We start from the raw sequence: 72,089 nt of genomic DNA on the forward strand, positions 1-72,089 counted from the left end.
TTCTGTTAATAGGACTCCAGATTTATTTCTGGATCTAGATTTTTAGGCAACAACCCAGGGGTGGGTTCTAAAAATTTTTACTACCGGTTCTGTGGGCGTGGCTTATTTTGTGGGTGTGGCTTGATGGCCATGTGACAATTATTTAAGATTTATCAGAGGTACTGGTCTACCAGGCTTTTAACTGCTTGCAGGGTACCGATCTACCCATTTATTTTTTCAGGCACTGATCTACTCATGTATTTTTGCAGGCACTGGTCTACTCATGTATTTTTGCAGGCACTGATCTACTCATGTATTTTTGTAGGCACTGGTCTACCCATTTATTTTTGCAGGCACTGATCTACTCATGTATTTTTGTAGGCACTGGTCTACCCATTTATTTTTTCAGGCACTGATCTACTCATGTATTTTTGCAGGCACTGGTCTACTCATGTATTTTTTCAGGCACTGATCTACTCATGTATTTTTGCAGGCACTGGTCTACCCATTTATTTTTGCAGGCACTGATCTACTCATGTATTTTTGTAGGCACTGGTCTACTCATGTATTTTTGCAGGCAGTGGTCTACCCATTTATTTTTGCAGGCACTGATCTACTCATGTATTTTTGCAGGCACTGGTCTACCCATTTATTTTTGCAGGCACTGATCTACTCATGTATTTTTGTAGGCACTGGTCTACTCATGTATTTTTGCAGGCAGTGGTCTACCCATTTATTTTTGCAGGCACTGATCTACTCATGTATTTTTGCAGGCACTGATCTACTTGTGTATTTTTGCAGGCACTGGTCTACCCATTTATTTTTGCAGGCACTGATCTACTCATGTATTTTTGCAGGCACTGATCTACTTGTGTATTTTTGTAGGCACTGGTCTACTCATTTATTTTTGCAGGCACTGATCTACCCATTTATTTTTGCAGGCACTGATCTACTCATGTATTTTTGCAGGCACTGGTCTACCCATTTATTTTTGCAGGCACCGGTCTACTCATTTGTTTTCTTTTAACACTGATCAGCTGTAGGGCGGCCCTTTGAAGCCCCGCGGCAAGAGTTTAAACAGTTTTTTTTCCTTCTAGCCAATCAGCTGGGACTCAAGAGGCAGCAATAGATTGGGGGTGGGGCCAAATAAAAGGTAAGAATAACGTGGGGGCGGAGGGGGCGGGGGGCAGCAGGGCAGAACCGGTTCAGTGACGTCATATCGTCACTGCTACCGGCTCGGCGGAACTGGGCCGAACCGGGAGGAACCCACCACTGCAGCAACCCCTCCCTTTCCACTCTGAAAATGACATGCACACTGAAAAATAATCATCCCTAAAGAAGAAGAATTAATAACTTTTCCGGGGTGGGAGGGATTTGCAAAGAATAAAAAGTAACCTTGTGCATTAACATCAATAGAAACCCTGACTATGGAGAGAGGATGGCGAGAACCTTGACCCAGTGCTCCTCTAAATTTAATTTCTGTTTTTTCCCACAAAGAATATCAGTCAATAGGACAGATTTCATCCACCTTACTGATCTATGCCACAAAAGAAGTCATCATTTAGTATCATTATTTACAGTACTTCAGAGAGGCCATGATTGAGTTCAAGTTCAAAATCCTTCCACAGTTCTTGCTTGATGCACGGATAAAAGCCACCATACAACAGGGGGGGGGGTTCTAAAAAATTTTATGGTTCTATGGGGGTGGCTTATTTTGTGGGCACAGCTTGATGGTCATGTGACAATTCTTTAGGATTTAGCAGAAGATTTAGGATCTACCAGGCTTTTAACTGCTTGCAGAGCTGTACTGGTCTACTCATGTATTTTTGCAGCCACCGGTCTACGCATTTGTTTTTGGAGGCACCGGTCAACCACCACACTGCCTTTTAACACTGATCAGCTGTAGGGCGGCCCTTTGAGCCTCACGGCAAGAGTTTAAACAGTTTTTTTCCTTCCAGCCAATCACCTGGGACTCAGGAGGCAGCAATAGATTGGGGGTGGGGCCAAATAAAAGGTAAGAATAACACAGGTGGGGTGGGGGGTGGGGGGGCAGAACCAGTTCGGTGACATCATATTGTCACCACTACCGGCTCGGCGGAACCGGGCGGAACCGGGCGGAACCGGGAGGAACCCACCACTGCCGTACAATATATGTGTGGGAATTCACCGAGGAAACAACATGCTGTCCATGGTGAACTTGGTGCCATCCGATTCTTGTCTTACTGGACGGCCAAACTTCTTTTTGACAATAGAATTAATAAGCAACACTATAATGCTCAACATTAGAACATCATCCACTCTGGGTCTCTTCAAACTTGGCTCCAAACTTGGCTCGAGGCTCATGATTTAATTAGGGCATCTGTCTGAACCCTGACACATATTGCCTGTTTTTTCAGACACTCAGATACACTCCATCACATGCAGATAGACTGTTAACTGCTGTCAGTGGGAATAATTATTTAAATTAATTCTTAAAATTAATTATTAAAGTCTGATAGAGTCATTGGTAGTTGCGGAACACCAAATTTCTCTATGTAATTTTCTTTGAGTTCTCTTTGCAAACATTTATTGAGAAGAAAGGAGAGTTACAAGAATTCCAGTCATTCAGCCATTTCTCACTGAGAAACATATACATCTAATTTTCTTTGACTACTGCATACAATCTTAGAGGACATACTATCTTCTTTCAGATACAATTCTTCCAATATCATGGCTTAGGCTCGGGGTACTTGCAGGACCATCTCCAGCCGTTCTCCCATCGTCCTGTGCGCTCTCACAGAGTCGGCCTCCTCAGGGTGCCGTCGGCCAAACAATGTCGGCTGACGACCCCCAGGGGGAGGGCGTTCTCTGTGGGAGCCCCGACCCTCTGGAATGGATTGCCCACTGAGCTCAGGACAGCCCCCGACCTTCTTTCCTTCCGTCGCGAGCTGAAGACGTGGCTCTTCTGCCAATTAAACTGATCCGTTTGGGGGTACACTGGTATAATTTTAAATCATTTTTTAATTGGGTTACTGATTTTAATTTGGTATTGTATTGTGATTTGTATTGAAGTTGTCATTTTGTAAGCCGCCTTGAGTCCCTAGGGAGAAAGGCGGCATATAAATCGCAATAAATAAATAAATAAATAAATAAATATCATAATGGTGTTGTGACTCATGTTTGTACATTTATTCTGGCAGTAAGCCCTTCCTTTGTATTCAGGTCAGGCCTTACAATAATAACATAGCACTTGGGGATGAAAATGCAGCCCAACAGACCAGCACTGGAGGCCAAGATGGAGAAGACCTGAACAGCTATCATGTTTTTCCCTTTAGTGCTCAGGTAGGTGGGTACAAAAGTCACCCAGACACTGCAGAAGACCAGCATGCTGAAGGTGATTAGCTTGGCTTCATTGAAGGCCCCAGGGAGATTCCTGGCCAGGAAAGCTACTGTGAAGCAGATGGCAGCCAGGAAGCCCATGTAGCTGAGGGTGATGTAGAACATGACAACAGATCCTTCATTGCATTGCAGGATGATCTCTCCAGGCTGGGAGTGGAAGTCAAAGTCAGGGAATGGGGGAGAAACTATAAACCAGATGGAGCAGATGATAATTTCAACAGCAGAACAAGACAGGATGATGGAGTTGGCCAAGCTCTTCCCCAACCACCTCTTCACTCGGTTTCCTGGTTTTGTGGCTAAGAAAGCCAGCACCACTGTGATTGTTTTGGCCAAGAGAGAAGAAATGGCAACTGAGAAGATGATGCTGAAAACCATTTGTCGAAGAAGGCAGGTGGCTTTCCTTGGTTGACCAATGAAGAGAAGAGAAGACAAGAAACAAAGCTGGAGGGAAACCAGGAGGATGTAAGAGAGATCCCGGTTATTAGCTTTGACAATGGGAGTTTCTCTGTATTTAATGAAAACGATTAAAACAAAGTCTGTGGTTAAGAACATGAACAGGACAAAAGAGACCAGGATGATGCCCAGATGTTCTTCATAAGACAAGAAGGACAGAACTTTGGATATACATTGGACTCGGTCCACATTTGGATATTTATCATCCGGACATTTGGTACATTTTTCCATATCTGAGAAAACCAGACATTAAAATTCTTTAATATTCTATCCTTTCGTCTTTCAAGAAATACTTTCTTGGGACAACAACTAATGGCAGCAGCACTTTCAAGATGCATTTCATAAAATCTCCACAGAAAGAAGATAAGAAGAATAACATTTTCTAAAAAATATATTTCTAATAATCTCTGAAATTGTGGAACTCCTAAGACTGAAATGATTTCCTGAATAATGTGCAGAATATTCATAAGAATCTACAAAAGTAGAAGTAAATAATGAAGTGATTAATATTTCTAGGAAAACTTTCTAAGTCTTATCAGATGGCACTTCTTAATATACTGGACTCACAGGATACCTATGGTGTGAAATTCAGTTGGCTGGCAGAGAAAATAAAACCTGCAAATAATCTGGAATAGGTACTGGGATCAGTCATAGTATGGGTGTAATGAGGTGCACCAGTGGTGGGATTCAAATAATTTAACAACCGATTCTCTGCCCTAATGACCAGGTGGGTAAGCATGGCTGGGTGGTCATGTGATTGGGTGGGCGTGGCCAACTCAACGTCACTCACATCGAGGGGCGTTCTCCTCGCCCGGCTTCTTGTGAAGACCCCCTCCCCAGATAGAAAAAGAAACCATGAGGCAGGAAAAAATTCAAACACACCAGAATGTTTCCTTCCTGCCTTCCTTACAGGATTAGCCCTGTAAAGTGGAATAAAAACAAAAGGAGATTTCTTCCAACAACCAGTTCTCCAAACTGCTTAGAAAATTAACAACCGGTTCTAGCAAATAGGTGCAAACTGGTTGAATTCCACCACGGAGTGCACCCATAATTGTCCACACCATCTCATTGTGGACCAGTGATTCCTTTCCAGTGATTGTCATGTTGAACATATTACAATAATCCGGAGGGGATCTAGGACAATTCCTAAAGTTCTTTTTTAAAAACTCAGATATTCCTAGAGGGGTAAACACGGAAGGACACATTGAAACTAAAATGCAGGATATTTTCTCTGGCAATTATAAAGCTTGCCTAATCTGCCACACCCTCCTATTTCTATTCTATCCCTCACTATCTTTAGATAAGATATTGTGTAGTCTGAAAATAAACAAGCAAACAGCTAAGATTCAATCTGTCTTTTAACATGCATGTTCATGAAAATGCCCTGGATGAATTCACATCCATCAGGCCTGCCCTTTTTTTAGTGACACCCACCTTCCTGAGTGGAGATGGTCCCCTCCGGACAAGGAACGCAGTCGTAGCAGCAAACTGGCTCTCCTTCTTGAGCCCGCTTGACAAATCCAGGACGACAACTTTCCACACATTGGGACTGAGGCAGAGACTAAGAAGAAAAAGAAGGAATGCCGGGAAAATGTGTTAGGACTCACCATACATTAGGAAAATGTTTGTTTATTCATGTCAGAAGCATCACAATTAAAATAGTGCCTACTATAGGACATAAAATTTTAGATACAAGATAAAAATATGTGCAAGTTAAACAGATCTTGCCCAGAAACTAGCAACATTAATGGCATTCTGTTGCAATGCCATGAGGTTCTCAAGTGTGCACTGATCAGGACACAAATACATACATACGTATGTATGTATGTATACATACATACATACATACATACATATATACATGTATATCAGTGGTGAAATCCAAATTTTGCTTACTACTGGTTCTGTGGGCCACCACTCCTAAGGGAAGGATATTGCAAAATCTCCATTCCCACCCCACTCTGGGGCCAGGCAGAGGTGGTATTTGCCAGTTCTCCGAACTGCTCAAAATTTCCGCTACCGGTTCTCCAGAACTGTCAGAACCTGCTGGATTTCACCCCTGATGTATATGTATTGTTGTCTGCATGTCACCACAATCACAAATGACAGAAGCCACTGGATAGCCCCATTTGTTCAGAGTACCTCTGGATCTAGTTATATTGATGCACAGTCTATTATTCAATGACTTCCATACTTCCCAGCTTTTGCTAGGCCCAGGTGCCAGATTCTCCACTGTTTCTGTCCACTGTTGATTTTTTGTAGCTTTCCATAGATCCTCTCTGCTTCTAAATTCTTTGAAGACTTCCGTTGACTTAAGGAAGCTTTTCCTAGATTTTAATCTCTGATGGATCCCCCGGCCCGGATCTCATCCCAGCCGAAGCCATTCTAGCCCATAAGGACTGGTGGACCCCGGTTCTTACCGAGGTATTCAATGTGATCAACCAAACGGGCCTTATCCCCAAGCTCTGGAAGGATGCCATAATCATCCCAATACATAAGAAAGGCGCCCACTCCGATCCTGGCAACTTCCGTAGCATCAGTCTTCTTTCAAAGCTAATCTCTGATGAACTGGTTAAGTGTAGGCCACAGAGAGTGTGTTGTCTAGCTACGGATAATTTAAGCCTCTCTCTGCTGCTTCTCTGAGAACAACCGGTGAGGCAATGCCGACTCTATGGTAGATCTTATCTAGAGGGGTAAATTTAAGGTAGGGGTGTCAAACTAAAGGCCCGGGGCCCAGATCCGGCCCACAGGGTGCTTAGATTTGGCCCGCAGGGCCGCCCTGGAAACAGCAAAGGACTGGCCTGCAGTGCCTCTACCAGCAAAAACGGAGCTCAGGAGCCTGTTTTCTGTTGCAGAGCACCCAGGCCACGACAGGTGCCCCTGACACAAGTGATGTTGAGCTGGCCACACTCACCCTGGTCATGCCCACTCTGGACCCCTGAGGTCAAACACAACCCTGATGCAGCCCTCAATGAAATCAAGTTTGACACCCCTGGTTTAAGGCATCCGATCATAATTCTGCTAACTTCATTCAGAGCAACGTCTCCTTTCCCAGCATGTGCCAATGTATAAGTATTTTTTTTTAATTTGATTTATATGCCGTCCTTCTCCGGAGACTCAGGGCGGCTTACAATGCGTTAAGAAATAGCCTTCATACTTTTGTATATTTATACAAAGTCAGCTTATTGCCCCCTCAAACTGGGTCCTCAATTTACCTACCTTAGAGAGGATGGAAGGCTGAGTCATTTTTCCACAAGCACACTGAGTTTTAAGCCAATACTGATCCAAAACAAGGCAAATGATAGTCACCCATCACTATTTAATATTTGTGAGTGTTGAATAGATGGGAGGGAAATAGTCCTCCATCAGAGGTCTATACACCATAATATGTAGTGGTGCTAATTTTCATCTTTGCAGTAACGAGGTTGTAATATTATTCTTTTTTTCTTTTTCTTTTCTTTTTTTAAAATTTGATTTATATGCCGCCCTTCTCCGGAGACTCAGGGCGGCTTACAATGCGTTAAGCAATAGCCTTCATACTTTTGTATATTTATACAAAGTCAGCTTATTGCCCCCTCAAACTGGGTCCTCAATTTACCTACCTTAGAGAGGATGGAAGGCTGAGTCAACCTTGAGCCTGGTGAGATTCGAACTTACAGTAATTGCAGACAGCTGGTGTTAATCACAATGCTATCAATCTGCTGAGCCACCAGGCCATTTGCCTGCTGAGTAGCAAAGACCTACAGAGAATGTCTTCAGGACTCTTGGTTTGGCACCCCAAGTAGAACTATTCAATTTCAAGAGGATGTTATTTCATCCATGACTTTTAGTTTTGTAACAGTGCTGTTTATATGTTAGGGCCCTGTCTTGATGTCTATGGAGATTCTTAGTCATCCAGGTCATGGTTGTCCCAAAGGTGTTTTTTCAAGAGGCAACTGGACTTTCTTCCAGATGTTCCTTTCCATATAATATGCAGCTTCCAACAGTCTGTTTATTGCAAAACGTTTTTGCTGGATTTGGCCTTAACTGGTTATCACAATAGTATTAATCCAGCTCTACCAGGACTTCAGTTAAATGCTGTTCAACCTCATCAAATGTTTTCCCTGTACTAACAACTACCTGTATGATGATACTTATTGGCCTTTTTACCTAGTTTTAAAACTGATTTATATTCCTTGCAAACAGCTGGTCATTTGCATTCTTTTAGAGAGTCGTTGAGGCCACTTGGAGGTTTATCTGTCCCCTCAGGGTCACCTGAGTAGTGCAAATGGGTTTGGAGCCTTCTTGGAACCGCTGGAAGAAGTGTTGTAGACTGGAGATATATGATATCGTATCCCTCCCCCTCTGTGACCCTGAGGACACAGATAAACCTCCAAGTGGCCTCAATGACTCTCTAAAAGGATGCAAATGACTAGCTGTCTGCAAGGAATATAAATCCTTCGATTCCCCACCATCCAGTCAGAGCTGAAAAAGCTTCTTGGGTGAGAAGCGAAACATCTTCAAAGAAAAACCAAAAAGTCCAGTTGCCTCTTGAAAAAGCATCTTTGGGTTTATACACTGAAGTAGCCATACAGTTGCTCAGCTTTACAGTTATTACTTCTTTGTTATTTATTTATTTCTGTTGTTGTTGTGGATCAAACCTGGATACAGGCATCATAAAGCCTGCCCTTTCCATACTGTGAGCAGGACCAGGGGTGGGTTCTAAATTTTTTTTACTACCGGTTCTGTGGGCGTGGCTTATTTTGTGGGCGCAGCTTGATGGTCATGTGACAATTCTTTAGGATTTAGCAGAGGATTTAGGATCTACCAGGCTTTTAACTGCTTGCAGAGCTGTACTGGTCTACTCATGTATTTTTGCAGGTACCGGTCTACCCATTTATTTTTGCAGGCATCGGTCTACTCATTTGTTTTTGGAGGCACCTGTCTACCACCAAACTGCCTTTTAACACTGATCAGCTGTAGGGCGGCCCTTTGAAGCCCCATGGCAAGAGTTTAAACAGTTTTTTTCCTTGTAGCCCATCAACTGGGACTCAGGAGGCAGCAATAGATTGGGGGTGGGGCCAAATAAAAGGTAAGAATAACATGGGGGGGGCGGGGCGCGAGGGGGCGGGGGGATAGAACCGGTTCAGTGATGTCATATCGAACCGGGCGGAACCGGAAGGAACCCACCACTGAGTAGGATCTATCTGCTACAAGCCACATGCTCTATATTTTAGCTCTTTTCTGATGACTGTCTCTATGGATCTCCTGTATACACAGGAGATTGCACTTATATCTTTTGGCACAAGTCCTGCAACAGTGAACATGGAAGATGAATATAGGCACGAACAATAGCCAAATACGGAAGCCACTGGGCTTAATTTGGCTAAATATGAAATCTCTAACTAGTTGCAAACAGATGTAGGCGATATACCCTGTTTCCCCGAAAATAAGACATCCCCTGATAATAAGCCCAATCGGGCTTTTGAGCGCCTGTGCTAAAATAAGCCTCCCCCCGAAAATAAGCCCTCCCTGAAAATATTTAAACGCAGAGCTGGAAATCAAGTAAGATGGCAAGAGGAGCCCCATCTTGCTCCACGCACCCCAAAATAATAAGACCTCCTCGAAAATAAGGCCAAGCGCTTATTTCGGGGTTCAAAAAAATATAAGACAGGGTCTTATTTTCAGAGAAACATTACTGGCAGATTGCTCATTTTGCTCTTCCTTTTTGCTTTTGCAATCTAACATTGCAACCAAGGACTTTTCTAATGATAGCAAAATCTGGAGGGATGGAATTGAGAACAGATTTAACCATTCAATGACAACCAATGGGTTCCTCTTCCTAGCCTTATTTATGTGTATTTCTCCATCCTTCATATAGCCATGATTATAAGATATCATGATCTGCTCATATTACATTTGAAAATAATCTTTATTGTAAAAGATGTATTAAGCTTTATTACATTTGATTTATTGAAATAGAATAAAACTGTGTGGAAGAAAGAAACCTCTGACCAGAAGGATCTGGAAAGGTCTCTTCTGGACTACACAAGACATTGCAAAATTGGTCCCCTTTGACAATAGTCCAAAACTGTCTCCCCATTAAGATGTAAGTGAAAAATTGCTCTCAAGTTAGTGCTGTCAGCATTAAAGGAGAGGTTCTTTGTTCATTTATATATTTTTTCTTCAGTTTGTATGGCTGCCATGCTGGTGTACTAAGACTAAAATTGACTGCCTGGTTTCTAGAACTGGAATGAGATGAGATAGAGGTGAGGTTATGAGAACATGTCCCTCAAACAAGCCAAGTCATCTTTTGTTGCATCAGATGGGACATAAGAATGAACCCTGTGCCAGAAAGGGATATTTCTAAGGTCCAGCTAGGTATCCAAGAAAAGATCCTCTCTTTTGAAGAAGTACAATTAGATGATACCAACTGGCATAAAAACAAAGAAAAAAAATTATTATTACTTAAATTTTGAGACTTTTTTCAGGGGTGGGTTCTAAAATTTTTTACTACCGGTTCTGTGGGTGTGGCTTATTTTGTGGGTGTGGCTTGATGGTCATGTGATAATTCTTTAGGATTTAGCAGAGGTACTGGTCTACCAGGCTTTTATCTGCTTGCAGAGCTGTACCGGTCTACTCATTTATTTTTGCAGGCACTGGTCTACCCATTTATTTTTGCAGGCACCGGTCTACTCATTTGTTTTTGGAGGCACTGGTCTACCACCACACTGCCTTTTACCACTGATCAGCTGTAGCGCGGCCCTTTGAAACCCCGCGGCAAGAGTTTAAACAGTTTTTTTTTCCTTCTAGCCAATCAGCTGGCACTCAGGAGGCAGCAATAGATTGAGGGTGGGGCCAAATAAAAGGTAAGAATAACGCGGGGGGTGGGGGGCGGGGGGGGTAGAACCGGTTCGGTGATGTCATATCGTCACCGCTACCAGCTCGGCGGAACTGGGCCGAACTGGGAGGAACCCACTACTGACCCTTTTGTTCCTAGAGAGGCTGAAATTAGATAAGAATCAAGATAAACAATGGCATTCGAGGGGTTTTCCAATAAAGTATTCTCTTGTTAGTCAAAAATAAAATCTAGGTAGCATTTTCTTTCAAATTCTCCCCTTTTTACTTCTGATATTAGGAAGGGCTTTTCTTTGGATCAAAGTCTTGTTTCAGTGGTTCACATTTCTGGGTCAGTGCACCAGCCATTATAATTCCATGTGGACCTGAAAGCCTTGAACTTCTTCCTAGGAACATAAGATCTACTGCTCTATCATCCATCCATCCATCCATCCATCCATCCATCCATCCATCCATCCACCCACCCACCCACCCACCCACCCACCCACCCACCCATCCATCCATCATCTATCTATCTATCTATCTATCTATCTATCTATCTATCTATCTATCTATCTATCTATCATCTATCTATCAGTGGGGTGAAGGACAGGTGTGGATAATTCTTAGTCAGGTCTGTTTAAGAGCATCCCAGACCTTTGACCTGCCTTTCAAGGAACACTTTCCCCAAGCAGGAGAAGATGACCCAAAGGATCTCCATCCAATCATGATTCACTTTCATTTGATTCAATCCAAGCTTGAATTCCGTCCCTGGTCAACAGAATTGCCTTCTTCTTTGCTATTTGCATACAGGGGGAAAACCAAACCGGAAGCTATTAGCAACATATTCCCCAGCATTTGCAGATTTCTCACCAGTTTGATGGAGATAATAAATTGTAGCTTGGACACGAAATGTAATACTACTGCAGACTTCCAACCAGTATAAGAAAGTGTAAGGTTTCTACTCCCAACATTCAATTCTCAGGGATGGTCAGCCACCTTGGTGACTAAGCAAAATTCCTCTCACCTTGTTTAGCAACTTTAACTGTGAAATAGCCTTTTGGTAGATAGTAAGTTTCTGTCTTTCAAATCTCCCCAGTTGCTCTACGATTGTATGCTTCTTGGGATGAATCATCAAGCTGAAGATCTGCAGATCTCCTGCTACATCTCCATTTTGGTCCAAGTACAGTTTATCCTGGGAAATATTGCAGTACTCATTCTTCTCCAGAAAGGGATGGAACTAGAATTGAAACATCAAGGATTTTTACACGTAGAAAACTTTGGTTCTTATTCCATATGGTCCTTTCACACTGGAATCTTTCTTCTACAATTTTCTAGCTTGCAAATATACTTAATTAGGAGAACAGGCATTACCATTGTTTTCATATGTGAACAAAAAAAAAAATTCAGCAAAATGTCTCAATCATAATATTTTAACTCCTTTAAAAAAAATATCAGATTGATTACCAGGAAGCCTGGATTTCATGGAAGAATCCATGAAAGAAAGAAGAAAATTGTTAGGCTAACCTTCTCCCTAATAGACCAGATGGGAAACATGTTCAGATGACTTAATTCTACTTTATTGTATGGGTACATTAACAGAATTTTGCAAGCTTGAAATCTCCCACCAACTTCATTTTCAGCTCCAAAAGTTAGGAAGGGTTACTCCTGAGTTTCTTTCTGTCCCATTGTAAAGCTGTACTTTCCCCCTCTTACCTGATCTTTTAGCATATCTTCACTCTGTCCCAAAAATCAATCTCATATCTCATTACACTTCCTAAATAGGTTATGTAAATGCTGATGATATACTGTAATGTGATCTCAATAAAGTAGCGGTACTAATAAACTCATTATTTTTGTGATGCTATTAGAAACTTAGTTTTTAAAGGGGGGAAGTATTAAGTGGATAAAATGTCTTAAAGATTGGACTCAAATGATTTTTAATCTTTTTAATCTTCCTCATAAAACTGTGCAGTTATGAATAACAAGTTGTCTTTTGTTATCAATTTTTCCATATTGTCTTTAATACAGCAGAGTTGATAAATCTCTGTGGTGCAAGATTTGATGCAAGATTAATAACAGTTCTTAGACAAAGCTAATTTAATCTGATTTAAACAATGCCAAGATTCCAGAAAAACATTTGGGATTTCCTCCTAGAGAGAAGTGCCTTAGAAAATACAGTAGAAAAATGTCTGATTTTTACAACTGACAAACTATAGCCGTGATGGTGAACCTTTGTTGGAACCAAGTGCCCAAACCAGAACGTGCATACCTGAGCACTGGAAACCAGAAGAACAGCTGGCGACTATGCACGTGCTCACAGAGAGAGTTCTGTGTGCCATCTCTGGCACATGATGGCACCTCTGGCGCCATCATGGAACTATAGTGTCTCATACAAAAACATTTATGGTGCGCTGGAAGAAGGATGACAAACCGGTAAATGTACTTGTGAAAATGATTTCAAAATAGTTGTTATTTGCAAATCGAATCTGAGTCAGCAGTGTGATACCCATGGAAAGAAGGCAAATATATCCATACAGTAAGGAGCCTGAGTGGCGTAGGAGGCTAATGCCTCCTACTAAGGCAGCATTTAACATCCAGCTGCCTGCAATTACTGCGAGTTCAATTCTCACCAGGCTCAAGGTCGACTCAGCCTTCCATCCTTTCTAAGGTGGGTAAAATGAGGACCCGCTTTGTGGGGGCAATAAGCTGACTTTGTATAAAATACACAAAAGTATGAAGGCTATTGCTTAACGCATTGTAAGCCGCCCTGAGTCTCCGGAGAAGGGCGGCATATAAAAATAAATAAATAATAAATAAATAAATAAATAAATAAATAAATAAATAAATAAATAAGTATTTCAGGAAGTCACCATACTGGTTTGGAGAGATTTCAGTTCAAGTACCAGGTCACCTTGGATGCCTGGATAAAACATTACACGAAATCTGGACCAGCTTTAGGGAAGGTTAATGAAGCCAAGAAAGAGATCAAATGAGCTGCGCTTAGTCTTAAGATAGCAAAGAGAAGAACCATTTTGCTCCACAGGAGCCAAAAATAATAAATCTGGGAGCACTTTCTCCAACTTACAAATTCTATAGGTTGGCGAAGGCACTTTTCCAATAACTGACAGATTTTAGACAAAAGGTAAGGTCATTTCACTGTTATGCCAGAGTGTCAGATGTGGTAGCAAGAGAGGAGATTTTGGCTGAAGGAAAGGAAAAATCCTAAAAGGAGGAGCAGTTTTAGAGTAAAGCAGAGAAACATGGTCATTCCTTCCCTGATTGTCTTAATGCAAAGACTGATCAGGCATCCATCAGAGAAACTTTAAGTGGGGTTCCTGCAGAGACGAGGGGTTAGGCTACATGGTCTCAGGTCTTCTTCAAATTTTTAAAGGTAAAATTCTATGATGCTAATCACAAACAAATGAATTTTATTTAAAAATGCACACTTCCTTTTTAAATCAGCAGTGTTTAATACAGGGGTGAAATCCAGCAAGTTCTGGAGAACTGGTAGCGGAAATTTTGAGTAGTTCGGAGAACCGGCAAATACCACCTCTGGCTGGCCCCAGAGTGGGGTGGGAATGGAGATTTTGCAGTGTCCTTCCCCCAGGAGTGGGGAGGGAATGGGGATTTTGCAGTATCCTTCCCCTGCCACACCCACCAAGGCATGCCCACAAAGCCACGCCCACAGAACCAGTAGTAAAAAAATGTGGATTTCACCACTGGTTTAATATCAAAATGTATTGGTCGTGATAGGCTCTTTTGGCCTTTTTAGCATGAGGAGATTGAGATGGGTCCCCTCCTTTTCCTTCAGATTCCTTCACCAACAGAACTAAGATTAATGGATGTATGTTGGGACCTCATACCTGCCACGGATGCAGCCTTGTAGCCCCAAAACTCCCTTTGTTCTCCTTCCTTTTCCTCCTGGATCTGGAGGAATATGCAGCACCCAAGGCATGGGCCAGGGTCTTAATGATATAGTAATAATTTTCATAATTTCTAATAGTGTTCCTATTTCTTTTCTCTTGGGTCTCCAGTGGTGTTTTCTGAGTGCATCTTCTCCGGCCTTTAATAGAAAAGATATGCTTTGAAAAAGAACAGTGAAAAGACTGATCTACAAACTGGGGATCTTGAAAGAATTTGCGTTCTACATAGAGTATAAGTTCAAAGCCATCATTGTTTGGTGTTTCTTTTATCAGAAAACTAAAGTTCCAAAAACTGTGGACGTATTTGAGAAGTCTGTGGTTATTCAAATAAAACAATTCTAAATTTGTGAGAATCCAAATTTTCTCTTCAATGGGTCCTGGCAAACCTTCAAATATTAAATGGAAAGGACGAATACTGTCCAACTGGAAATCAAGTTCTGTGAAGTAAACGTAGACATTGACTTGTCTCCACTTAGAGAGGGCATCCTTGAGGGGTTCTGTATTTCCAGTCGTTGAGAATCGTTGTGATATAACAACACAAATTCCATTCTTCACAAGCAAAGGAGTAAAAGTCCTCATGAAATTCTCTCCCTTCTCCGTGTCTGAGCTAAAGAGACCAATCAAGGTCCATCTGAAATGGAGGAGCAGTTGGACAATTCCTGGGTACTGGATCCCTTCTTTGGGGAGCATCCCGTGGAAAAAAGGGAATTGACGTTTATCACTCACAGCCATTGAAGCAATTTTATCACTGATCTGAAAAAGCAATGGAGAATATTGTGCTATATTTGCAGTCAGATCAAGTCCAAAATATTAGCTTTTAATAAATACAACTTTGTTCTGATGAACACATTACAATAGTTTTTTGATTTGTCATTGCTTAAATATTAAAAACAGAATATTAACAAATTGTATATAAAAGTGGCATACAAGAAACAAATTAAGTAAAAAAGACAAATCATATTTCTGTATCATCCTTAGAATTTACTGCAATTAGTTTTACATATGCAGTTGTCAACTGAAGTGTTTTGTTGCAATTAAAAAGGGCCAAAATTATATGTAATTGTTGATGGTACTATATGTTTCTCTGCTTTTATATTCTAGATTCTTTGTGCAGCATTTTTTTATCTTTTTCTCCAGTTGTACAACATACAGAAAAATTCTATCACCTAATATAATTTGTCAGATGTACAACTGAATAGGTCTTTAATTAAAATTTGTCTATTCTAACGGTTTACATAGGTATAATTTTACAGCAATAATTTTATGCCCTGATTTTAGACAAAGAAGAAATTTTGTGAATTTCCAATTCAGTTCTCAGGGCAGCACTGAAGTCTTTTTTCCACCCCTAAGATATTTCTCAGATGCTGTGATTGGGTTTGTTCTAATATCAATATTTGTTTGAAGCCCCAAACATCAACTTGATATAAGAACATGGCTTTATATACTTTCAAAATTGTGACTAAGGAAGCTGATTACCTATGAGTTTTTATGCAAAATGCTAAAGGCTCTGGAGAATAAATCATATGATGAATAGTTAAGGAAATTGGCACTCATTATGTTACCTAGTTAGAGTAATGAAATGCAAGCTCAAAGAGCATCAAGGACAGGAGTGAAATCCAGCAGGTTCTGACAGGTTCTGGAGATCCGGTAGTGGAAATTTTGAGCAGTTCAGAGAACCAGCAAATACCACCTCTGACTGGCCCCAGAGTGGAGTGGGAATGGAGATTTTGCAATATCTATCCCGCAGGAGTGGGGAGGGAATGGGGATTTTGCAGTATCCTTCCCCTGGAGTGGGGTGGGAATGGAGATTTTGCAGTATCTTTCCCCTGCCACACCCACCAAGCCACGCCCACCAAGCCAAGCCACATTCACCAAGCCATGCCCACAGAACTGGTAGTAAAAAAATTGGGATTTCACCACTGATCAAGGACCCCCCATTTCAATCCTGAACTACAAATATTCTCCTCTACTGAAACTAGATATGTCTAATCTAACGAAGAGAAGGGCTAGTGGTGAAATGATAACTGTCTTCCAGTAGATGTGGGTCTTTCACAGGGAAGAAGAGGTCAACTTATTCTCCAAAGTCTGAGGGCAGGACAAGAAGTAACAGGTGAAAGCTCATCAAAGAGAGATCTAACCTTATGATTCTTGACAAACGTATCTTTTCTTTTATGTACACCGAGAGCGTATGCACCAAGACAAATTCCTTGTGTGTCCAATCACACTTGGCCAATAAAAAAGTCTATTCTAGTCTAACCTAGAACTAAGGAGAATTTTTCTGTCACTGGGAACATTTAATGAAATGGCGTGCGTCATGAAGCTGTGGATGCTCCATCGCTGTGGGTTTTCAAGAAGAGATCGGACAACCAACTTCTTGAATTTTCATTTCCCAAAATGACATAAGGTCTCCTGCTCGAGCAGGAGATTTGGACTGTAAAGCAGTGGTGGGTTCCTCCCGGTTCGGTCCAATTCGGCCGAGCCGGTAGCGGTGACGATATGACATCACCGAATCGGTTCTCCCCCCCGCCCTCCCACCCACCCACCCACCCACGTTATTCTTACCTTTTATTTGGTCCCACCCCCAATCTATTGCTGCCTCCTGAGTCCCAGCTGATGACTAGAGGGGAAAAAACTGTTTAAACTCTTGCCGCGGGGCTTCAAAGGGCCGTCCTACAGCTGATCAGTGTTAAAAGAAAACAAATGAGTCGGGTCGTAAGTGCGAGGACTGGTCGTAAGTGCGAGGACCTTCCAAAAATGACTCTGATCAGCTAGCCACGCCCACCTAGTCACATGACCTCCAAGCCACACCCACAAAATAAGCCACGCCCACAGAACCGGTAGTAAAAAAATTTAGAACCCACCCCTGCTGTAAAGTCTCCAAGCTCCCTTCAGATTCTGTGATTCTATGAGTTGACTTTGTCTTGAACCGTCCAGTGGCAAAATATGCCAGGGGAAACAACAGTTTGCTTTCTTTATAGATGTTAGAGCAGCATTTCACACACTAAACAGAGAAATATTATGGAAGAAATGGATTGCCCTTAAAATAGAAGACAGACGATTGGCCCTAATCAAAGCCCTTTCTACAAGCATTGGTTTGAGAGCGCCGTTTGGAGCTGAATAGAGCCAGGAAGAAGAAGGATCGATACTTATAACGGGGTAAGGGGACAGTGCATACTTCTACCATGGCTATTCTGCCTAGACCCGTGATGGCGAACCTATGGCACGCATGCCACAGGTGGCACGTGGAGCCATATCTGTGGGCACGCAAGTGTTGTCCTAGCTCAGCTCCAGCACACATGCACACCCCAGCCCGCTGATTTTTGGGCCTTCCGGGCCCACCGGAAATCAAGAAATGGGCTGTTCCTGGCCTCCGGAGGGCCTCCGGGGGGCTGGGGAAGGCCGTTTTCGCCCTCCCCAAGCTCCAAGAAAGCCTCTGGAGCCTGGGGAGGATGAAAAATGGGCCTACTGGGTCCGCCGGGCCATCACGTGCCAAAAGCAGGGGGAGCGTGCGCGCATGCATGGCGGGCAAGTCACAAGGGGGCATTGAGTGTGGGCATGCATGCACGTGATCCCTCCCGCGCTCCCCCCCGCTTTTGGCATGCGACAGCAAAAAGGTTAGTCATCACTGGCTTAGACATTAACAATATACCTGCAGTAATGAAATACTGCAGTACACTGCAGTACTGCAATCCTGAAGTACACATTCATAAGACCCAAATACCTATTGTAACACCTAGTTATAAACTGACAATATATTTTTTATCATGCTCACCCTTTGGGTTTTGTGGACTGTTAAGAAGACCCAGATCCTTTCATTATAATAATTATCTGATTATTAGCAAATCAAATTCAAAAGATATAATTTTTGAAAAAGGGGAATCATAGGCATAAATGGCTATTTGATGGTAAACCAATAGAGTAAATTCACACCTTTCCTTATCTAGGGGTAGTTTTCACTAAGATTTCATCTTGGATCCCTCTTCATCAAAGGAGCTCCCTTAAAACAAGGACATGAGAGAATACACTGCTTAAATACTAAAGCCACTTTCCACCCTATTGGACATAACAGTAATTATTTCAGGATATTCTCTGAATAATTCAGCCTGCAGAAAATTGTCTCCAGGAGTATTATTGCTCTTCTAGACTTTTATGATGAATTTGATCACAAATACATTAAGGGAGGAGATTGTTGACATATTAGCTAATGTACTTGTAATGTTTTTAATAAAGTGATTAAAGTAATGGTACTGATCCCTAGGAGTCCATATAATATGTAGGTTTTATCAACTGTACAAAAAGTAATGTGTTGGGATTCTTTGTGTTTGCTCACCATTGAAACTAACATTATTTTGGTTAAGATCATGTACAAAATGTAAGCTTTCCATCACTGCTGCAGCTTCCTATTATAAAGATAAAGGTAAAAGTTCCCCTCTCACATAGGCGCTAGTCGTTCCTGACTTTAGGGGGCATTGCTCATCTCCGTTTCAAAGCCGAAGAGCCAGCGCTGCCCAAAGACGTCTCCATGGTCATGTGGCCAGCCTGACTAAACGCCAAAGGCGCAAGGACGCTATTATCTTCCCACCAAAGGTGGTCCCTATTTTTTCTACTTGCATTTTTTAAGTGCTTTCGAACTGCTAGATTGGCAGAAGCTGGGACAAGTAACGGGAGCTCACCCCGTTACACAGCACTAGGGATTCGAACCGCTGAACTGCCGACCTTTTGATCAACAAGCTCAGCGTTTTAGCCACTGGGCCATCGCGTCCCTTTTTTATTCTTTTTTTTAATTAAGATCATGTAAAAAAAATATGAGCTTTCCATCACTGCTGCAGCTTCCTATTATACAAGACCTTTTAATTGAATACACAGCTTCTCCTCACCTCCATAAGTGTGCAATGGAAGTTCCCAAAGCAATAATGCAGGAGTCATGAGAGGATATTTCTGTTTTAATCCTCCCTCTCTTCCCAATGTGTACCTCAATCTTCAGCTATGACACTTACAATGGCTATAGTGAAAAGCAGCTCTTGAATTCCACAGAGAAGGCATGGTTAGAGCTACTGTTCACCCATCACTCCCCCCACTCACTTTACCAGATAGAGAAACACAGACACAAACCTGTGGGACTTTGTAGGTGCCTACTAAGGTTGACAACTGGATGGAGATGTCCCTGTCAGCTGCATCAAGAATAGCCAAAATGTTGTCTTTTCTTCCACAACTGTAGTTGGGAACATTGGCTTCTCCTGTAGACAGAATATCCAGCAAGGCATCTGAAGTGCCAAGTGTATTCATATAGTTGTCGTGGATGTTGTAGCCAAGTGTGAGATTGTGCAGGAGCTGGGGATTTTTGTTGGCCACTTGAATATTTGAAGCAAATCGTATTATTCCTGACTTATCGTAAGGTGAACTAGTGTAAAAATTCTCATGTTAATATCAGCGTCATCAGCAGCAATAACAAAATACCTTTATTCTATTAACTCCTCATTTTTCCACGAGCACACTGAGTTTTAAGCCAATACTGATCCAAAACAAGGCAAATGATAGTCACCCATCACTATTTAATATTTGTGAGTGTTGAATAGATGGGAGGGAAATAGTCCTCCATCAGAGATCTATACACCATAATATGTAGTGGTGCTAATTTTCATCTTTGCAGTAATGAGGTTGTAATATTATTCTTTTTTTCTTTTTCTTTTTCTTTTTTTTAATTTGATTTATATGCCGCCCTTCTCCGGAGACTCAGGGCGGCTTACAATGCGTTAAGCAATAGCCTTCATTCTTTTGTATATTTTATACAAAGTCAGCTTATTGCCCCCACAAACTGGGTCCTCATTTCACCTACCTTAGAAAGGATGGAAGGCTGAGTCAACCTTGAGCCTTGGGGAGATTCGAACCAGCAGAAATTTCAGGCAGCTGTGTTAATAACAGGGTGCACTAAACCACTGTACTATCAAGGCTCATATTCATATTCAATCATTAAAGTTGAATCATCATAAAAGGAAGAGGATATTTCATAAGCAACCCAGAAAAAGAAACTCTAAAAACAACTCATCCTCTATTCCTATAAGGATCAGGCATTGAATATCAATAAACTGTTATAAAAATATGAGCTGATCAGGGTTAACTACAACCATTCAAACAAAAGTCAGTATTCAAATCATGACCTCAGGATTGGATGAGGAGTGGAAAATAATGTGAAATTATTTCAAGATTTTTTTTCCCCCGTCCCATCCTTGGATTTGTTTCTCTTCCACAAAATAAAAGAAGCCATAAGAATCAAAGCAGTTCAAAAAAAAAAAAATTAGACAGGTCCTGCAATATAGGTAGTCCTCAACTTACAACCACAATTGAGCCCAGACTTTCTGTTGCTAAGTGAGACGTTTGTTAAATGAGTTTTGCCCCATTTTATGACTTTTCTTGCCACCGTTGTTGGGGTTTTTTTGGGGGGGGGGGTTAAATTTGATTTATATGCCGCCCTTCTCCGGAGACTCAGGGCGGCTTACAATGCGTTAAGCAATAGCCTTCATTCTTTTGTATATTTATACAAAGTCAGCTTATTGCCCCCACAAACTGGGTCCTCAATTTATCTACCTTAGAAAGGATGGAAGGCTGAGTCAACCTTGAGCCTGGTGAGATTCGAACCAGCAGTAATTGCAGGCAGCTGTGTTAATAATAGGGTGCATTAAACCACTGTACTATCAAGGCTCTTAAGCCTTGATAGTACAGTATTAAGGTTGTTAAGTGAATCACTGCACTTGTTCAGTTAACAACACAGTTGTTAAGTGAATGTGGCTTCCCCATTGACCTTGCTTGTCGGGCGGGCACAAAAGGGGTTCACAGGACACCCCTCCCCCCCCCCCGGGACAGTACAACTGTCATAAATGAGAATCAGTTGTCTAGAGTCTGAATTTTGATTAGGTGACCACAGGGAAGCTGCAACTGTTGTAAGTGTGAAAAATGGTCACCGGTCACTTTTTCCAGTGGCGTTGTAACTATGAACGGTCACAAATGAACTGTTGTAAGTCAAGGACTCCCTGCATAGGAGCAAGGGAAGAAGAAGAAAAGAACGAGAGCGTTAGAATTACGACTGGGGGAAATGCCACTCCATCACACTGAATGACTTACCTGTGAGACTGACTAGAAGGAGTCACGTTAAAACTCAACATTACAGGCGAGATGGTCGATACACTGAGGACTATACTAATGAGATGGTCTCCTGGCCTGTAATAGCTCCGTGGTTTCCCTTCATCCTGGTGCTTGTGATTCAGCGGACACTTTGTTTGAAGCTTCACAGAGACCAGCTGACACACGAACAGCATTGGAACCAGAAGCAGAAGCTCCATATTTTATGGGACTGAATCAATTCCTTTCCTGTTTCTAAAGAAAAAAATAATTCAAAGAACTCTCATAAGATGGAATATCCGGTGACTTTCCTGATTCAGAAAGAGACAAACCGAGCTTCGCCTGGAAAGTAGAGAGTACATTTAAAGAATACAACCCCTGCTTGCTCCAAATGTGGGCCACACCTGTGGCATTTACCCTTTTCTGATGCCAGATCCCTTCCTTCTGATGTTTACAACCACTGGAGAAGCAGCAGAAGTCTCAAAGATTTGGATAGTGATAATTACACTGAGAAGCAACTTCTCCTCTTGGGATCCTAATTTTTTTTTTCAAGGTTCCATGTGCAGAGGAGTAGCCGGAGAAAAACATGTTAGTGAGAAATCACAAATGCACCCCTGGGGCAGGGATGAAATCTACTTATCTTCCCTACCAGTTCGGAAGTGCACACATCACATGCGCGCTTGGACCCTCTGCGCATTCGCAAACCCTTCTGTGCATGCGCAGAGGGTAAAAAACAGGTTACTTCCTGGTTAAAATCAGGAGGTAACAACAATCAGGCTGGTGGGCGGAGCTTCACACTGCCATCGCTACCGGTTCTTCGAACCACCCGCCGCCATTGCTACCGGTTCGGCCGAACTGGTCTGAATCAGTGGCATTTCACCCCTGCCCTGGGGATACTGTTCTATTGTGCTTGTGATCCTTCCTGTCAGGATATATCCAGAAAGGTTAGCTAGAGGTAGATAATTCAACATCTATATCTTTCAATATGGTCTCTTGTCTCCAGAGACTGCTGAGGAAGGTCACTCAGAGCTATGGAGCTTGCGGCCACTCTAGATTGGTGACAATTGGCTCTTTATTATCCTTCTCATCTTTCCTATTACCTATTTCCTTATCTTCATATGACTATAACTTTGATGCTTGTATCTTGTGATTTATATTTTATTTATTTATTTAGGGAATTTATATTGCTGCCTATTCGAACATAGCGACTCAAGGCAGCTTACAGAATATAAAGGTAAAGGTTCCCCTCGCACATATGTGCTAGTTGTTCCCAACTCTAGGGGATGGTGCTCATTTTGATTTCAAAGCCGAAGAACCAGCGCTGTCCGAAGACATCTCTGTGGTCATGTGGCCAGCATGACTAAACACCAAAGGCGCACAGAATGCTGTTACTTTCCCACCAAAGGTGGTCCCTATTTTTCTACTTGCATTTTTTACGTGCTTTCGAACTGCTAGGTTGGCAGAAGCTGGGACAAATAATGGGAGCTCACCCCGTTATGTGGCACTAGGGATTCGAACTGCTGAACTGCCGACCTTTCAATTGACAAGCTCAGCATCTTAGCCACTGAGCCACCACGTCTTTCATGTGTGTGTGTGTGTGTGTGTGTGTGTGTGTGTGTGTCTATATATGTTTTCTCAGGTTTTCGCGGGTGTTTGTATGTAGGTCTTTGGTTATTCGGGTCTTCTCCCACGTAAAATTGGAAGTGTCTTGGCGACGTTTCGACGAAGTCTCATTTGTCATCTTCAGGCTGGTGTTCTCGGCTTCGTGCTTCCAGGAGCAATGTGAGATCGCAGCTGTCTCTTCCTTTCCTTGTCTCACCCCCACTAGCAGTTAAAAGGAAGAGACAGCTGCGATCTCACATTGCTCCTGGAAGCACGAAGCCGAGAACACCAGCCTGAAGATGACGAATGAGACTTCGTCGAAACGTCGCCAAGACACTTCCAATTTTACGTGGGAGAAGACCCGAATAACCAAAGACCTACATATATATATATATATATATATATGTATATGTATATGTATATGTATATGTATATGTATATGTATATGTATATGTATATGTATGTATATAAAACCCCATATAAAAACAATAAAACTAATACAAGAAGTAGTATATAATAAATTAATATACTAAAATCACCCCCCAACCCCTGCCCCCGTGACAGCACCTCATACAAGCCATTTAATGGACTCCATCCTGCTCTGATTCCCCAGGCCCGCTGGCAGAACCAGGTCTTCAACGCCTTCCAAAAGAGTACTAGAGTGGGGGGCCATTCTAATCTCTGGGGGAATGATGTTCCAGAGAGAGGGAGCCACCACAGAGAAGGCCCTTCTTCTGGGTCCCATCAGGTGTCTCTCCCTAGAGGATGGGACCCGCAACATTCCCTGTCTCCCCACTCTAATGGGTCGGGTGGATGTGCGCGGCAAGAGACGGCCCCTCAGATAACCTGGTCCCAAGCCATAAAGGGCTTTAAAGGTGACAACCAGCAGCTTGAATTGCACTTGGAAGCAAATCAGCAGCCAATGCAGTTCCCACAAGAGAGGGGATACATGTGCACACCGGGGTCTGCACAAAACCATATGGGCCACTGCATTTTGCACCAACTGGACCCTACAGATGCTCTTCAAGGGCAGCCCCATGTAGAGTACATTGCAATAATCCAGACCAGAAGTGACTAGAGCATGAGTGACTGTGAGTGGGAATTGTTGGACCAGAAAAGGGCATAACTGGCGCACAACCAGCAGTTGCGCAAATGCCCTCCTGGCCATGACTGCCACCTGCTCATCGAGCAGGAATCATGAATCCAGGAAAATCCCAAACAGGGTTTGTTTGGGGTAGTGCCACCCTATCCAAGACCAGAGGTGGCAATTCTCCCTGAGCCAACGAACCCCAAACCCAGAGCCACTCAGTCTTGCCAGGGTTTATTCTCAACCCATTGCTCCCCATCCAGCCCCTAACAGCCTCCAGGCACTGCGAGAGGAAGGACACGGCATTGCTTAACTCACCACAGGCTGAGACATACATCTGAGTATCATCAGCATATTTTATTTATTTATTTATTTATTTATTTATTTATTTATTTATTTATTTATTTATTTATTTATTTATTTATTTATTTTTGAATTTCTATACCGCCCTTCTCCCTGAGGACTCAGGGCGGTGTACAGCCAAAATTAAAAAACATGCAGAACAAATATTAAAAAACAATTAAAAGATATATAAATTTGGCCCAATTAAAACTCATTACCAATTAAAACATTTAAAACATTTAAAAACAATTAAAAATTTCATCTTAAACCAGCCCGGCTTGCTTGAAAAAATGGGTTTTAAGGGCACGACGGAAGGCACTGAGGTCCTGGATTCTCCTTATCTCTGGGGCCAGCTGATTCCAGAGGGTAGGTGCCCCCACAGAGAAGGCCCTCCCCCTGGGGGTCACCAGCCTACACTGTCTGGCTGATGGCACCCTGAGGAGGCCCTCTCTGTGGGAGCGCACGGGTCGATGGGAGGTCGTCGGTAGCAGCAGGCGGTCTCGGAGATAGCTAGGCCCTATGCCATGGAGTGCTTTGAAGGTGATAACCAACACCTTGAAGCGCACCCAGAAGACCACCGGGAGCCAGTGCAGCTCGCGCAGGAGCGGTGTTACATGGGAGCGCCATGCTGCTCCCGTCACTACCCGCGCTGCTGCGTTCTGGACCAGCTGGAGCCTCCGGGTGCTCCTCAAGGGGAGCCCCATGTAGAGAGATTTGCAGTAGTCAAGGCGAGAGGTGACGAGGGCATGAGTGACTGTGCACAGGGAATCCCTATCAAGAAAGGAATCATCATATTGATGATACCTCAGTCCATGGTGACAGATAATCTCACCCAGCGGCTTCACATAAATGTTGAAGAGGAGTGGAGAGAGTACCGAGCCCTGCGGAACCCCGTAAAGCAGTGGGTGAGGGCTGGATCTCTCCCCTTCTATCAACACTGACTGAGAGCAGCCACAGAGGAAGGAAGTGAGTCAGGATAGCACAAGGCCTCCCATTCCCATCCCCCAAAGCCACTCCAGGAGAATACCATGGTATTGAAAGCCACCGAGAGGTCAAGTAGAGCAAGGATGGATGCACTACCCCCAAATAGACTTTTGCACAGATTTTTGCCTTATGCACACTCTTAAATGAGGCTGTTATTTGAAAGTAGGAAGGGACATGGTATCACTCTCACAACACTCACCCTATAGAAGTGCCCCAGGTGTTATCCCTCACAGCAAAACAAAGATTGTGAATCGCACTTCTGAATCAAATGCAGGACCCCGAAAACTAATAACCATGGCTTAATAGATAATAGTTTATTATTTATTCAGTGTGCACAGGAGGGGTTTCTCTCCCAAAAATAGTTGGAAGAAATCCTACAGACAAAATGATACACTCATATTTGTACATTTCAGGAAAGGAAGACAAATTTATGATTATACATATGCCCATTTAATAAATTAAGCATGAATATTCAGAATTAGCAAGCATCAGGTTACTTTCCTGTCCATCTACAGTTACTATCCTCAAGAAAGTGATATTGCCTAAATAAAAAGAAAGCTGTCAGTTGTGTTGCTGTTTTGACAAAATATGGGAAAAGAAAGCATTGAGGTTGCCCTATACATTCCTTCCATATTTCTAGCTTTTTAACCCATCCTTCCAAGAACTTGTTTTATTCACAGTCCTATCTTCCAGCTGACTTATTTATTTGAACCAAAATCATTGGCATTCTCACATAAGGAGAACAGCTTGGGTCCTCTCCTAAGTTGGACCTGTTGGATCATGTTGAGAATCAAAATTCCCCTGTCTCACATTTCTACCTTACTTTTGGTTGTAAGGTGAACCTTTGTATTCAGTTCTGGCCTCAGAATGATAATGTAGCACTTGGGGATGAAGATGCAGCCCAGCAGCCCAGCACTGGAGGACAAGATGGAGAAGACCTGCACAGCCACCATGTATTTCCCTTTGGTGCTTAGGTAGGTGGGCACAAATGTCACCCAGACACTGCAGAAGACCAGCATGCTGAAGGTGATCAGCTTGGCTTCATTGAAGGCTCCAGGGAGATTCCTGGCCAGGAAAGCCACCGTGAAGCAGATGGCAGCCAGAAAAGCCATGTAGCTGAGAGTGATGTAGAACATGACAACAGATCTTTCATTGCATTGTAGGATGATCATTCCAGGCTGGGATTGGAGGTCAGAGTCAGGGAATGGGGGGGAAACTCCCAGCCACATAGAGCAGATGATAATTTCAACAGCAGAACAAGAGAAGATGATGGAGTTGGCCAAGCTCTTCCCCAACCATTTTTTCACTCGGTTTCCTGGTTTTGTGGCCAGGAAAGCCAGCACCACTGTGATTGTTTTGGCCAAGAGAGAAGAAATGGCAACCGAGAAGACAATGCTGAACACTGGTTGTCGGAGAAGGCAGGTGGCTTTCCTTGGCTGACCAATGAAGAGAAAAGAAGACAAGAAGCAAAGCAGGAGGGAGAACAGGAGGATGTAAGAGAGGTCCCGGTTGTTGGCTTTCACAACAGGAGTTTCTCGATATTTAAGGAATATGACTAAAATAAACCCTGTGGAGAGGAACAAGAGTAGGGCAAAGGAGACCAGGATGATACCCAGATGTTCTTTATAAGACAGGAAAGTTATAACTTTTGGGACACATTGAATTCGGTCCTCATTTGGATATTTATCATCTGGACACTTGGTGCATTTTTCTGTATCTGAGAAAAACAAAAAGCAGTATTTCTTTAAAATTATGTACTTTTACCGTTGGGAAAAAAAGATATTCTTTGGACATCAGATGACACCAGGAGCATTTTCTGTGATACATTTCTTAACATTTCCATAGGACTTCATTGATTTCCCATCCCATTATTTGCAGAATCATCATATGAGCCTATGTTCTTAGAGGTAAATAATTAATCAGTTAATCTTTTATGGTACACTTTCTGGGTCCTACCAAATGGCATTTCTTAATGTATTGGACCACGGGTGGGTTCCACTTACCTTTGCTACCGGTTTGTAACAGGAGCATGCACGTGGCACTTCTGCACATGCGCAGAGTGTCCATGATGACGTCCGGGCAGGTGGGTGGGCCACCACTACTACCGGTTCGCAAGATCTGAAGCGAACCGGTAGCAACCCACCACTGTATTGGACTCAGAGGATGCCTACCTTGTGGAATCGAAAACTAGTCCTGCATGGAATATATACAGGGAGAAGTTGTGATACTGGTGTGTTGAGGTGCACCTATAAGTGCCCGTGTCATCTCATGGTGGAGCAGGAATGCATTCTTAGTGATCCACAAGGGGAGGCCCATGTAGAAAGCATTGCAACAATCCTTCCAGGAGGTAGATCTAAAACAATTCCTAAAGTTTCATTAGAATTCAGATGTTCCTAGAAAGGCAAATATGGAAGGAAACATCCAAGCTAAAAAACAGAAGAGATTTCCCACCCACCCACCCACCCCTTTGGCAATAGTAAAGCTTGGGTGGTCTGCCACACTCTCCTATCTTGATTCAGCTCCTACTTTGAGGTTTGTTTGGAAGTGGGAGGAAGGTTGGTATTCTTTTTCTTAGATAAGGAATTGTGCCATTTGAAAATAAACAAGAAAACAATTGAATGTCAGCGTTCCAAATTATGATCTCTTTCAGCGCTGACATGAAATCAATGAAAGACACAGAAAGACTTGCTTTAATGCTGGGATGAACTTTCACCTAGTTCCTGGCTCTTCAGCAGGCTCTTGGGCAACAGAGGGAGGGGGGAAATTCCTGTGAAAAGAAAGTGCATGGGACAAAGAGATGGATCTGCATGGTGGCCAATGAGACACTGGGGTTGAAGAACGGAAAGGGAGGGGTTTGGAAGGAGGTGCCAATCTTGGCTGCAACAGAGTTCAGGCATGTCGTTTTCTATTCTTAAATAAAGAAAAAAGATTCATTAGAGACTTTGCGTTTGAGAATGAAGTTTATTTAAGATAGCAATGAAACCTGACATTGAACTTCAATGCAATTTTTAATAGCTGACTTTCATTAAAGTGCTCTAGATCAGAGGTTCTGACCAGTTCTGGAGAACTGGTAGTGGAAATTTTGAGTAGTTCAGAGAACTGGTAAATACCACCACTGACTGGCCCCGCCCCCATCTATTCTCTGCCTCCCGAGTCCCAGCTGATCGGGAGGAAATGGGGATTTTGCAGTAACCTTCCCCTGTAGTGGGGAGGGAATGAAGATTTGCCATGCCCACCAAGCCATGCCCACCAAGCCACACCCACAGAACTGGTAGTAAAAAATTGCTGCTCTAGATACATCAACTTTCACAAATCAATCCTTTTTTGTGGTGTCACTCACCTTCCCAAGTGGAGATGGTCCCCTCCGGACAAGGAACACAGTCATAGCAGCAAACTGGCTCTCCTTCTCGAGCCCGCTTGACAAACCCAGGATGACATTTTTCAACGCATTTGGACTGAGGCAGAGACTAAGGAGAAAAACAAGGAATGCCAAACAAAATATGTCAGGACTAACCATCCATGGAAAGATAGACAGTCTACTGAAATCTTTAGACCTTCTTTAAAGGAGCAGAAGTCCTACTGCTCTTTCGCAGTAGGGTGAAAGAGAGGCATGGATAACTCTGGCCAGGTTTAGGCTGCTTGAAACCATCATAGACTATGTGTCAGGTTCCATAAAGACTGGAAAAATAAACCTCAGCACGCAAAAGCAGTAACCAAATTTGTTTATCTTGATATCGGTACTAACTGACCACCTTAAATTTTTTACAGAAAGGAATCTTTGTTGGAGCTGCGCTCTGTGCTCCCCATCACCTTTTAAGCAGCATAAGCTCCACCCCAGTGCAATCACTCAATTATCCAATTAATCATTAAAACTGCCCAGAATATCACCGGACTCCAGCTACCAGCCCTGGACGACATCTTCAAATCTCACTGTTTAAGAAAGTTGCATAACATTCTCAGAGACTCTTCCCGTCCTGCTTACAATCTTTTTGGACTGTTGCCTTCTGGCAGAAGATACAGAACAATTAAAACTTGGACCGCACTTTTTCTGAATAGTTTTTATCCCAGAGTTATAATTGCACTCAACAATGAACTAAAGGGCCACTATCAGTGAGCTGTCGGACAGCATTACTTGGTCTGTTGTGTGGATGTTTGGATGGTTTAGGGGTGGGGAATTGTGGTGGGTGGGAGTATGTTTGGGGATTGTTATGTGTGTTGGACCTGATCTTTGGGTGAATTTCGTTGTATGGGTATACTGTGTATACACATACAATGACAATAAAGTTATTTATTTATTTATTTTATAACCTGTATCCTCCCTCTCCCTCCCCAATCCATCACAAGCCGCTTCAGTTGTTCCGGTTGCTCCGTCTTTCTTAAAGTGATACGGTTGATAAACTGCTTCAGTGCATGACCCTGACGTCATCTAGCATGCGGCTGGGAAGTCGAAGTGAGAGGCATGCCTTGGGGCTGACGACCCAGGAGAGCAGGCACACAGGAAGTGTCGTCAGCGAAAGTGTGCATCAGTGGAATGGTGATCCCCACACGAATGGCAGCCTCAAGTACCGTCGCAGGGCTGGGGCTGACATGATGGACCTTTCCTTTCAGGAGGACAAGATGAAGCTTGTTTCTCATTAGGGCCAACACATCTCTAACCAGTCATGATTATATTTGATCTGATTTAATCCAAGCCTTAACTCAGGCATTGGTCAAAATAACTTGTTAGGCATACTAAAGCCGGCATCTGAGGTTTCTCAACAGTTTGATGGAGATATTAAATTATAGAAGAGATACAAAAGGACCAAGGTCTTCGTCCTAAAGAAGAGTCACAAAACATCCTCTGTTGGAGAAGACTGAATCAGTTTAAAAGAGTGTTCCTGTAGGAGATGACCAGGCTCAGCCCAGGGGAGGAGTCAAGCATGTTATTAGTCTCGAGTCCCTTCATGTTCACAAGAGATCTAAGTTCAGCCTACTTTGAATTCAACAGTCAATTTGTTTGACCGTTATTAGTGCAGATTATTGTTAGTAAAGGTAAAGGTTCCCCTCGCACATATATGCTAGTCGTTCCCACCTCTAGAGGGCAGTGCTCATCTCCGTTTCAAAGCTGAAGAGCCAGCACTGTCCGAAGATCTCTCCGTGGTCATGTGGCTGGCATGGCTAAATGCCAAATACGCACGGAACGCAGTTACCTTCCCACCAAAGGTGGTCCCTGTTTTTCTACTTGCATTTTTATGTGCTTTCGAACTGCTAGGTTGGCAGAAGCTGGGGCAAGTAACGGGAGCTCACTCCAAGACGCAGCACTAGGGATTCGAACAGCTGAACTGCTGACCTTTCAATTGACAAGCTCAGCGTCTTAGCTACTGAGCCACTGCATCCCTTGTAGACTGTTAGCATGCAATAAATCTGTAGTCATTTGAACAGCCTTGACTTCTAATTTTTTGAGTTTGACATTTCTATATTATAGCACCCAAAGGACACTTCGTGAATAGTAGTGAACTCCCAACCCCACCCCAGCACTCTAAGAAAACTATAAGTTTCCAATTCTGCATGCTCAATTCTTAGTGAAGGTCCTCCACCTTGGTGGCTAACTTTAGCCTTCTTGAAAGGGTCCTAATCTTTAGAAATGGGAGAAAACACAGCAATATTTTACCTACCTTGTTGAGCAAATTTAACTGTGACAGAGCATTTTGGCTGATAATAAGTCTCTGTCTTTTGAAACTCCCCAGATGCTCCAGGAAGCAATCCTTCTTGGAGAAAATCAGCAAGCCCACAATTGCCAGATCTGCTGCTACATCTCCATTTTGGTCCAAGTACAGTTTCTGCCATGAAATATTGCAAAACTCATTCTTCTCCAGGAATGGATGAAACTACAATGGAAACGTGCAAGAATTTCAAAAGCAGAAACCTTTGTTTCTTGCTCCACGTGGTCTGTTCATATATGAATCTTTCTTTCAGAGTAGTCTAACTTGCAAATATGTTTGATTCTGTGAAAAAAATATTACCACTGCCTTCATAAGGAAATGCAAAAGGTTTCAGCAAAATTTGCTAATCAGATATTGTCAGTTTATATATTGAAAAGTTATAATTGAAATTGTTTGTCAATTATAGAGAATATTGTAGAGCGGGTATCATATACATTGAAAAAAAGAGATTATTTATGACTCAGTGAAAGCAGATTGATTACCAGAAAGAATGGATTTTTCAAGTTGAAAATCTTCTCCCAGGTAGATGAGACAGGAAATATGACCACATGAGCTAATTTTATTTATTGCAGTGCTACCAAGAGAATCTTGCAAGTCTATAAGTACAAATATCCCACCAATTTTTTTTCTCAGCCCGAAAACTAAGGAAGGATTTTTTCTGAGTTTCTTCCCCCCTCCCTCCCCCCCATTATACAACTGGGGGCTTCTGACTCTCTTATCTGATCATCCTTAGGCAACATCCCTCCTCTTGGTCCCAAAAGTCATTCTCATATATCATTACACTTCCTAAATAGATTAGGGGAATGCTGGGGATATAACTTGATTTCAGCAAAGTATTGACAAACTATTTTGTATACTGAAGATTAGGAAGCTTAAGGATTGGGAATTAGGGAGGTATGATAACTAAGTGGATAAAACTGACTCCAAAAGTGCCCTCAAATCATTTTTAATTTTTGAAATGTTTCTCATAAAAGTGTGTAATTATGAATATCAATTTGTGCTTGGGCATCCCATTTTTCTGTATTCTCCTTAATACGGTGGAGTTTTCTTTGGAAAGTTATCCTCTTTTAAAGCAATTACATTGGCCAAATCTGTGGGACTTCAGTAGCATAGCTAGGTTGGGATGTTTCCCATCAGGGAAGAAATTCACTTACCTTCCCTACCGGTTCGCAAATGTGCGTGCGATGCGCATAAGCTTGCTTTGCTTGCACACGCCATCATCTGCGCATGTGCAAAGCCTTCTGTGAATGCACAGAGACTTAAAATCATCACCAAAAAAAAGCGATATCATGATGTCTACTTGGGTGGGTCGAGCCTCCTGGAGCTGCCGCACTTGTTCACCCAAGCCAGATAGAAAAGGCTGAATTTCACCCCTGATTTCCATCCTTCTCCTTTGGGTTCCTTCTCAAAAGGATCTAAGATAATGAATCCCTGTCAGGACCCCATACCTGCCATGGCTGCAGCCTTATAGACCCCTCTTTGCCCTCTTTCCTCCTCCTCCTCCTGGATTTGGACAAATACGCAGCATTCAAGGCATGGACCAGAGTCTTAATGAAACTGTAATAATGTTCCAAATTTGTGATCTGGATACTGTTCTTTTTCTCTTGGATATCCAGTGGTGCTTTCTGGGTGCATCTTTTCCGTCCTTTGATGGAAGAGATGTGCTTTGAAAAAGAACAGCGAAAAGACCGACCTTCAAACTGGGGATCTAGATAGAAATAGGGTTCAAAGGCCTTATCTTTTGGTCTTTTTTTTCCCAAGTAAACAAAGTTCCAAATGCTATGGATGTATTTGAGAAGTCTGTGTTTTCCTTTAATGTGAATTCCCAAACTTGTGGTGATCCAGATTTTCCCTTCAATGGGTCCTGGCAAACGCATAAGCGTAAAATGGAAAGGAAGAATTCTGTCCAAAAGGAAATCATATTCTATGAAATGAACAAAGATGTTGACTTGTCTCCACTTAGAGAGGGCATCCTTGAGGGCTGTTGTATGTCCAGTCATTGGGAATCGCTGTGATATAACAACACAAATTCCATTCTTGACAAGCAAAGGAGTAAAAGTCCTCATGAAATTCTTTCCATTCTCTGTGTCTGAAGCAAAGAGACCAATCAAGGTCCATCCAAAATGGAGGACCACTTGCACAATTCCTGGATACTGGATCCCTTCTTTCGGGAACATCTGGTGAAAAAAAGGGAATTGACTTTTATCACCCAGAGCCACTGAAGCAATTTTATCACTGATCTGAAAAAGCAATGAAGAATTCTGTGTTATATTTGAGGTCAGATCAAGTCCGAAGTATTAACTTTTAATAAATCCCATTTTGTTTTTTAATGAACACATTTGGATAGTTTGTTTGATTAGCCATTGTTTAAATATTAAACACAGAATGTTAACAAGTTTGTATATAAAAATGGAGTACAAGAAACAAATTAATCATAGAAGAACAACAATGAAAAAAATGCATATCTGTATCAACACCGCAACTTACCACAATTAGACTCACATGTACAAATGTCAACTGAAATAATTTGTTCCCATAAAGGGTCATATTGTATGTACTTTTTGAGCCTTGCTATGTCTTCCTCTGCTTCAATATCTCTGATATTTTGTACAGCAACCTGCTTGCCTTCTTCTACAGTTGTAAAAGAGACAAGGAGACCACAGCTCCTACCCTGTTTCCCCCAAAATAAGACATCCCCTGATAATAAGCCCATTCAGGCTTTTGAGCGCATGGCAACAAAGCCAAGTGCTTATTTCATGGTTCAAAAAAATATAAGACAGGGTCTTATTTTGGGGAAAACACGGTAATATAATTTATAAATTGTATAATCCAAGAGATCTTTGATTGAAAATGTTCTCTGTTTTAACAGACACAATTTGGTGAGCATGTCAGTTTCCATAGCTTTAATTTACACCAATAATTATTTGCCCTGATTTTAGATAAAGAACAAATTGTGTAAAATCCCAATTCAGCTCTCAGGGCAGCAACCGGGCCTAAGACAGAACATTGAGTACCCCACTGCATGTTTCCCTCCACGTAGGTGTAGTTTCAAGGTGGACTACTACATGCGGAGTGCAGTTGATCAGCAAAACCTCGGTCTAAAGCCTGCTTGTTTTTCAGCAAGAAATTCTTCCCTCGTCGAACCACTCTCAACTTTACTCAAGAGGACCTTAGCATTTATTTTAGCCACCATTATCTATTAGACAAATGGGCAAACAATTGCTTTCTTATTCCCCTTTTTAAATATAGAGAATTCTATAGTCACCCAACTGGATCTAGCAGGTATTATTTATATGTGTAAAACAATCTGCCAGTAAGAGGACCCTACAAGTTGGGTTATTTTTTTTTAATAGTTCAGCTCTCCAGGGCTCTGTTGCTTTTCTAGCCTTTTATTATGATTTTGATTATGAATGCATTTGGTTAAAATACTTGACATGTTGACTAATATGTTTGCAATTTTTAATAAAGCGGTCAATTAATTCTAGTGGTCACTATGAGTCTATAAAACGCATATGTTTAATCAATAGCTGCGAAGATAAACCACTGGGACTCCTTTTAATGAACATGGCATTGAAATGATTATTATTTTATGTACATGTACAAAATGTTGGTTTTCCATCATTGAAGCATCTTCTTCTTTACTCTTCAATTAAACATAGAGGTCTCCTCACCTTCACAAGTGTGCAGCAGAAGCCCAGAAAGCAATGAAGACAGTGTTGTGAGAGGAAATGTCTGCTTTGATCCTTGCTCCCACCTTAATGTGTATGACTACAATGACCATAGTGAAAAGCAGCTCTTGAATTCTATAGAGAAGATTTGGTATGATCTATCATTCATCCACTAACATCCACTCATTTACTTTACCCAATAGTGAAAGACACACACACACAAACCTGTGGGACTTTGTAGGTGCCTACTAATGTTGACATCTGGATGGAGATGTCCCTGGAAGCTCCATCAAGAAGAGCCAAAAGGTTGTCCTTCCTTCCACAGCTGTAGTTGGGAACGTTGGCTTTTCCAGTAGAGAGCATGTCCAGCAAGGCATCTGAAGTACCAAGTGTGTCCAAATAGTTGTCATGGATGTTGTAGCCAAGTGTGAGGTTGTGCAGGAGATGGTGATTTTTGTTGACCACTTGAATATTAAAAATAAAGCATTGTATTTCTATCTTACTTAAAGGTAAACTAGTGTAAAAAAAGGCTCATGTTAATATCAGCATCAACAGAATAACAAAAAAGAATTTTTTTTCTATTTAATCATCTTTTTCTCCACAGACCTACTGAGTTTTAAGGCAATATTGACCCAAAATCAGAGGTAAATGATAGTCACCCATCACCATTTAATATTTCTGAGAGTTGAGAAGATGGGGTGGAAATAATCCTTCACCAGCGTTAAAAATCACAAATGCACAACTATTTGTGCAGCACTAATTTTCATCTGTCAAGCAGCCAGGTTGCAAAATAATTTAAATATTAGAGTAGAACTCTCACAAAAGGAATAGGACAGTGTTTCTCAACCTTGGAAGCTTGAAGATGGGTGGACTTCAACTCCCAGAATCCCCCAGCCAGCAGCGCTGGCTTTCAGGATTTTTTTTCTGCCCCAGCTTTGGATTTGAGTCTCTTCCACAAGATAAGATAGAATAGAATAGAATAGAATAGAATAGAATAGAATAGAATAGAATAGAATAGAATAGAATAGAATAGAATAGAATAGAATAGAATAGAATAGAATAGAATAGCATTCTTTATTGGCCAAGTGTGATTGGACACACAAGGAATTTGCCTTAGGTGTATATGCTCTCAGTGTACATAAGGAGGATAAAATACATTCATCAAGAATAAAAAGATACAACACTTAGTGATAGTCAAGGTTACTAATAAGCTATCAAATCATCCTAAGAAACAAATAAAAACAATATAAATTGAAAGATACAAGAAACTTGGTTATAGTAATAAGTGGAAAGAGATAGATACTAGTAAGGAAGAGAAGAATAATAGTAATACAGTCTTAGTAAATTAGTAAATTAGGGACACCATGGAAAGCAAAACAATTCAAGAAATTAGTCAGGTCCTGCAACATAGGAGTAAGTGCAATAAGAAGAAAGGAAGGAGAGCGATAGAACTACAAATGAAGGAAATGCATTTCCCTCACACTGAATGACTTACAAGCGAGTCTGACTAGGAGCCATGTTGAAACGCAACATAATTCGCGATAATCTTGATGCGCTGGTGACTATACTAATGAGATGGTGTCCTGGTTTGTAATAGCTCCATGGTTTTTCTCCATTCCGGCGCCTGAAATTCAGTGGGCACTTCATTCTAAGCTTCCCAGAGACTGGCCAGGAGGCTAACAACATCAGAAGCAGAAGCAGGAGGTTCATAATTCATAGAACTGAATCAATCCCCTTCTCATTTTTAAACAAGAACAAGAAGAATTAGAAACATTATTTCGCAAGATGGAAGTGCCAGAGGCTTCTCTGATTCAGTTGGGGGGGACAAACAAAGCTTCTCCTGGAAAGAAGAGAAAGGTACATTCAAGAGCACAGCTGGCCCTAAACATGTGCCAGAAAGAGCATGACTTGAGGCATTTATTCTTTTCTGATGCAAGATCCCTTCCATGTTGCTTCAGTCTGATGTTTTCATCTAAGACAGTCACTGGAGAAGTAGCACAAAAGATCTCAAAGACTCGGATGATGTCAGTTACACATGAGGAGCGACTTCTCTGGGGAATCTGAACTTCTTCGGGGCTCCATGTGCAGAGAGAAAGCTGGAAAAAAGCATGTTAGTGAAAAATCATAAATACACCTCTGTGGATACTATTCTGTAGTGGTTAGAATAGACTAGACTAGACTAGACTAGACTAGACTAGACTAGACTAGACTAGACTAGACTAGACTAGACTAGAATAGAATAGAATAGAATAGAATAGAATAGAATAGAATAGAATAGAATAGAATAGAATAGAATAGCAGAGTTGGAAGGGACTTTGGAGGCCTTCTAGTCCAACCCCCTGCCCATGCAGGAAACCCTACACAACTTCAGAAAAATGATTATCCAACATATGCCTGCAATTACTGCAGGGTTCGAATCTCGCCAAGGCTCAAGGTTGACTCAGCCTTCCATCCTTTCTAAGGTAGGTGAAATGAGGACCCAGTTTGTGGGGGCAATAAGCTGACTTTGTATAAAATATACAAAAGGATGAAGGCTATTGCTGAGCACATTGTAAGCCGCCCTGAGTCTTCGGAGAAGGGCGGCATATAAATCAAATTTAAAAAAAAAAAAAAACATCTTCTTAAAAACTTCCAGTGTTGGAGCATCCACAACTTCTGGTGGCAAGTTGTTCCACTGATTAATTGTTCTAACTGTAAGGAAATTTCTCCTTAGTTCTAAGTTGCTTCTCTCCTTGATTAGTTTCCACCCGTTGCTTCTTAGCTTCCACCCTCAGGTGCTTTGGAGAATAGCTTGACTCCCTCTTCTTTGGGGCAGCCCCTGAGATATTGGAACACTGCTATCGTGTCTCCCCTAGACCTTCTTTTCATTAAATTAGACATACCCAGTTCCTGCAACTGTTCTTCATATGTTTTAGCCTCCAGTCCTCTAATCATCTTTGATGCAATAGTCAAGACAGCAAGTGACTAGGGCATGAGTGATCAAGAGTAGGGATTGTCAGTCCAGGATGAGAGCTGAGTAAGAGCAGGAAAAAGAGAGTTTGTGGTCTTTCCCCATTTGGGTAATAAGGAAAAAATTATAGAGTGGATGGAAGATGAGGCACACTGAGAACAAAAAGCAGAGAAAATAAATTGATTTGATATTAAATTGAAACAACCTAACCGATCTGAATCTGAGCATGTGCAATGGAAACAAGGTGAAGAAGGGACCTGCTAATCCTGATTTCCCCCTGGACCCTTACTGCTTCTCCTTAGTCCAGATTTTGGGCAGGAATCTCGTCTATTCTACTCTGCAAATTACATGGATGCTGAAGAATAATCCTCTCTGAATAAGACATATAAAATAATCATTAAAAATTCCTAGGGGGGATGGATTTGAAGAGAATAAAACATAACCTTGTGTTTTATCATTAGAGACCCTGAATATGGAATCAAATTGATGAGAACTTTGATTCCTGTAGCCTTCTAAATTAAATTTGTGTGTTTTTTCCCTTTTACAGCTAGCACTGAAACTTCCTTTGAAGCTTTTGTTAATTAATTAATTAATTAATTAATTAATTAATTAATTTATTTATTTATTTATTTATTTATTTATTATTTAAATTTGTATACCGCCCTTCTCCCGAAGGACTCAGGGCAGTGCACAGCCAAAATTAAAATACATACAATACAAAATTTAAAATAATTTAAAAGCAGAATTAAATCGAATTGGCTTCCCAAAACATTAAAACCCATTACCCTTAAAATAACCCATTAAAATTTTAAGCCAGCCCAGCTTGCTGAAATAGGAAGGTCTTCAAAGCTCGATGGAAGGTCTGGAGGTCCGGGATTAGTCGTATTCCTGGGGGTAGCTCGTTCCAGAGGGCGGGTGCCCCCACAGAGAAGGCTCTCCCCCTGGGGGTCGTCAGTCGACATTGCTTGACCGACGGCACCCTAAGGAGGCCCTCTCTGTGGGACCGAGTTGGCTGGTGGGAGGTTATCGGTGGCAGAAGGTGGTCTCGCAAATAACCGGGCCCTAAGCCATGGAGCTCTTTAAAGGTGAGAACCAATACCTTGAAGCGCACCCGGAAGACCACCGGAAGCCAGTGCAGCTCGCACAGGCAAGGTGTCACATGGGAGCGCCATGTGGCCCCCATAATTACCCGCGTGGCCGTGTTCTGGACCAGCTGGAGCTTCCGAGTGCTCCTCAAGGGGAGCCCCATGTAGAGAATTGTTTCAGTTCCTGCTTGAATGGCGAGAAGAGCTACTCTTTCCCTTTTACCTTCTCTCCATTTTCCTCCTCTCATCCAATGTAACCCCCCCACCCCAAAAAAAACCCTGACCCAGATACTCCAGGAACAAAAAGATTATGCAGCCGCACCATCCACACAAGAAGAAGAAGGGCCATCAGATCACTCGAAGACAGTGGTGGGTTGCTACAGGTTCGCCCCGGTTCAGGCGAACTGGTAGCAGTGGCGGCAGGAGGCTCCGCCCACCCGCCCGGACGTCATCAAATATGCTCTGCGCATGTGGAGAAGTGGTGCACATACGAACTGGTAGCAAAGTGAAACCCACCCCTGCTCTAAGCCACTTTCTGTGTGTATATGGGCAAAAAATCAGGACACACCATCCTCCACCCTGTAGGCACCATGGCGATCTCTGCTGCAGACCTCACAGCTCAGTGTTTATTTAATAAAGTAAGAAACTTCAAAGCTTAAAGAATCTCAGTGTTTATATGAAGATGGAAAAACAACAGTATCAAACCAAAAAAAAACAACAAAACCCCTATCCACCTTATAACTTTCTCCCTCCCTAAGAGCTGAGGTGGCACAGTGGTTAGAGTGCTGTACTGCAGCTACTTCAGCTGACTGCTAGTTCAGCAGATCAGCGGATCAAATCTCACCGGCTCAAGGTTGACTCGGCCTTCCATCCTTCCGAGGTGGGTAAAATAAGGACCCAGATTGTTGGGGGCAATATGCTATACTAAATAGCATATTTAGTATACTGTCAATTGTTGTAAACCGCCCAGAGTCCTCGGAGAGTGGGCGGCATAGAAATACGATTAATAAAATAAATAAATAAATAAATAAATAAATAAATAAATAAATAAATAAATAAATAAATAAATAAATAAATAAATAAAATTATCCAATGATTCAGTCCACAGGCATACACCTTCCTGTCCCTCTGTAAGCTTCTCATTCAAGACTTGGCTTTCTAGAACAGGTGGGAAATGAAATTTTACTTCAGGCATGAGCAATTTTTAAAATCAACTGCAATTCAGGATTAATATATAAAGATCAGCACTCCAGGCTACTTCAGATGACTGCTAGCTGCAATTCCGGTGATCTCACCGGCTCAAGGTTGACTCAGCCTTCCATCCTTCCGAGGTCAGTAAAATGAGGACCCAGATTGCTGGGGGCAATTGGTGACTCTGTAAACCACTTGGAGAGGGCTATAAAAGCACTATGAAGCAGTATATAAGTGCTATTGCTATTGCTACTAATAGTAAAGAAAATCACAGATTTTACACACAGAGAATTAACGTTGGGGAGTGTTCAAGTGTACTGATTGCTTCCTTGTCTTTGATACTACATTGAAAGACAGCAGAACTCAGTTGCCTGGGTACTGAATTATCTTCATCAAGCATTACTTTCTGGACAAGTCCTGACAGGAAGGAGCACAATTGTAACAGAACAGAGTCCCAAGAGGTGCACCCGTAATTTTTCACTTTTTTTCCAGGTACCCTTCTGCATGTGGATCCCAGTAGAAGTTTAGATCCCTAGAGGAGAAGTTGCTGATTACAATGAATCACCATTCTGGTCTTTGAGACCTCTTCTGAAGCAACATGGAAAGGATCTTGCATCAGAAGAGGATAAATGCTTTAGATTACGCTCTGTGTGGCACAATTTTGAGAGAGGCAAGTGCCCCTGAATGCACCTCTCTCCTTTCCAGGTGAAGCTCAGTGTGTCTCTGTCTGAATCAGGAAAGCCCACTGGCATTTCCAGCTTGTGAGAGTGCTGTGCATTCTTCCAATTCTCCTTCTTCTTGTTTAGAAACAAAATGGGGATTGATTCAGCCTTATGAATTATGAATCTTCTACTTCTGCTTCTGCTTCTGATGCTGTTGACGTCCCAGCCAGTCTATGGGAAGCTTAAAATGAAGTGCCCGCTAAGTTTGGAGGAGAAAGATAGAAAAAAGCCATGGAGCTATTATAGGCCAGGAGACCATTTCATTAGTGTGGTCACCACAGCAACAATAAAGTCTCATTTACCATTGCCTTTCAACATGGCTCCTAACACACAATTACATTTGTAAGTCATTCAGTGTGATGGAGTTGCATTCCCTCCATCTGTAGTTCTAATACTCTCTCTCTCTCTCTCTCTTCTTCATATTTTACTTACTCCTACTACATATTGCTGTCTAATTTCCAGAATCATTTTAATTTCTATGGCTTCCCTTTTCTGTCTTCTTTATTGTAAGAGTCTGAAATCCAAAGATATGACAGAAAAATATCTGAAAGAAGTCCAGGTTATTTGCCTCTCTCCATCCAGGCCTTCATTCATGAACTTTTGTTTATAGTAATTACTGAAAGGGTTATGGTTGCCCCTGCAAAGCCTATTTCCATATTTTTATAACTGCTCATTGACATAAAATGAAGGTTGACTTGATGTCAGAGTTTCTTTTCTGGGTCACTTGTGAAACCATTCTCTTCCTTTTATGGTGGCTCTGGTTTTAATGAATGGATGATATTGAATGCTGGTTACTGGAGAATTGAAAATTAGGAGTGCTACAAACAATGATTCTTTGTATTTATGATTCCTAACCCTGGTGGAGGACTATCCGTATTCTCAACACTCATAAAAATTAAATGGTGATAGCAGATGCTTGTGAATCAGTATCATCTTAAAATGTAATAAGCTTGTGGAGACAAAGCGGAATACATGTTTTATTATTTCTATTAATGATGATGACAATAATATGAATATTTTTGCAGTAGTTTATCTACTCGTCAGTCTAGACTCCTCCACTACATTTTTGCCATTCAAGTTGTAAATAGGAACTCCCAGCTTCTACACAATCTCACTCTTGGACACAACATCCATGACAACTATTTGAACACACTTGGCACTTCAGATGCGTTGCTCGACATGCTGTCTACTGGGGAAGCCAATGTTCCCAACTTCAGCTGTGGAAAGAAGGACAACATTTTTACCCTTCTTGATGGAGCTTCCAGGGACATCTCCATCCAGATGTCAACATTAGTAGGCACCTACAAAGTCCCACAGGTTTGTGTGTGTTTTTCTCTATCTGATAAAGTGAGTGGGGTGGTAGTGCTTGAGTAATAGATTCCATCTTATTTACTCTGTTGAATTCAAGAGCTGTTTTTTTTTATCATGAAGAGAAATAAATACCCCCTTAAATAGAAAAATAATAATCCTTACCAAATTTGTGGTATTTTCAATAGTGAACAAATCCTTTATTCGTGGAAATAATTCCAATTGATTATCATATCTTCAACTGATAAAGCACACATGTCTTATGGACTCATAAGGATCCTACCATTAATTATCCACTTTATTTAAAAAGAATTACAAATACTTTAGCCAAGATGTTATTTTTAGCCTAATATATTCACAATCAAAGTAATAAAAAGGGGGGCAATAGAAACCTTGGAGAGGATTGAATTAGTTACTAGGTGAACTATTCAAAAAATAACCCAACTGATAATCCTTTCTACTAGCACATTTTTCTAAAAAAAAAAAAAAAGATACCTGCTATATAACATTGGAAGGTGGCAATAGTAATTTCTATATATAAAGAAAGGAATAAAAAAAGATTCCAGTTATTAGTATCCTATTCATCTAATAGATATTATGGCTAAAATATATGTTGGTTTCTTTGTGAGTCAAACATGAGAGTGGGTAGATAAAAAGTGCATTCCTTCCATTAAAACAAGCAAACTTTAGGCAGAGTCAATCCACTGTTAACCTTAGCTTTATCTTGAATCATCTAATTACAAAATATATTACTTGGGGAAACAGTGGTTTTCTCGCTTCAGAGAACTCAATGTAGCATTTGACATGGTGAACATAGAAATGTTATGGAGGAAATTGATTGCCTTTAAAATGGAACCCAGACTGTTGACTTTGATCAAAGCATTTTATACAAGCACTTGTTAGAGAATGTGTGGGCTCAATGGAACTATGAGAAATAGGATAAATTCTTACTAAGGAGCGAGACAAGGAGACATACTTGATTGATGATTATACAGTCTAGAGATTAACAATTTACCAGGACTAACAAAGGATTCTGAAGTACACATATCTAAGTTTCTAAACACTTTCTTGAATACTTTACTATATGCTTATGTTATGTAATTATTATCATACTTATTTATTTATTTATTTTATTTTATTTATTAGTCATATTTCTATGCCGCCCACTCTCCGAGGACTCTGGGCGGCTTACACCAAAGACAGTATACTAAATAGCATATTGCCCCCAACAATCTAGGTCCTCATTTTACCCACCTCGGAAGGATGGAAGGCTGAGTCAACCTTGAGCCGGTGAGATTTGATCCGCTGATCTGCTGGAACTAGCAGTCAGCTGAAGTAGCTGCAGTACTACACTCTAACCACTGCGCCACCTCAGCTCATAAATTGGATTGTGTAGGATATATAGAAGACTTGACTCCTAATCTCATAATAATTCTCTCAGTATTAATAAATCAAATTAAGTTAAAAATTGTGATCTTTGGAAAATGATTTCATAGCTCTATAGGTGGCTATTAACACATTTCATTATCTAGGTTAGTTGTTTCTGAGACTGGATTTTGGTTTCCGCATCACTGAAGGAGCTCACTTAGAGCAAAGGCGCCAAAATAAATCAATAAAAATCACAACTATCCATGGTCCTTAACCTCAATTAGCAATTTATAAATATATATATATATGGCCAAGGGTACCCCTATGCTCTTATACGGAGTTACAGTTCGGGGCTTCAAACTGTTATCACTACTAGAACAAACCCAATCAAAGCATCTGTGAAGTATTTGAGGGAGGGATAAAAGGACTCAGCTGCTACCCTCAGAGCTGAATTGAGAATTTATGCAATTTGTTCATTGTCTAAAATCAATTATTAGTGTAAAATTAAAGTGATAGAAACTGACAGACTCCCAAATCTGTATTTGTTAGAACAGAGAAAATTTCAGTTAAAGACCTCTTGGACTGCACAACTCACAAATTTTATTAGATCTTTGGTTTCCCTGTGTCTTGTATAACATAGAACATAGAATAATAGACTTGGAAGGGACCTTGGAAGTCTTCTGGTCCAACCTCTGCTTCAGGCAGGTGACCCTGTACCATTCCAGATAAGTGATTATCCAATCTCCTCTTAAAAGCTTCCAGTGATGGAGCATCCACAGAATAGGATAGGATAGGATGGGATGGGATGGGATGGGATGGGATGGGATGGGATGGGATGGGATGGGATGGGATGGGATGGGATGGGATGGGATGGGATGGGATGGGATGGGATGGGATAGGATAGGATAGAATAGAGAGCTGGAAGGGACCTTGGAGGTCTTCTAGTCCTCAAGCAGGAGAACCTATACCATCTCAGACAAGTGACTGTCCAGTCTCTTCTTAAAAGCCTCCAGTGATGGAGCACCCATAATTTCTGATGGCAATCTGTTCCACTGGTTAATTGTCCTCACTCTTAGGAAGTTTCTCCTTAATTCCAGGTTGCTTCTCTCTTTGATTACTTTCCAACCATTATTTCTTGTCCTGCCCTCTGGTGCTTTGGAGAATAATGTGACCCCCCCTCTTCTTTGTGGCAGCCCCTCAAATACTGGAATAAAATAACTGGAAATAACAGGATATTATAGGATAATATAATAGGATAACAACAGGATATGTATAGAAAGAATAGACCGCTGTATATAGCTGAAAAGAAAATGATATTTTGTTTTTTTGTTGTGTTACTTCTTGTTGTTTGTACATGTTTGATTTTAATGTTGTTTTAATGAGTTTAAAATAAAAAACTTTTTTTTAAAAAAAGGAAATAACAGGATAACTGGGCCTAAAAAGATTGCTGCACAAAAATCTGGGATATCAAAGCAGAGAAAGATATAGCTATCCTCAGGAAAGTTGGCACACTGAAAAGGATGACTCGCTAAAATTATACCTTCACAATTACCAAGTATTTCAAAACAGAAATAACTAAACATCATAGGACACTGTTTACTTTAACAAGATTTGAGCAGATGGACGCAGTGAATAAATATAGAACATTTACCAAGTTTCTTATAATGAAGAGACTTGTATTTGCAGAGCTCCAGGGATAGACGATTTGTATCTTTTATTCTACTTTTATATATGGTCTTATTAACATTATGATTTCTATGTTCTGTATCTTGATATGGCCAAATGACTAATCAACAATAAACTATTTAAAAAGATTTATTTATTTATTTATTTATTGCGATTTATATGCCGCCTTTCTCCCTAGGGACTCAAGGCGGCTTACAAAATGACAACTTCAATACAAATCACAATACAATACCAAATTAAAATCAGTAACCCAATTAAAAAACGATTTAAAATTATACCAGTGTACCCCCAAACGGATCAGTTTAATTGGCGGAAGAGCCACGTCTTCAGCTCGCGACGGAAGGAAAGACGGTCGGGGGCTGTCCTGAGCTCAGTGGGCAATCCATTCCAGAGGGTCGGGGCTCCCACAGAGAACGCCCTCCCCCTGGGGGTCGTCAGCCGACATTGTTTGGCCGACGGCACCCTGAGGAGGCCGACTCTGTGAGAGCGCACAGGACGATGGGAGAACGGCTGGAGATGGTCCTGCAAGTACCCCGGGCCTAAGCCATGAAGGGCTTTATAGGTGAGCACCAGCACCTTGAAACGTATCCGGAGTGCCACCGGTAGCCAGTGCAGCTCACGCAGGAGAGGTGTTACACGGGAGTATCTAGACGCCCCCGTAACTACCCGCGCGGCTGCATTTTGGACTAGCTGAAGCCTCCGGACACATCCCAAGGGCAGCCCCATGTAGAGGGTGTTTGATGCTTGTTTGATGCTAAAGATGCTTGAGAACCAAGTGTATTTGTTAAAAGCAAATATTTTGGACTTGATCTGATACCCAAATATAATACAGCCTTCTTTATTACTTTTTCAAGATGAGTTATGCAAGTGGTTCAGTGGCTCTTAGTGATAAAAGTCAATTCCCTTTTTTCCACCGGATGGTGCCCAAAGAAGGGATCCAGTACCCAGGAATCATCCAACTGCTCCTCCATTTCAGATGGACCTTGATTGGTCTCTTTGCTTCAGACACGGAGAATGGAGAGAATTTCATGAGGACTTTTACTCTTATGCTAGTCAGGAATGGAATTTGTGTTGTTATATCACGACGATTCTCAACGACTGGAGATGCAGCGCCCCTCAGGGATGCCCTCTCTAAGTGGAGACAAGTCAATGTCTTTGTTCACTTCACAGAATACGATTCCTTTGGGGACAGAATTCTTCTTTTCCATTCAAACCTTGGAGGTTTGCCAGGGACCATTGAAGGGAAAGTCTGGATCATCTCACCCCTTGCGAAACTGACAATGAGAAGGCGCAGATTTTTCAAATATGTCCATAGTGTTTGGAACTTTGTTGTCAGGGGTAAAGAAAGACCTAAGGATGATGGCTTTGAACCCATTCTCTTCGTACAACCTCAGTTTCAAGATCAGTCCTTTCATTGTTCTTTTTCAAAGCGGTTGTTTTCTATCAAGGGCCGCAGAAAATGCATCCAGAAAGCACCACTGAGGACTCAAAAGAAAAGGAACAGCATCAAAATACCAAATGATCGCCATGTTTACAATATCGTTAAGACTCTGGCCCATGCCTTGAGTGCTGCATATTCATCCAGATCCAGGTCGATAAGGAAGGCAGGCGAGGAGAGGTTGATGGCTTCAAGGCTGCAGCCATGGCAGGTACGGGGCCCAGACAAGGATGCATCAAAGCTAGTTCCTTTGGAGAAGGTATACAAATGAGAGGGAGGAGAACCTTCTCAGCTCCCTACTGCCACAAAAGACCAACAGGTTAGGCAAATCTAACCGTTGGGAGCATAATGTTCCATAAAGAGGACATTATGAGATATATATTATTATATATTATAATATAGATGAGAGAGAGAGAGAGAGATGATAGATAAAGAGAGAGGGGGGGGAGATACTGTGTTTCCCTGAAAATAAGACTCTATCTTATATTTTTTTGAACCCCGAAATAAGCGCTTGGTCTTATTTTCAGGGAGGTCTTATTATTTTGGGGCGTGTGGAGCAAGATGGGGCTCCTCTTGCCGTCTTACCTGATTTCCAGCTCTGCATTTAAATATTTTCAGGGGGAGGCTGAAAATTACTTGAGTACAATTTTACAAATAGATTTTATCGATTTAATTACCACACCATCCAGATCTCACCTAACTAGATTCCTAATAAATAGATCAGGAGATAGTTTTTAATCATTCACTAAAATCAAGTTATATCACCAGCATTCCCACAATCTATTAAGGAAGTTTAATTATATGAGGGAATGACATTGGCAACGAAAGAAGAAATGCTTCCTAGGAATGATCAGATACGATGCAGGGAGACCACAGGTGCATAAAAGGCAGACAAAGAAATTTTGAAAGGATCTGTTGTGGCCCACCAGCGGATCTGGCAGCAGATTCGGACAGTGAGGAGGTTGGGGAGGAACATGGGCCAGTCCTGAAGTCCGCGGAAGACTCTGACACATGCTCTACGTCAGAGGCAGAGATGGGACCAGGGCAGGGGTGGGTTCTAAATTTTTTTACTACCGGTTCTGTAGGCGTGGCTTATTTTGTGGGTGTGGCTTGGAGGTCATGTGACTAGGTGGGCGTGGCTAGCTGGTCAGAGTCATTTCTGGAAGGTCCTCGCACTTACGACCAGTCCTCGCACTTACGACCCGACTCATTTGTTTGCTTTTAACACTGATCAGCTGTAGGACGGCCCTTTGAAGCCCCGCGGCAAGAGTTTAAACAGTTTTTTTCCCTCTAGTCATCAGCTGGGACTCAGGAGGCAGCAATAGATTGGGGGTGGGACCAAATAAAAGGTAAGAATAACGTGGGGGGGGGAGTGGGAGGGCGGGGGGAACCGGTTCGGTGACGTCATATCATCACCGCTACCGGCTCGGCCGAACTGGACCGAACCGGGAGGAACCAACCACTGGGCCAGGGCCATATGACAGGTATCAGCTGCCTTCAGAGTCAGACATCAGTGAGGTGGATGAACAGTTGGAACCTGTTCCCAGTATGCGCATGTGCAGAGTTGCTAGACAAAGAGAACAGCTAAGGAACAAGGGTCGACTTGGGAGTAAGGCCACAGGTGGACGATGAAGGGCCCCTCCCATAGGGAATAAAAGAGGAGTGGAAGGGGAGGAGTGTTTGCAGGAGACAATTAGTTCATTCCTGCATTCTTGCCAAGTATTGCAGTGTCTGAAAGATATCACCACTCTCTAAGCCTGATAAAGGTCGGTAATTGTGAACTATCGTGAAAGACTGTGGGAGAGGAAAGACTTTGCTGGAGAGGAATTCACTGAAAATTAAATAAAAGGGGTTTATCGAGACGAGGACTCGACTTCGTGCTGTTGGGGAAGCCTAGGTCAGAACAGGATCCTCCCTAACTTTTCAAGCTTAAAAAGGAGTTGTTGGGAGGTTAGCACTTTCAGAGTTGCGAGATTCTGTTAATGTAACCTTATGATAAAGTAGAATTAGCTCATCTGGTGTACCTGGGAGAAGATTAGCCCGGCAAATTACTTCATGACAAGTCCATGCTTTCCAGGAATCTCTCTGTTCTGTTCAAGTAGTTTATGAATATCTTATTTATTTGTAACCTGCTCCAGAATTTTCCTTATAATTGAACAATTTTACCAATTATTTATTTTCTCTATGTACTGTATCTTTTGAACATATTGGTAAATCTTGTTCTCCCAACTAATTGCAAGTTAAGCAATTGTAGAAGAAAGATTCAAATGGGAAAGCACCACATGGGATAAGAAACGACGTTTTCTTGTTTAAAATTCCTGTATGTTCCTATTTTTAGTTCCATCCCTTTCTGGAAAAGAATGAGTTTTGCAATCTTTCCAACTTTAAAGTGTATTTGGACCAAAATGGAGATGTAAAAGCAGATCTGGACATCATGAGCTTAGTTTTTCTCCCCAATGAGGAACCCATCCAAGACCAACTAGGAAGATTTGAAAGACAAAGACTTATTATCAATGAAGATTCACTTTTGCGGTTAAAGTTGCTGAACAAGGTGGGGAAAATATTCTTTGTTTTCCAAAGCCGGTTCTGGAGAACCGGTAGCGGAAATTTTGAGTAGTTTGGAGAACCGGTAGTAAAAATACGGACTGGCCCCACCCCCATCTATTGTCTGCCTCCTGAGTCCCAGCTGATTGGGAGGGAATGGGAATTTTGCAGTAACCATCCCCTGGAGTGGGGAGGGAATGGAGATTTTACAGTATCCTTCTCCTGGAGTGGGGTGGGAATGGAGATTTTACAGTATCCTTCCCCTGCCATGCCCACCAAGCCACATTGACCAAAGTGTCCTTCAATTGCTATAATATGGTACACCATTTTAATCTTATATACTATAGCCATGTCCAACATGGGATGCTGAGCAATGATTCTTTAGGACATAGGTCATGCCCTCTGCATTTAGTATCTCGATAAAACTGGTGAGAGAGGTTCTCACATTCTGGGGGGATTATAGTGCTGATAGGATCAACGTGGATTGTTCCTTGGCAAAACTCTGAGTTCAAAGAAGAAGGCAATTCTGTTGACCAATGGCTGATATTGATGAAATTGAATCAAGTCAGGATGGGGATCCTGTGGGTCCCAGTGGGAAATAAGCTTTAAATTGGGATTCAAGGTTGACTCAGCCTTCCATCCTTCCGGGGTCAGTAAAATGAGGAGCCAGATATTTTTTTTTTAATTTGATTTATATGCCGCCCTTCTCTGGAGACTCAGGGCGGCTTACAATGCACTAAGCAATTGTAAGCCGCCCTGATTATTGGGGGCAATAGGCTGACTCTGTAAACTGCTTAGACGGCTGTAAACAGGGGTGAAATCCAGCAGGTTCTGAGAGGTTCTGGAGAACCGGTAGCAGAAATTTTGAGCAGTTCAAAGAACAGATGGCGGAAATTTTGAGTAGTTTGGAGAACCGGCAAATACCACCTCTGGCTGGCCCCAGAGAGGGGTGGGAATGGAGATTTTGCAATATCCTTCCCCTGCCATGCCCACCAAGCCACACCCACCAAGCCTCACCATGCCCACCAAGCCACGCCCACAGAACCGGTAATAAAAAAAATTGGATTTCACTACTGGCTGTAAAGCACTGTGAAGCAGAAGTCTAAGTGCTATCGCTATTCACTTTGTCCTGACTCTGGACAGTGTCCATATGAAAGAGCAGGTCCATGAAAACCAGAAAACCAACGTGCTGAAATATATCTTTTACCCAAAGAAATGTGCTTCCTGACCTCAGAAGTAAAGAGGGACAATTTGAAAGGAAATGCTAGTTAGCTTTAGCCTTTGGCTTGTAGGAGGCAGTTCATTTAAAAACCCTTGAATGCCACTGTTTAACTTGATTGTTAGCTACCTTAAGTCTCTCTGGGCAAAAAAAGGAAGCTCCAAATATAACTACAAAGAAACGTATGTCTGCCTTTCCATGCCAGTTGTTGTCATTGTAGTTTTTCAACGGAAAGGATCTTTTCTTGGATACCTAGCTTAGCCTTAGAAATATTCCTTTTTGACACGGGGCTCAAACTCATGTCCTACTTGCTGCAGCAAAAGATTCCTGACTTACCCTTTTTGACGGACACATTCCCATGACCCAACCTCCATCTCACCTCAGTTCTAGAAACTAGGCAGTAAATATCATCAGCATAGCAGCCATATAAATGTAGCAAATAAATGTACAAAGGAACAAAGAAAATCACTTTTCACGTTGACAGCATTCATTTGCATTGGATTTTTTCTTTGTACCCTGTTTCCCCCGAAAATAAGACATCCCTTGATAATAAGCCCAATCGGGCTTTTGAACGCATGCGCTAAAATAAGCCTGCCTCCAAAAATAAGCCCTCCCGGAAAATATTTAAAAACGCAGAGCTGGAAATCAGGTGAGACGACAAGAGGAGCCCCATCTTGCTCCACGCACCCCAAAATAATAATGTCAAATTTCCGAAAGATGCCCTAATTAATTCATGAGCCGTGATCCCAACTTCAAAGGAAATATATTCATTTATTAGGAGCAACATTCCGGCAATACTCGGATGCAGTTAGGACTGATCCTACGTAGATTTACGTTCCCCTATGACCCTGTCTCTCCCCTCCTCTCTGGCCATGTCATAAATCACATTCTCCAATTAACCACTTTGGCTGGCTGTGAAACCTAACACCCTCCTTCTGATTGCGGTCAGAAAGAATGCATGGAATTCACTTCAGTTCTCCCTCCCTCCTGCTCATGGCAACTTGAAAGCTTTGCAAGTTGACAAATAAGACTTCCCCGAAAATATGGCCATGCGCTTATTTCAGGGTTCAAAGAAATATAAGACTGGGTCTTATTTTCGGGGAACCACAGTATCTGAACTGAGATAACTGGGATAACCAGGAGATGGTTTTCAACTATTTTCAAAGCTTGGCAATGTTTAACATAGTCTAAAAGAAACCTTTCTAGAATCTACTGGTAAGAGGTATCTTCCTTCATCACAGTTTTATTCTACTGTAATAAATATAAATATAATAATAAATAATAAATAAATATAATACAATCATGTTTAATAAATCTTTTAGAGCAAATTTGGTAGTACAGGGGTTTAAGGCACCCTGTTATTAAGCTGGTTATTAAGACCAGCTGCCTGCAATTACTGCAGGGTTCGAATCTCGCCAAGGCTCAAGGTCGACTCAGCCTTCCATCCTTTCTAAGGTAGGTGAAATGAGGACCCAGTTTGTGGGGGCAATAAGCTGACTTTGTATAAATATACAAAAGTATGAAAGCTATTGCTTAACGCATTGTAAGCCGCCCTGAGTCTTCAGAGAAGGGCAGCATATAAATCAAATTTAAAAAAAAAATTTAACTATAAAATTTCAGATGGGATCTGAAATAGGCCCCTATCGCCTCACTGGAGCAAGTGAGATGGGTCAGTCTAGTTGGGTGATATTTCGCACTGATCTAAGCGAAGGCCAAACTACTTGACTTGTCTACGTCAATTTTCTGTGGATGGTGAGTCCCAACATATTTACTTTGGGTTTCCTTGTTTCTCTGCTTAGTCTCTGCCTCAGTCCAAATGTGTGGAAAACTGTTATCCTGGATTTGTCAAGCGGGCTCGAGAAGGAGAACCAGTTTGCTGCTACGACTGCATTCCTTGTCCAGAGGGGACAATCTCTACTCAGGAAGGTGGGTGACACTGGAAACCTTGTAGAAATGGATTAATCCAAAGCACTTTGATGACAGTGCATGTTAAAAAATGCATTGAGGCTCAACTGTTCTCCTCTTTATTATCAAAATGCCCAATCTTTTAACTATGGAGAAAAATATCAAAAAGATCTTGAGAAGATGGGGCTGGGAAGAGATAGGGCATTGTGGCAGAATGGGCAAGCTTTATCTCTGCCAGAGAAAACATTGCTTCTGCTTTTTAGTTTTTATGGATCCTTCTATATTTACTTTCCTAGGAACATAAGAATTCTTTGAAATTTGAGCAACTGTCTCAAGACGATGTCCTGAAAAGATTATTGCAATGCATTCCACATGGGTCTTTTCTTAAGGATCAGTGGGAAGGTATCACTGGTCCACAGTGAAGTGGTGCGGACAATTAGAGTTGCACCTCATTACACCCATATTCCCACTGGTCCAAGTAGCCATTCCAGATTATTAGCATGACTAGCTTTCTCTGACAGCCAACTAGAGTTTATGAGAGAGACCTCCTCTCATAAGGAGGTCATGTGGCAGTATTCAGGATGTTTGCCTAGAAAAATTAAAAGGTAAAGGTTTCCCTCGCACATATGTGCTAGTCGTTCCCGACTCTAGGGGGCGGCAGTGCTCATCTCCATTTCTAAGCCGAGGAGCCAGTGCTGTCCAAAGACGTCTCCGTGGTCATGTGGCCGGCATGACTAAATGCCAAAGGCACACAGAATGCTGTTACCTTCCCACCAAAGGTTTCTCTACTTGCATTTTTTATATGCTTTTGAACTGCTAGGTTGGAAGAAGCTGGGACAAGTAACGGGAGCTCACCTCGTTACGTGTCACTAGGGATTTGAACCGCTGAACTGCCGACCTTTCGATCAACAAACTCAGCATCTTAGCCACTGAGCCATCACGTCCCATTAAGTGATTCATTACTTACTTTTAATGATCTAGGTTGCTGTGAAGGTTCTGCACCCTACACAGGAAATCTTTCACCTCCTATGGCTCCCCTATATTTCATAGATCTTTATATTTCTTTTGTTTTTTTAGAAAATGATATTCGTTTTTTTAGAAATGATGTTTTTTTAGAAAATAGAATAGAATTCTTTATTGGCCAAGTGTGATTGGACACGCAAGGAATTTGATATTCATTTTAACATTTTTCTGTAAAATTGTTAAGAAATGCATCTTGGAACATTGTTCTGGTAATAGATGTTTTCCCAAGAAAGTATTTCTTGAAAGGTAAAAGTGAAGAATCTTATAGAAATATTGCTTTTGGGTTTTGTCAGATATGGAAAAATGTACCAAATGTCCGGATGATAAATATCCAAATGAGAACCGAGTCCAATGTATTCCCAAAAGAGTAACCTTCCTATCTTACGACGAACATCTGGGTATCATCCTGATCCCTTTTGCCCTACTTCTGTTCCTAACCACAGTTCTTGTTTTACTCATATTCATTAAATACCGAGAAACTCCCATTGTCAAAGCCAACAACCGGGACCTATCTTACATCCTCCTGGGCTCCCACCTACTTTGCCTCTTGTCGCCTTTTCTCTTTATTGGTCAACCAAGGAAGACCACTTGCCTTCTCCGACAAACATTTTTCAGCATTATCTTCTCAGTTGCCATTTCTTCTCTCTTGGCCAAAAGTATTACCGTGGTTCTGGCTTTCATGGCCACAAAACCAGGAAACCGAGTGAAAAGATGGTTGGGGAAGAGCTTGGCCAATTCCATTATCCTTTCTTGTTCTGCTGTTGAAATTATCATCTGCTCCATCTGGCTGGGAGTTTCTCCCCCATTCCCTGACTCTGACTTCCACTCCCAGCCTGGAGAGATCATCCTACAATGCAACGAAGGCTCTGTTGTCATGTTCTACATCACCCTCAGCTACATGGGCTTCCTGGCTGCCATCTGCTTCACGGTGGCTTTCCTGGCCAGGAATCTCCCTGGAGCCTTCAATGAAGCCAAGCTGATCACCTTCAGCATGCTGGTCTTCTGCAGTGTCTGGGTGACATTTGTGCCCACCTACCTGAGCACCAAAGGGAAATACATGGTGGCTGTGCAGGTCTTCTCCATCTTGGCCTCCAATGCTGGGCTGCTGGGCTGCATCTTCATCTCCAAGTGCTATATTATCATTTTGAGGCCTGACCTGAATACAAAGGAACAACTTACAACCAGAAGAAATGTAAAAAATTGACAGAGGAATTTCAAGTCTCAAAACGTTCCAACAGGCCACACCTAAAAAATGGTCCACGTTGTTCTCCATACGTGAGTGGGCAACGACTTTGCTTGAAGCAATTAAAGGGCAGCTGGAAGAGCCCCCAATATTTGTCCAGTGCAATTCCAAGATATACACATCATCTCTGTTGAACCCTCAAAGGAGCATATCTGTCCTCTGGCCTTAGCCTGAGAAGCTACATTCAGGTTTTTGAAATATGACATTTCTGCAACGAGAGTCTGGTTGATATGGCAGAAACATAGCAGATATTTTCAACAGAGACTTGTGAATTTGGAAAATGAGGGGCAGTTGTTGGGAAAGTTCCCAATTAAAGGAAACCTAAGGAAAGGTTTTATTATTAAGAACCAAACCAGGATATTTGATCCTGGACTCGGAATGACCAGAGTGATTTGTGGTAAATAAGGAACCACGTAAGACTTTCTATGAATACAATAACAGACAGTTAACTTGGAACTTTAACTTTGCTGTTTAACCTCTGAACTATTTCATATATGTAATGTATGGACAGGTCAATAGAGTTGCACATAAATGTACAAGCTGATAAATTTTGGACCTGCCTTGAAGCAGGGTGGAACTATTGTTGTTCCAAGTCAACCTTCAACTAGAGGGGATAATATGTGTTTTTGTCCTTCATTTTTTAATTCATATTTTCAATGCTTTTGACTAGTATTATTTTGCCTCTGTTTAATTTTATTTCTTTTGTATTTTGGATTTTAATCTTTTGAATAAAATAATTTTTTTTAAAAAGAAACATGTGAGGGGGGGGGGAGGATCTCTAAAAATGTTTTCACAATCCACGAGCCAGAAAGAGGTGCATACAGGGGTGGGATTCAGCCAGTTTGGATCAATTCAGGCAAACTGGTTGTTCATTTTAATCTGGTTCGTCAAACCGGTTGTTCCAAGGACTGGCTGACCCCACCTAACCCACCCTGCCCCTCCCCTCCCCTCCCAGGAGTCTACACATGGCCCGTTTTGGATGCCAGGTAAGTGCAGGGCACGCACGGAGGCTCTGGGAGGGCAAAGAACAGGCCTATCGGAAGTACCAGAAGTTGAAAAACGGGCCCATTTCCAGCCTCTTCTGGAGCCCGGGGAAGGCCTTTTTTGCCTTCCCAGAGGCTCAAGGAAAGCCTCCAGAGCCTGGGGAGGGTGAAAAATGGACCTACCAGAAGTACCGGAAGTCTGAAAATGGGCCCATTTCTGGCCTCCAGAGGGTCTCCGGTGCCCGGGGGAGGCCCTTTTCGCCCTCCTGGAGGATCCAGGAAAGCCTCCAGAGCCTGGGGAGGGCAAAAATGCCCCCCCATATTGCAGGAGGTCGAGTAGGCCACACCTCCATGGCCACGCCAACCCAGCAACCAGGCAGTGAACCAGTTGCTGAAATTTTTCAATCCCACCCCTGGGTGTATGCACACACACACATGTACACATATACACATACATATAGAGAGATAGAGACAGAGACAGAGACAGAGATAGATAGATAGACAGACAGATGATGATATAGATCAGGGGTGTCAAACTCAAGGCCTGGGGCTACTTAGATCTGGCCTGCGGGGCTGCCCTGGAAACAGTGAAGGACCAGCCCATGGTGCTTCTGCCAGTGAAATGGAGCTTGGGAGGGCAGCCCACCCGAGCTCCCTTTTATTTATTCATTTATTCATTTATTTTATTCAATTTGTATACCGCCCTTCTCCTAGTGGACTCAGGGCAGTGCACAGCCAGAACTAAAACACATACCAATACAAAATTTAAAATTATTAAAAGAATTATATAACTGTGGCCCAAAATTTAAAACATTGAAAACTAAAACCCATTTGACAATTTAAAAAGCTAAAAAAGGCTAAAAAGGGGGGGGGGTTCACGCCAGCCCTGCTTGATGGAAAAGAAAAGTTTTCAGGGCACGGTGAAAGACCCGGAGATCCGATATCCTTCGGATCTCCGGGGGCAAATCGTTCCAGAGGGCAGGAGCTGCCACAGAGAAGGCCCTCCCCCTGGGGGTCGCCAGCCGACATTGTCTGTGTCAGATGTAAATGCCTTATTCCCTATTGTGTAAATAATGTATATATGGGGTATCAGGGGTTAACTTATTCTTTGTTTCTTAATGTATTCATAATTCACCACTCCCACTCTTGGCTCCACCCTTTGTATATATAAGGAGCCACCTTCACCATTTTCTTTGCTTCTATCTGTGAATATTCAGTGAATATAGAATGCCTACTATAATTAAAGAGAAATATATTTGAAACTCTAACTCTCATTATTATTATTGAGTCTGATCCTAAAAATATTGCAACAAACTGGTAGCAGAGGATGGTTAATTGACTCAATAAATAACTAAAAATGTATAAGAAAGATAGGCCCAACACCAGGGCCTACAGCAAAGAAATAGAAACTGAACAAGAAATAATCAACGAATCCACAAACGCGATTTCGAGAGAATCCGAAGAATACACCACTGAAGAAGAAGAACTAATAAATGAAAATGATGGCCAGGAGGAAATCGAAATAGAAAATAACGAACTCAGGTCAGAGATACTGAAGCTTTTAAAAAGCCAGAAGAATGATGAAAGCCTCATCGCGAACCTCCAAGAAATGCTGAAGAACAGCGGAGCAGCGAGAGAGAAAAACATCGCTAAAGAGAAACCCAAAGACAAAAAAACTGTGAGTGAGATGACTACAGAGAAAGTCGTTATGAAAAAGAAAAGATGTGATCCCGCGCGAAATTTTGAATGGCAGCCATCTTGGTTTCAACAAGCCTCCAAAGTAAGCGAAGCAGAGCCAATCAAAATGCTCAGTTCAAAATTTCTGGCGCGAAAAACGTTATCAGACAACGAAAGTGAAAAGGAGGATTCAAACTCTTCGGAAGAGCCAGAATCAGAAAATGAAAACGACTTAACGAAATCCCAAGTAAAGTCAGCAATGAAGACGCTTTTTGCTGCATTCGGGCCAAAATTAAAAATTTCCAAAGCGCCAACGAAGAAGCAAGCGAACAAGCCGATACTTCAAGACCTGCACGCTCACATCCTGACTTCGAGAACGACGACGCCCGAGCCCAGAGAGCCATGTCGATTCCGCCCTACACCGCAGACCGAAGCAAGTGCCAACGCACCCAAAAGAAAGAGAAGAACAGTCGCCGCCATCAGAACTCCTAAGACCGAGCCAGAGACCGACTCGTCTGAAGAGGAACGGAGCGAGCGAGCTACAATGGAGAGAACCTTCCACGACGACGTCAAAGAAGAAATGAACAACGCGCATGTGCGAAACTACGTAGACGGTCCGGAAAGACTTGAACTGGCCAGAGAACCGCGCAGACTCGTTGCGAGCATTCCCATGCCGTTTTGCAATTTTCTACACTTGCGAGACCACGGACTACCTCAGGTTGTAAGTAATGGACAAAATAATGTGGGTAACTTACCCAGTGACTTCCCAAAACTTAGGGTTGATGGCATTAATTTACAAGAATGGTATCAACAGCTCCAGGTTGTCTTTATGAAAGAAAATTTACTATTTTTTATCACTAGTCCCCCAAGAAGACCTTGGACTTTAAAAATAGATTGTTTACACCATAAGGCATTTTTCTTAATAATATCTAGCGTGTCTCCTGCAATGTATCATAGCATCAAACCAAATCTAACTGTTTCAGAAATAATTCAATGCATGTTTAATTTGTTTCACAGCGATAGTGTAGCTACCACCACAAGAATGTCTAAGGACTTCTTTTCTTCCAGAGTAAAACCAGGGGTTTCCATAAGTGAGCATTTAATATCTTTAAACAAAATAAGAGCTGAGCTGCATTTGAGGGGGGAAGTGATTTCAGATCAAACAATGAAAAGTGTTATTATCAACTCACTTGATTCATCATGGGATAATTTTATGTCACACTTAGACACCATCAATCTAGGATATTTGTCAATAGAAAGTCTGTCTAACAAATTGATAGCAGAAGACAATTCAAGAAAAAATCGTTATAGCAATCACACAGAACACAAACCTTTTAGGAAGGTAGCTTTCCAAGAAAAATATAATGAAACTTTTAAATGCCACAATTGTGGGTCCAGAGAACACAATAGAAGAGATTGCCCCAAAATTTCAAAGGAAAGACATAGGTCAGAATATAGGAATAAATACAATTATAGACAGTCTTCCACAGATAGACATAAATATAGAAGCCCACCAAATTACAGAGAAAGTAGAGGGGGCAGAGAAAATTCAAAAGAGAGAAAATCTGGTTCACTGAATGGACTAAATAAACAAGATAGCACTAAAACGCAACCAAATGAGAACAATAATTGGCTTATTGATTCTGGAGCAACCAATCACACCACTAATAACAAAAATATATTGTCTTCATTTACAGAAGATAAGTTTGTAATAAAGGTAGCTAATCAAGAAAAAGTTCAAGTATTAGGCAGAGGGAATGTGACCTTGCCTGGTCTAGGAAAAATAGAGGGGGTATTGTTAATACCAGAAATACCTCATAACATACTAAGTGTCATAAAATTAAGCAGAGATTCTGACATCAATATAGTTTTCTCAAAGGGAAAAGCAACTTTAGAGAAGAATAAAACAAATGTAGGCACTGTGATGATTAAAGGAGGCCTACCCTATCTGATAACAAAAGAAAGATGGTTACATAACATTGATTCAAATATGGAAGATTGCATTGAGGCAGATGATGAAAATATTAGTAACAGTGACAATGATGAATGTAAAATATCTCATGATCACACAGATACACACAATGAGAAGAAACCAAAAATAGGTAAACCAATTCATGACGAGTGTGCTCATATCTTACATAGGAAGTTAGGACATGCAAGTTTTCCTGTAGTACAAAAAATGACTGAACACGCAGAAGGTGTCAAAATAAAAAATTGTGAAAATTATTTGGAATGCTCAGTATGTAAATCTACTAAATTAAAAACTAGTCCCAGGCCAAAAAAATCCACCAGATCAACTAACAAAATTTTTGACTTAGTACACATGGACTTAGTTGGTCCATTAACTCCATCAATCACTTATAGAAAACGTTACTTCCTAACAATAGTAGACGATTACAGTCGCTATGGTTTTGTTTACACATTAAAACACAAGGATGAAACCTTTCAAAAATTTAAGGAATTTTACAAACGCATAGAAACACAACATAATATCAGAATAAAACAAATTATGACAGATAGGGGATGTGAATTCATGTCTAAAGAATTCTCCCAATGGTTAAAGGATAGAGGAATGCTACATTACACGTCTAGTCCATTTTCTGCGTTCCAAAACGGGATTGTAGAGAGAAAGAATTCCACATTACAAACCATGATTAGATGCACATTAGAGGATGCTGGTTTAGGCAAACAATTTTGGTCAGAAGCCCTACATTATTCAAATTACACTCAAAATAGAACCTGGTCCAGTATTGTGAATAAGACACCATATGAGGTGATGTATAATAGGAAACCAAAATTAGCACACATGCACATATTTGGGGTCACTGCAGACGTACACATACCCAAACAATTGAGAAGAAAGGGAGAAAACGTATCCAGAAGATTAAGATTTATGGGATATGAAACTGGCACCAAAGGGTACAGATTCATTGATAACAATAATAAATTTATAGTTTCCAGAACAGCTGTGTTCCATGAACAGGCCAACTGGTCTAAATTACATCTTAATGAAATATTTCCGAATAAATGCAAGGATACCAAATCTCGTGAGGAAGGGACGATAGAAAATCAAAATATTAACAAAAATAAAAGCAAAACCAAAACATGGACAAATAGTCAACACAAAATAAAGACAGACACATTAACAAAAAAGGAAGCAAGATATTTGCATGACTACCATAGCAAACCAGAAAGAGCTATTAGGAACAACAGAAATCAAATACCAAATAAATACAAAGATTATATAATGCATATGGATGGTGAACAAATAACACCTAATACATATGAGGAAGTATTAAAACTACCTCGTGAAGAAAAAGAAAAATGGGAACTAGCTATGAAAAAAGAGATGGAGAGTTTGCAAGGATTAAATGTATTCACACCTGCGATTGCACCCAAAGATAAAACAATTATTGGTACCAGGTGGATTTATAAAATTAAGAATCTAGAAGGAGGCAATACCTTATACAAAGCTAGATTGGTTGCACAAGGTTATGCACAAAAATATCCGGAGGACTATACTGACACATACTCCCCCACAGTAAGAACAGAGAGTGTTAAAACAGCTCTAGTAGTAGCATCCACACTCAATCTTGATGTATTTCAATATGACATACAGACTGCGTACCTACACGCAAAACTAGATAAGGAAATATACGTAAGAGCACCTCACAGTCAATACACCAATAAAAATGAAATTTGGCTATTGAACAAGAGTTTATACGGATTAAAGCAATCTGGCAAAAGATGGTACGATTGCTTGGTAAAAGTACTTAAAACCATGGATTTCAACGCTACCACTGCTGATAACTGTTTCTTTGTCAAAAAGAGTGATGATCACGTTGAGTTTGTATTGATTTATGTAGATGATATTTTATATATAGGAAAACACAGAGAGAGAAGAGAAATCTTTGTAAACAAGTTAAATGAACATTTCTCGTTGAAATCTCTAGGTAAAGTAAACAAATACCTTGGTGTACAAATTAACAAAACTAGAAGGGGATTCAAACTTACTCAGAAAGATAAGATTATTGAACTTCTAAACAAATGCAATTTAAACAATACCAAACCCTGTGACACTCCTATGCAAACTGATTTCCTTAGAAATACTGATGAATCTTCCCCTGAATTCAAGGATAATACATTTTATAGATCAGTCATAGGTTCACTTCTTTATATATCTAATTGGACCAGGCCAGATATTGCATTACCACTCAATTTATTATCAAGGCACGTTAGTAAACCAACAATGTATCACTGGGAAGCTGTCAAAAGAATTTTAAGATATCTGAAAAGTACATTAGACTTTTGTCTAGTATTAGAGCCTAGTGATAATAAAGAACCAAGACTTACATGTTACGCAGATGCGGATTGGGCTGGAGATACATCATGCAGAAAAAGTACTTCTGGTTATATTTTTCTGTTAAATGACTGTCCAGTTTACTGGTACACTGGTAAACAAGAACTGGTAGCCACTTCAACCACAGAAGCGGAATATGTTTGTTTATCCAAAGCTGCAAATAACCTTGTATGGTTTAATGATTTAATTTCAGATGTTTGGAAAAAACCTGCTTTGCCTTTTGTTATGCATGAAGACAATAAAGCGGCCATTGAAATATCTAGATCCAATGCCATTGGACAAAGATCCAGGCATATAGATATAAAATTTAAGCATGTGAGACAATTGTCTCAAGATGGATTTATCAAAGCAGTGCATTGCGATACCTCTGAACAATTAGCTGACATATTGACGAAGCCTTTACCTTCTAAACAGCACAAATACTTAACTTCCAAATTGTATGTCTTATATTGTCCTGAATCTGAATGTAATTGGTGTTGTATAGCGAACCGGCATTTAGAGGGGGATTTGTCAGATGTAAATGCCTTATTCCCTATTGTGTAAATAATGTATATATGGGGTATCAGGGGTTAACTTATTCTTTGTTTCTTAATGTATTCATAATTCACCACTCCCACTCTTGGCTCCACCCTTTGTATATATAAGGAGCCACCTTCACCATTTTCTTTGCTTCTATCTGTGAATATTCAGTGAATATAGAATGCCTACTATAATTAAAGAGAAATATATTTGAAACTCTAACTCTCATTATTATTATTGAGTCTGATCCTAAAAATATTGCAACAGTCTGGCTGACGGCACCCTGAGGAGTCCCTCTCTGTGGGCGCGTACTGGTCGGTGGGAGGCTATCGGCGGCAGAAGGCGGTCCCGCAAATACCCAGGTCCCATGCCATGGAGCGCTTTAAAGGTGGTGACCAACACCTTGAAGCGCACCTGGAAGACCACTGGAAGCCAATGCAGCTCACGCAGGAGAGGTGTCACATGAGAGCGGCTCCTCGCTCCCATAATCCCCCGCGCAGCTGCATTCTGCACCAGTTCTGCACCATCACTTGCAGAGGGTTGCAAGAGGCCATGGCAGCTGAACATGGAACTTGGGAGCCCATTTTCACTGGCAGAGCTCTCGGGCCATCACAGGTGCCCCCAACATGATTGACGTCAAGCTGGCCACATCCACTCTGGCCAAACCCACCCCAGCTCCCCTAAGGTCCAACACAACCCTGATGTGGCCCTCAATGAAATTGAGTTTGACGTCCCTGATATAGATAGATGGATAGATACCGTATTTTTACGGTATAAGACACACTTCCCCCCCCCCCAAAGCAAGGTGAAAATTCGGGTGCGTCTTATACACCAAATGTAGCCCTGCCCACCTGCCGGCCCCCACCCTTTGGCCTCTGCCTCCCAGCAATTTACCTCCTTGCAGCAAACAGCAAACAGCCCGTTTCAGCTTCAGCACAGCCTGATTAGCATAAGCAGTTGATTGTCAGTTGGATCGGCCTCCCGACCCTCAGCTGTTTCAGGCTGCAGGGACTGCCACTGCTTATTGCCACGCGGGCCTCCGCTGCTTGCTGCAACGAGGCAAATTGCTGGGAGGCAGAGGCAGAGTTATTATGAGTGTTTTATGAGTCTTATTTTCTTCTTTGTGCCCTTTTGTTGTAAAATTTCAGTCTAGAATCAAAAATTAGCTGGAATTTAAAAAGCATTTCACTAGCTTAATTAAAATGTTACCTGAAGGAAAATAAAGAGAGGGGGAAAAAGCTTCACATCTAACAGAGTGTGTGCTGAATAACTTACTGATTCTGACTACAATACCAATCTATGCAAAGAAAAAAACTTAAAACACTTCCAAACTGGTAAAATTTCATATTATTTCTCATATCCATGCACTAGCGTATATCTTGTTTTCCTCTCCAAAAAAGATAGGTGTGGTCTTATTGTCCGGAGTGTCTTATACTCTGAAAAATACGATAGATAGATAGATGATAGATAGATAGATAGATAGATGATTGATAGATTAGATAGATAGATAGATAGATAGATAGATAGATAGATAGATAGATAGATAGATAGATAGATAGATAGATAGATTAAATAGATAGATTAAATAGATAGATGATTGATAGATGATTGATAGATTAGATAGATAGATAGATAGATAGATAGATAGATAGATAGATAGATAGATAGATAGATAGATTAAATAGATAGATAGATAGATAGATAGATAGATAGATAGATAGATAGATAGATAGATGATTGATAAATGATTGATAGATTAGATAGATAGATAGATAGATAGATAGATAGATAGATAGATATCGAGGTGAAGTACCACCAGTACGCTGATGACACCCAGCTGTACATCTCCACCCCAGACCACCCCAACGATGCCCTTGAAGTGATGTCCCAGTGCCTGGAGGCCGTGCGAATCTGGATGGGGAGGAATAGGCTCAGGCTCAACCCATCCAAGACCGAGTGGCTGTGGTTTCCGACGTCCCGATATAGTCAGTTGGTGCCATCACTGACTATTGGGGGCGAATCATTGGCCCCCACGGAGAGGGCGCGCAACTTGGGCATCCTCCTGGATTCACGGCTGACTTTAGAAGAGCACTTAACGGCTGTGACCAGGAGGATTTTTCATCAGGTTCGCCTGATTCACCAGTTGCATCCCTTTCTGGATCGGGACTCCTTACACACGGTCACTCATGCCCTCGTCACCTCCCGCCTGGACTATTGTAACGCTCTCTACATGGGACTCCCCTTGAGGAGCACCCGAAGGCTCCAACTGGCGCAGAGTGCGGCCGCGTGGGTGGTAATGGGAGTGACATGGCGTTCCCATGTAACACCCTTCTTGTGCGAGCTGCAGTGACTCCCAGTGGTCTTCCGGGTGCGCTTCAAGGTTTTGGTTACCACCTTTAAAGCGCTCCATGGCTCAGAACCGCCTACTACCACCAATAGCCTCCCACCGGCCGGTACACTCTCATAAAGAGGGGCTTCTCCGGGTGCCGTCGGCCAAACAATGTCAACTGGCGGCCCCCAGGGAGAGAGCCTTCTCTGTGGGGGCACCTACTATCTGGAACGAGCTCCCCCCGGAGATACGGAGGATCCAGGATCTGCGCACCTTCCACCGTGCTCTAAAGACCTTTTTATTTCACCAGGCGGGCCTGGCCTAACTTTCTCCCTCTTTTTAAACATTTTTAATATTTTTAAATATTTTTTAGTATTTTTAATATTCAAAGTTTAAATTTGTTTTAAATTGATTGGGGTTTTAAATCTGTCTGGGCCAAACTATTTAATTCGATTTTATCTCTGCTTTTTAAATTTTGTATGTATGTATTTTATTGTTGGCTGTTCACCGCCCTGAGTCCTTCGGGAGTAGGGCGGTATATAAATCAAATTAAAGTAAAGTAAAGATAGATGATTGATAGATTAGATAGATAGATACATAGATAGATAGATAGATAGATAGATAGATAGATAGATAGATAGATAGATAGATAGATAGATAGATAGATAGATATGAGGGTTGCACAAAAGCAAATCACAAACAGATCGTACTGTTAAATTAGGAGCTTTCAAGGATACTGATTGCTTCCTTGGTGTTAGAAGACAAGCAGAACTAGAGCTAAGTGTCATCTATCTAGAATGGCATCAAACTTGATAGCTCTAGGTGACCTTCCCTAGAAATCTCTGGAGAGAAAACGCCATCTTCCTCCAGCATCACTTTCTGGACATGTACTGACAGGAAGGACTGCAACCACTACAGAATAATGCCCCAAGGGGAAGATCTGTTATTTTTCACTTGCGTGATTGTTTTTCCCCTGCTACCCCACTTTACATGGAGCCCAGAAGAAGTTTAGGAATCCCTAGAGGAGACATTGTTCCTTATTCTAATTCTCACCATCCCAGTCTTTGATGCTTCCTTGCTATTTCTCCGGTGACTGCCTTTGATGTAAACATCAGACCGAAGCAACGTGGAAGGGATCTTACATCAGAAAGGGAGAAATGCCTCAGGTCACACACCCTGTGTGACACAAGGTTTGTGAAAGGCAGGGACTTGAAGGTACCTTTCTCTCCTTTTTCCAGAGGAAAATCGGTTTGTCTCTTTTCGAATCACGAAAGCCACCGGCATTTCCGTCTTGCGAGAGGGCTCTAAATTCTTCTAAAGTCTTCTTCTTGTTCATGTTTTAGAAACAGGAAGGGGATTATTTCAGCCTTATCAATTATGATGCAGCTGCTTCTGCTCCTGATGCTGCTGATGCCACAGACAGTCTTCGAGAAGCTTAGAATGAGATGCCCACGGACTTTGCAGCACAGAGATGAAAACAAGCCGTGGAGCTATTACAGGCCAGGAGACCATCTCGTTAGTATCATCATCACGGCAACAATAACATTGCCCACAACATTGTCTTTCACCATGGACCCTTATAGTCAGTCTCAGTTGTAAGTCATTCAGAGTGATGGTTCACTCCATTGGAAGTTCTAACACTTTTCTTTTTTCTTCTTCTTCTTCACTTTCTCCTCTATTACAGGACCTGTCTAAATTCTTGAATAGTTTTGATTTCCATGGCTTCTCTCTCATTTTGTGGAAGAGACTCATATCCAAAGATACTCGAACAAGTCTCAATTATTTTCCTCTCCCCATCCAATACTGAGTTCGTTATTGATTTTGTTTAAAGTAGTGTCTATTTTCATTACTGTTGTAATGGCTCATTGATAATCAGTGTCTGATCCTTATAGAGTTTTACCTGTTTTTAACAATAGCTATTCTGGTCACTTATGAAACATCCATTTTCTTTTATGATGGTTCTACTTTAATGATTGAATGATGTTGAATACTGGTTGGACAGATGAACTTAATACTGCTACAAACAGTGAAGTATTTCTGATTCTTAACCTTGATGGAGGACTATTTCCATCCCATCATCCCAACACTCATTAAAATGAAATACTGTATGAATGGTTGACTACAATTGGCCTGTGGTTTTGAATCAGTTCTGGCTTAGGACTCCGTATGCTTGTAGAAACAAAGAGGATTAAATTTTGAAAAGTCTTTTTTATTGCTGTTCATAATGGTAATATGAGTGGTGTTTTTTTACACTAGTTTCTCTCTTGATAAGTCAAGAATCCTATGCTTCATTTTTGCTGTTCAAGTGGTCAACAAGAACCCACAGCTCCTGCAGAATCTCACACTCGGCTACGACATCCACGACAACTATTTGAACACCGTTGGCACTTCAGATGCCTTGCTGGACATGCTCTCCACTGGAGAAGCCAACGTTCCCAACTACAGCTGTGGAAGGAAGGACCAACTTTTGGCTCTGCTTGATGGAGCTTCCAGGGACATCTCCATCCAGATGTCCACATTAGTAGGCACCTACAAAGTCGCACAGGTTTCTTTGTGTACTTTTCTATGGGCGAAGTGAGAGGGGTGGTGGAGGTTGAACAATATATCCAACCATATCGTCTATGTGGGATTCAAGATGCACAATTCACCATAGCCATTGGAGATGTCATGGCTTCGCATTGGGATGCTTAGTGGGGAGGGGGCAAAGTTCAAAGGAACCAGATCCTCTAATGACACCATCCCCTTTGCTTTGGGTGTTTCTGATGTAGTTAAATAAAGGCTCTGTGTTCATTAAAGGATCTTCTGTACAGTGGAAAGGTGCAGCACAAAAGAGTTTTCTGTGCAAAAGAAAGGTATAGCATCTTCCTATTGGGAAGCTCGTGTTTTGTCCATAATCTTAGCCATCATAATGATATTTTAAACTTGAACAAATTTCAATTAGTCAGAAGAACCTTTATGGAACTAAACATTTCAGCTGGCATCTGCATGTGTGCAACCCATTGTGGTAAATTGTAATACAGAAATATGATTTGCATTTTTAATTATTCTTTTTTACTTAATGTTTTGTATTCCATATAGTCTTGTTAATAATATTTTGCACCTTGGCATGGCTAGTGGCTGATCAATAATATACTAGTCTAATATATATTCTAATATATTCACAATATATTAGAATATAGGATACCCTAGAATATATTATTCTAATATATTGATTTATTACAAGATTAGGACTTGATCTGACCCCAAAATAACACAATAGTCTTTATTGCTTTTTCAGATCAGTGAGAGAATTGCTTCAGAGGCTTTGAGTGATAAAAGTCAATTCCCTTTTTTCCATCGGATGCTCCCCAAAACAGGGTTCCTCTATCCAGGAATTGTCCAAGTGCTCCTCCATTTTGGATGGACTTTGATTGGTCTCTTTGCTTCAGACACAGAGAATGGAGAGGATTTCATGAGGAGATTTACCGCTATGCTTATCAGGAATGGAATTTGTGTTGTCGCATCTCAACAATTCTCAACAATTGGACACACAGAGCCTATCACAGATGCTTTCTATAAGTGGAGAGAAGTCAACGTCTTTGTTCACTTCATAGAATATGTTTCCATTTTTGACAGGATTCGTCCTTTCCATTCAGCATTTGAAAGTTTGGCAGGACCCATCCAAGGGAAAGTCTGGATCATGACAGGCTTGGGAACATATTCAATGAAAAGACACAGACTTCTCAAACACATTCATAGTATTTGGACCTTTGCTTTTCAGGTGGAAGAAAAAAATTCTACCTTCGAACCCTATTTCTTTGTAGACCCCCAGTTTGAAGATCAGTCTTTTCAATGTTCTTTTTCAAAGCATATCTTTTCTATCAAAGGCCGGAGAAGATGCATCCAGAAAGCACCACTAGAGACTCAAAATGAAAGGAACAGAAGACGGATATCAAATGCTGACTATGTTTACAGTATTGTTATGACTCTGGCACGTGTCCTTAATGCTGCGTATTTCTCCAGATCCAGGAGGAGAAGGAAGGAGGGCAAAGAGAGTTTGGAGGCTACAAGGCTCCAGCCGTGGCAGGTATGATGCCCCAACAAGGATCCAACAAACTTAGTTCCTTTGGAGGACGATTCCAAATGAGGAGGGGAACCATCTCAACCTCTTTGTGCTACAAGAGGCCAACTGATTTGCCAATCTAATCAATCAGGGGATAATTTTCCAAAGAGCTTATACCATGACAGATAAATGTTGATGTTATACTCTTGATTCTAAAAGAATGTATGAATATGGATATAAATTCCTGTATATATGAGTTTGTTATTACTATAATACGATTTTACAAGTCATAAGTCACAAGTTTTATTTGTCAAGCAAATTTAAGATAACAGGTAAAAGTATAAACATAATTTGAATATATGAAAAGAGTACGTAAAAAGGAATATTAGGACAGGGACGGTAGCATAAGGTATTTTATTGCGGTTAGAGGAATGGAGGACTCTTCTTGTAAAATATCTCTGGACTTTCTCGATTGTATTTATGTCCGATTGTATTTATGCAGTGTGGGTTCCTTTATAACTGCTTTTGCTTTGCCACCCAGGAATTTATTCTGTAGGCCTTATCAATCTTACAGGATACCTCTTCAGGACTAACCTTTAAAATCACAGCCAGAACTTCAGCAGACATCTTTCTCAAATCATCTCTGTTATTTTCCTGTAGTCCCCTCATTCTGACCGCAAATTCCATGGCCCTGTATTGCATCATTGTAACTTCTTTTTCAATCCTTTGTTTTATATTATCTGCATTGTAAGTCTTGTGATCAGCTTCCTTTATTTTAGACTTTACTTCTGAGCTATTGTCTTGAATATTTATCAAATCATTTTCAATTTTATTGTCCAGATTATAAATCTTATGATCAGCTTCCTTCATTTTAGACTCTAGTTCTAAGTTGGTATCTTTATCCATCTTTATAACTATTTCTGAAAAGGTTTCCAAAGCTGTTACAATCTGTTGTTTCAGATTAGCATACTTTCGTTGTACCAACTCTTTAATTTCCTGCCTAAATTTTTCAAGATTCTGGTTCACAATCTCATCATGTCTTGCCATCTCCTCCAAAACAAATTCCTTTAGGTCTTTAAAACCATTATCCTGGATCTTCAAGCTTAAAACTTGTTCATATGACTTGTAAATGGGGAAGCCCCCCCCCAAAGCTTGGTTGTCTGGCTTTGTCAGTTTTAACGCCATTCTGCCACACAGACAAACTCTTTTTTTAAAAAAAAAAGACTTCTCTCCAAACGATATCAATATCAAGTCTCTAAGAAGGAAGAAACATAAAGTGGAAATTTTTCTCTTCAATTCTAACCAGCGCTATTATTTCAGATACTTTGTAACATATTGAACTATTCAGGCGGAAGGACTTTCACTTTCAGCTTTCTTCTTCTCAAGCCTCAGCCAGTCACCATTTTAAACTTTCTTTCTTCGCTTTTAAAATCACTCATAGAATTGTTAGAAATACTTGCGATTTAGGGTCCCAAATCCGGGTTTCATCCTGTTTATTCAGGCAATCTGTTAATTTTCGTTGATTGGATTGGTCCCATCGCCTGGCTCTGCAAAAAGCAGAGTTCTCCCGAAGCCCGGAGCAGCAGCGAGCTGAATAGGGAGCCTCATCCTGCTTCGTCCCCAAGAGTAAAACAAGAACTCTGGGGACTTCGCAGAGGGCTCTACCTGCCCTCGCCAGCTCTATCTCACATTTCCTTAAGGAAACTGAGTTTTTCGAGCCGCCTTTCAGCTGTGAAGGCGGCTCTTTATGGGCGACGGGGCTGGCGGTCTCAAAAGACCATCTAACAGCGACGGAAGCCAAACTGGAAGCCCCCAATTTCACAAATATTCTTATCAAGTTTGGTCAACCTTCTTCTAGGGCATCATTAATATTCTTATACCACATACTATAGTTTGACAAGTACCATTTGCTAAAAATCAGATTTTTGTACTGCAGTTTACTCATGCACCTCTATCAGGAAATCATTAATATTTTTCTTGATATCTTTAAAACAATATTAAATTAGCTTTGTCTAAGAGTTGGTATAAATCTTTCATCACAAAATCATGATTTATCAACTTTACCTTTCTGCATTAAGGAGAATATAGAAGAAAAGATGACATGGGACAATTTTTATTCATAACTACCTAGTTTTATGAGAAAGATTAAAAACATTAAAAATTATTTGAGTACAATTTTGAGAACAATTCTATCCATTTAATTATAACATCCAGCCCTCACTTAACTGCCTTCCTAATCACCACATCACAAAACGTTTTGCTATTACTTTGTTGAAATCAAGTTATATCACTGGCATTCCCATAATCTATTAAGGAAATGTAATGATATATGAAAATAACTCTTTGGACTGGGAGAAGAGATTCTGCCTAGGGCAGGGGTGTCAAAAAAAATTTAACTATCAAGGTAGTGGTATCATACTTCTCCCAATTAGAAATACTACAAAGTTAGACTACTGGGTGGAGGGGAGGGAGATTCAAATGTAAAAATCGTGTGGGGTAAGAAACCAAGGTTTCTGCTTTTAAACTTCCTTCCATTCTAGTTCCATCCATTTCTGGAGAAGAATGAGTTTTGCAATCTTTCCCAGAGGAAATTGTACTTGGACCAAAATGGAGATGTAGCAGCAGATCTCAACATCGGGAGCCTGTTGGTTTTCTCCGCGAATGATACCATATTACAGAAAGTGGGGAGTTTTGAAAAGCAGAGGCTTATTATCTACCAAAATGCTCTGTCACGGCTACAGTTGCTCAACAAGGTGGGCTGAATATTGCTATCTTTTCTGTTTTCAACGTCTTAGGATCCATTCCAAGTGGGCCAAGTCAGAAATTTCTTTCTTTTTCAATTTTGTTTTTAATAAATCCAATAAAATGTGTACTTAATAGATACTTTAGAATGCATTTTATTCCAAAACTTAGTTTAAGTAGATCATTAGATACAACAAATGCCAACATGAAAAATGCCCAGTTGGACAGCTGCTGCATTTGATCATACAAGATGGCGCTTCTTTGACCCGAAAAGTGGACCCTGCACCTGTAGATACGAGGAGGAGGAGGAGGAGGTGGAGGAGGAGGAGAGGAGGAGGAGGAGAGGAAGAGGAGGAGGAGGAGGAGGAGGAGGAGGAGGAGGAGAGGAAGAGGAGGAGGAGGAGGAGGAGGAGGAGGAGGAGGAGGAGGAGGAGGAGGAGGAGGAGGAGGAGGAGGAGGAGATCATTACAGTTTTAAAACATGGATAGGTAAAGAATGAAGGCATGCATACTAATAAGACCACAAGGAGGAACTCGTTAGTTTTCCCTTAATGCAGTAGTGGGATTCAAATAATTTAACAACCGGTTCTCTGCCCTAATGATTTCTTCCAACAAGCAGTTCACCAAACTGCTCAGAAAGTTAACATCCGGTTCTCCCGAAGTGGTGCGAACTGGCTGAATCCCACCACTGGCTTAATGGTTG

The 72,089-nt window shown here is 41.4% G+C and overlaps 1 protein-coding gene across 1 annotated transcript; it reads left to right on the forward strand.

The window, feature by feature from the left end:
- Positions 1–41,119: 41,119 nt before the first annotated feature.
- Positions 41,120–54,696, forward strand: LOC148115840 (vomeronasal type-2 receptor 26-like). The gene is made up of 6 exons (XM_087885254.1): positions 41,120–41,343; positions 42,030–42,318; positions 46,218–47,012; positions 49,140–49,352; positions 52,364–52,490; positions 53,786–54,696. Exons 1-6 carry the CDS (start codon positions 41,120–41,122, stop codon positions 54,694–54,696), a joined length of 2,559 nt encoding a protein of 852 aa, XP_087741380.1.
- The last annotated feature ends 17,393 nt before the right edge of the window (positions 54,697–72,089 follow it).

This window comes from Pantherophis guttatus, chromosome 2 (assembly GCF_059756535.1).
Source record: "Pantherophis guttatus breed Tessera chromosome 2, ASM5975653v1, whole genome shotgun sequence".
Taxonomy (NCBI): Eukaryota; Metazoa; Chordata; class Lepidosauria; order Squamata; family Colubridae; genus Pantherophis; species Pantherophis guttatus.

Bases quoted from the DNA above. Each gene is read 5' to 3' on its own strand.
- LOC148115840 (XM_087885254.1), top strand. From the start codon at position 41,120: ATGAATCTTCTACTTCTGCTTCTGCTTCTGATGCTGTTGACGTCCCAG. The intron at 41,344-42,029 runs GTAAGTCATTCA...TTTTTGCAGTAG, and splicing joins CCTAACACACAATTACATTT to TTTATCTACTCGTCAGTCTA. The intron at 49,353-52,363 runs GTGGGGAAAATA...TTCTCTGCTTAG, and splicing joins GGTTAAAGTTGCTGAACAAG to TCTCTGCCTCAGTCCAAATG.